This window comes from Synchiropus splendidus, chromosome 5 (genome assembly GCF_027744825.2).
Source record: "Synchiropus splendidus isolate RoL2022-P1 chromosome 5, RoL_Sspl_1.0, whole genome shotgun sequence".
In the NCBI taxonomy this organism is placed as follows: Eukaryota; Metazoa; Chordata; class Actinopteri; order Syngnathiformes; family Callionymidae; genus Synchiropus; species Synchiropus splendidus.
Window position 1 is genome coordinate 7,136,500 of NC_071338.1, and position 72,089 is coordinate 7,208,588.

The window sequence follows — 72,089 nt, forward strand, 5'->3', positions numbered from 1 at the left end:
CTGAGTCACAAGACGAAGCTCTCGATTTACCGATCGATCTACGTTCCCACCTGCTTCCCTGCTCCGAATGCTGCCTCCGCGACCTGACCCCGGATAAGCGGCAGAAGAAGGTGAAGGTGAAGGTGAAGGTGAGGTTTCAGTCATTGAATGGCACATTTCTGCTGTGACGAGCTGAAGCTGTTTGTTTTGGTTTTCATAGCTTGTTCGGGATAGGAACATTTGGGGATCAGTGGATGCGTGTGAATCTTCTGTGTGTTACTAGTGACCCCGCTTTGCCACTTGCTTATTAATGGCAGCCACTTCACAGAGATATAGTGCTAGTTAGATGGATCAACTTTATTTGTTGCCATGTAATCCCAGCAACTTTTCAGTCCCTCCCTTCCATATAAACCCCACAAACCTCCCATCCATATATACACTTACTCCAACCTCATTGATTTGAAAATAAATAAATAAATAAATAATCAGATCAAGACTTATTCTGATAGCCTTTGTTAATAAACATAATTCACCTGAACCCGCCAAAGACTTTGTTGCTATCAAAGTGCAACATGATGCATTCTATCAACAATGTTTCATTGACACGTCACCGTAGGATGATTCTTAATTCATCTCCTGTAGAGTCAGCAAGATCTCGGACCTATGTATTCATAGCGTTTATTACCTGAGATAAAATGTGTATAAAGTAGAAGTTAAATGGTTAAACGTCTGGATAACAATGATACCGTTTCTCACTGGATGTATGTTGTACAGGTAAAATAAACTGCTGCAGACATCATGATGCTGGCCACAGGGGTTCGTCCAGTCAGCGTCCGGCTCTGCCACTACTGCCCCTCACATTACCTTATAGGCATGAAGGCCTATAGAGTGGCGACTGTCACATAGATATGGTAATGAAATCCCATTTATGAATGGTACATGGCCCTATCTTAAACTGTACTCTCTCTGCTTATCAAACGTCTGAAGCACAATACACGAAGACTCATTCACGCACCTGTGCAAAACTTTAGCGGTGCTTAAACCACCAGCATTTGCACTCTGACAGCAAGCTATCAAACTGAAGTGTTCTCAGAGGGCGTACTTTCCACCTCCAGCTACTGAGGGCAGTAGTCCAGTTTTATTCATTTTATATTTTTCATTTTAAACATTTATATCTTATGCCATGAATTTCACTTGAAAAAAGAGAGAGAACAATCTTTTTTTTTTCTTTTTTTGTGTAAAACAGCGAGCCTGTGCGAATACTCGGGTTGCAGATGCTTTGATGCACGGTTACACGCTTGCATGTTGACATCACTGACAGCCTCACTCCCTCCTCGAGCCAAACATCATCCTCTATGGTTGCAAGCATTCAGAAGATTATTCTTGCCAGGCTCTGTTATATTGTTTTGTGTGTAATAAACATATGTTTACATGAGGCAAGTATCCACTCATGGATAATAGTATACATCCTGAATTGTATCAGTGGGGGCCACTAAGTTGGTTGGGCACTCACAGTGCATTTGGCGTAGAAGCCCACTGTTTTTGACTGGAGCCGAAGCAGTCTGCTTCTGTAATACAGCTCAGAAGTCGTCAGTTCAACTGCAGGGTGTGAGTCTCTGATTACTTTTTAGTACCTAATTTGAAGATATTTGCAATATCATTTCAAAATCCTTGAATACTGATTTGAAATGACATTGAGTTTAAGTTCAATAAGGTAAATTTTGATTTATTTATTTTCTTGAAAAAAAAAGTCATTTGGCAATGAATACTGTATGCTGTTGATGTTTCGGACAAATGTTCAGTCACAAGCATATGAACAAACACAAAACATGTACTTCACCTAGTTAGATTTTTTTTTTCTATTCAAATTACATCAAATTGTTTGTCTGTGGTCTTACAGGACTTTCACACAGCAGACTTTGGCCCGGCCTGATTTTCCCAGTGATGTGCAGCCTTGCACCTCTGCACTTCAAGCTATTCTTTTTTTCTACTTGGATGGGACACTATGTGCAGAATGTCTGGTTTGTGATCCCTGAAGAAGTGCATCACAAGGGAGTCGCCAGACGACACGGCAGCCTCCAGCTCGGACACATTTATCAGCCGAACATCAGCTTGATGGCATAATTCCTCTGTCACTTCCAAACACAAGGAGATATCATCAGCCTCTGAATGTGAAAAGCGTATTTCCTATTATGATCTAAAGACCATCAGTTTATTGTGAGACGTGTGGTGTAAGTCAGCCACGTGCTCAGTCACTTAGGACAAAACTCTCACTGCCCGCTGAGTGTATGGAGCTGAAGTGCAGTTCTCCAGAAAGTCAGACTTTTGAGCCAAATGGACCTCGTCTCAAGACAGAATCCATGGTGTGAAAGGCCCCTTAGCATCACTGAGGACAAGTTGGCTGAACATGCATTGTTACTGCCATGACCTTTGGTGTTTCCAGTGAATGCAAGGATGCACTAACCCCTTAGCTCAGCATCCCAATTCATCAATTTATTTCCTTTACAGGGTTCTCGCCAACACTATAGCGGCATGGGAGCCCCCTAAACTGGGATATTGACTACTTATGTTGAGAGTTCTGGGGCCACACGGTGGCCTAGTTGTTAGCACCCTCGAATTGCAGCAAGAAGGTTGTGGCTTTGATCCTGTTGGAAATATACACCTCCTGCGTACCTCCGCGCATTCGTTTACTCGTGAGAATGACTACCAAAAACCCAACAAGTTATATCCAAGATTTGCTCCCTGACTGAGGAGTCTAATACAAAAGCAGAATTCTGGGTCAGCAACTACGCCTGACTTAGCCTTAGCAGTAGTCCGGTAGAGCGACAAAAATCTGTCTGAGGTCTTGACCCTTTATACACAAAAGTTTCTCTGCGTGGGCTCTGCCCTTATCCGATTGGTCCTCAGCTGTTGACGCCAGTCCTCATCGCTGGCTCTCTCGTAACCATGGCAACGACCACAAGGCATGCGCCCCAGGTGGCTCTTATCAGGACCAGCTCCTTCCAGCTCTGGAGAAGATGGTACTTCTCAGCCTCCTCCGTCTGACCTTGGACCCTTTAATGAGTTACAATGTTTGTTCCTCCAGTGTGGTTCACACCCGTCTTTGAACTCCACCTGAAAATTCACACACACACTCAGCCACACTCCCTCATTCAGCATTCCTGCATCTTTAAATAACTTATTTATTAGTAGCACAAACAATGAATAATATTAATACGGTAGAATAAATGCACACAACAAAAAACAGCCATGTAGGACTTTGCAACTATTTTTGTCAACATGCAGTTTAGAACGACTCACTGTATCAGTCCAGCTGGAGTCTGTGATGTACAGTGCACACTGTATTTCCAGACAGGACTGGAATCATGTTCCCCAGAAGTTAGTAAAAGTTAAGTTAAAGTTAGTGAAAGTTGGGCAACAATCGAAAGCTTAACAGCTAACACATTGCGGGGGGATGAGGGGCAAGTATTTTGTGTTTTTGAGTCGATGTCAGTTAAGTATTTTGAGTCGATGTCATCAATCTGCAAAACTTTGGTCATTTGGGAAAATCTGAAGTACTCAGTGTTGCAGTCACAATCAATATCTGTACACCAAACATGCTGCTATTAAAATGCAATTGATTTTGTTTTATTTTCGCAGGTTCAACAATTTACAGATGCCACTAGGTGCTCCTGGTTTAGAAATGATGTGAGGTTTCATCATAAGTTGTTCAAGTAGAGCAGACAATGCCATCTGGTGGCATCAGAAAATCAGGACAGTGTTTCATAAAACCTCACCAATCCTTCAGTACTGTGTCATAAAAACTCATCTACCCATCAATAATCGAGGTCTGTGGCACCTGAGCCAAGGTGGTATTGGCGTCTGGCCCCGAGGTTCTTTTCCAGCTTAACCAGTGCTCCCAAATGCTCACACTTCAGCATTGTTGTTGATGATCTGATGGTCTGTTGTGGCTTTGATCACCCACACTCTCTTTTAGGGTTCATCAGAGAACGTGCAGCAACTTATTGACGAATATAACCTGGCTGACACAATGAACAAACTCAAGAAAGCAGATTGAATTTGCAAGAAAAACAAATTAAAGTTCAGTCATTTGTCTGTGGATGTTCGTTTTTCTCAATGCTTTTTCTCAAGTCCAGCCCCACAGCCTTTGTGCATATGTTTACGAGGAAGGATTGTGCCGAAACACCGGAAAATGTCATCACAGGTGGTGATCTACACCATGCAGTCAACCATATACTTTCAGGGGGAATTCTAGTCATGTTTTTCTGTTATTCACCAATCGAGCTCTGTCATTTCAACCAACAAGGAAAGTGAGAGTGAGAGGCTGAAGACCGAGTGACCCAGGTCACAAGGTCAGTCTGTCTTCATCCTTTGACTTTGAAATGTGTGAAATGTGAAGATCACCTGCTCCTCAGCTGGACAAAGAACAGAGACATTCCATGTTTCGAGTTGAAATGGCCAATTTTTGTTTGTCATAATTCTTTCAACTTACTTATTGTGATCACTCATCATCATCATCTCGATTATTCCCAAAAGGGCTATTGGTATGACCCATACCAGCACATCGTACTGGGACACCAATGACCCCTCTCCATCCTCTGCTGGACAGAAGCAGACTAAACTCTTTAAAAAGGGACGAGTTCTGATCACTCAGTATTATCCTAGCCATTTATATTTTATGAAGGGGGAACATTTATTGCGTTACTTTTCGATTACTACTGATCATCATGCCGAAACATTGAACATTTTGTCCCGAACATCTTAAGATAATATTAGAAACTGTCTGAGCATGAAAGCAAAAACATATATTTTGTTTCCGTACACATCTATATCCAGACATGAAGGGATTGAGGGACCATGAACCCTCTTGCCCAGGTGATCTGTGCATTATTGCATCATGTTGATCGGCCAAGAAGATAATTCCAAGGATATTGTGAAGTGCCTTCTTGAAGGGGGTTGAAAACTCCATTTAGAGAGGAACTTGATTCCACTCAAAAGACCAGACAGTGTCATCTTACATTCATTTATTTATTATGGTCAGGGAGCAGGTAAGAAATAGCCATTGATATGAATGGCAGCAAACCTTCCCCTCTCTTCCTATCTCTTCAATTTACGGCATCTTACCAGCTTCTTCCCTGCTTGCTCATTGACTTCCTTTTCTCCTGAACAGACTCGCCTCAGGCTGGTTGTGGTTCAGGAGAACTTTGTTCACTTCCTAACTGGTTGGCTTTCCAATTGTTGCGGAGCGCTGCTGCCTATCCGGTTCAGTGCAACATATGCGCTTGTTCTGTCCCTTCGGTTATGCAGCAACACCAACAACAGGTGGAGCCACGGGTGTTTAATATTCTGATCTCCTCTTCTTACTTTTATTTTCTTTTTTGGGTGGCTGGACTTCAATATTATACTTGTTAAAATGAATTGCCATGAGACAATGTGAACCTTTCTTGAGTTCAGGATTAGCGTCATCTGAAAGAGAACAACTTCCAAGGCACTGTGCAGTGATACGGCTGTGATGATGTCATATAAAAGAAGCCCATCAAAGCAGTGTTGTCCTCTGTCCTCTCTAAATACTTTGATTTTCAGGATGATGCTGTCACAAACACGTTATCCAATATATAAATATGGTCTCCCTCGTCTGTGCTCAGAAAAAACAATGAGAGTCACTGCTCTGTTTTTAAAGACCGGTTCTTCATGTCCAAAGAGAAGATTTCTTTATTCACCACTTCATGTGACGGTGACAAAAGTAACGACAAGGGAGAATTGTGTGTGTTTTACAAATGTGAAAAGGACAGCCTAGTCAAGGAAGTCCTGGGCAAGAGACCTGGATGGACCGAGGTCAGCAATGATTATGAATGGGACTTTCATTGGTGCAATGTCACGTGGCTCAGAAAGAAATTTGTCCATTCACAGATGAAGAAAAACGCAAGGATAAATCACTTTCCGAACAACTACGAACTCACTATGAAAAACCTCATGGCAAGAAACCTTAGAAAATACCAGAAAATGTCTTCCAAGGATTCATCGTGCCTCGGCGTGTATGACTTCTTCCCTGAAACTTTTCAGATGCCAATAGACTACCATCTCTTTGTGGAGCATTTTAAGCGATACCCAGGCAGCATCTGGATTATGAAGCCCGCTGCAAGCTCCCAAGGAAAAGGCATCTTTTTATTCAAAGACCTTAAGGACATCATGAATTGGAAAAAGACCCGGGTAACTCCAAAGGAGGGAAAAGAGGAACTTAAGCCACCAGTCTATGTGGCCCAGCGCTATATTGAGGACCCATATCTTATCAACGGGAGGAAGTTCGACCTCAGGATTTATGTGCTGGTCACATCATTTACTCCTTTGAAAGCGTGGCTCTATCGAGATGGCTTTGCCCGCCTATCTGGCCCCCGTTTCTTCCTGAACAGTATCCACGATAAATTTGTCCACCTCACAAATGTTGCCATACAAAAGAAAGCACCAGGCTATGATGGCGACAAGTTCGGGAAGTGGAACTTGCAGCAGCTTCGAAGATACTTGACTGCAAAGCACCATCGCGCAGACGTAGAAATGCTGTTTAAAATGATCGATAACATAATCATCAGCAGCCTGTTGAGTGTGCAAAACATCATCATAAATGACAAACATTGCTTTGAGCTGTACGGGTACGACATTTTACTGGATCAGTATCTCAAACCATGGCTGATCGAGGTCAATGCATCTCCGTCAATGACACCCAGCAGTCAAGACGATCACTTATTGAAGTACAGGCTTCTGGAAGACACTTTGAACATCATAGATATGGAGGGAAGGCTCTCGGGCTCAGAGAAGAGAGTGGGTGGATTTGATCTAATATGGGACGATGGGCTCGTGTTTCGAGAGGATGTTGACATGGACAGGTTGGGGATGTCAACAATCATCGCCAATTCTCACTTGGGTTGTGTGAATGACAGAGAAAACCATATATATCAGCTTTGGAAACCATTTTCTTATCTTTAAAGAGTAAGATGAAACAGCACTGATGTACGTCTATCATGGTTGGAGTGTGTTCAGACGACTGAAGGAGCGAGTGTAATATCTTAAACTTGACCCACATTGGTGAAAGTAGCTGGGGGTCTCTCATTCAGCGGGAATTCTGTGTGTTGTGTGTCTTTGTTGAAACTTAGCTGGTGCTCCATCTTCACAGCTCCTCTGTTCTCCACCTCATTGTAATCTCTAATATAGCCCACAGCAGAGAACATGAGAAGCCGATGGTATCCAGGCTTCAGCCTGAAGTCCACACCGAGTGGACAGTGAATAGCTATCACGTCCAGTTGCTGCGCCCGCAGAAGGGGACACACATTGTACAGGCAGTGGAAGGTTATTTATTTTCATCCTGAAACTGAGGATTGAACTGCAGACGGAATATGTACATGTTACGCATGTAAATATTTGTTTAATATCAAGTTGTATTAAGAAAAATGTAACTGGCCACACAAGTATTGTGTTTAAATGTCGCCATTTATTGTATTCAACTTTGAGAGAGAAGTTTTTTCAGACTCACGACTGGTCTCGGGTGAGCTGACTAGATTTAGTCCTTGTGCATTTCTGCATTTAACGCTGTTAATGATGTTGCAGTTTCTCACCAGACTCCAATAATTGTCTGATCTTGTTCCTTGATCATTAAGAGAGTGAACAAATCCTCATTGTGAATATGAAAAATGTAAAGCTGAAATAATAAAAGTATGTTGTGTTCATTGCTCTGTGCTGTATGCTGGTTACTGTGTAAAAATACTTTAGAAATACTCTGACAACTGGGTCAACCTCCCGACACTCATGGGTGGGTGAATGAAAAGTAACTTCAGTGACATATTTTGATGTGAATTGTATAAAGATGCTTGGTGTAAAAGTGCGATAATAACTCCTAAAATACTGAATAACAAAATCCAATTCACACATTTTTGAAAACCAGTCCACAGCATGATGATGACAACACTGCAGGAAATCCATGGCGTTGTGGGAGAGCAATTACATTTTAAGAGGCAGTGACCCAGTTTCACTTCTGTGATTAAAAAAAAATATGACTTGGATGACACATTTTTTTTAACCCACTGAGATGTTGACTTGTTTTATTTTGCATTTATTATAATTTTTTCTTACATTTTCATTACTGTGATGTCTTTAACCACATTACAAAACAGCACATATCCATGTTCACACTGCTCAGCCTTGGAACATAGGCCCACTGGAACAGTACTCAGACTGGAAGGAACTATTGAGCAATCATTTACATTGCATTTGTTCTGAGCTTTCCCAGCTACCGTAGATACTCATTGGATACCGCAATTTCCAGACTAACCTCTATTTGTTTTCTCGCTCTCTGATCCCTGTGGCTCAAGCATATATGTCATATACAGCAGTCTGTTTTGTAGATACAGCAGTTGAGGCGATGGAATGCCCAGCAGTGTTCTCCAGCCGTGGTGTCATGAATGTCGTGAATAAAGATCTTGTATTGAAATACATTGCACCCTGCTGAACTAACTTGTATTCAAGATATGACAAACTTGAATAAATGACTTTTTGCAGAGAACTTTTTCCAGTGCATGTTATTCGATGTCATAACCAAACGTCCATAAATCAGATGGTGCTGATGGACTCAAGTTTGAACTTCAAAGAACTTCAGGATATAAGCGTAACACCTGTCCTGTGCTCTATAACAGTTCGGTCATCACTGAAGCACCGCCGCCCTTCATCGCCCGTGTATTACAGTGTAATTCATTAAGGAATTAAAACCGCAAATTTATTTCTTTTTCTTTTTTTTTTCAACCGAATGCCATCCCTAAAAAGACAGGTTTAGACTACTACTCTATTTACTCATCACTAATTGAAGAAGCGTAGAGGTTTTTTTTCTGCAGACTGGTGAACGTGCAGCGGTGAACCTTTATGATAAAGTCACTGCTCATTTGGTGCTGTTGCAAGGGCTGTGCCATTCCCCCTGCCGGAGATGATGTCTATGTTAAAGGGCAGGTTTCATTAAAATTGGAACGAAGTCATTGCTGGCATAGATTAAAACCCAAGGAATGATAAATAAAGCTTTGTTGAATAATGCAACAAATGAATTATTCAAGTGAGCTACGTGAAACGGGAAGCTGTCTAATGCAGAAATGATCATTGTCTTTACAATATTGTCTGCTTGTTCCGCCACCAGAACCTCCCTCTCCACTTCTGGTTTCTGTGTGTTATCTGGGACAAATCCAGGGAGAACTGACAGCAAGAGCTTATGTTTCAGATGCAAAATCTGCAACTTGAACCTCATCAGGGGTATACATTCATTTGGGTAAAGCTGTTATAATAATAGCAATAAAAACAATAATGCAGGAAAACCTCAGCTAGCAGTTACCCTGGCATGACCCCACTACACTGCAGGTTTTGCACCAAACCACTTACGAGCTTTTCCAACAAGCCCTGGATCTGAATGTTCATGTCCTTCACAATATGGGATGATATCCGGCTCTGAAGCTGAAATCACTGAAGTGAATCAGGTGATTTTGGCTCCAATAAACACGTTTCAGAATCAATTAACTCTGAGCTATACAATCTCGACAACAAGTGGTGAAGGGAGTGTGGCGTCTCACTGACAAATTTGCTCTCTTGCGCTCCGTTTTACTCCTATAACCTCGTCACCTCGTATGTGGAGCTGCTATCAAACTGTATGCCAAACGTTTGAATGGAAATACACCCACAAATGTGGCATGTAAATGTGGCACGAGAGCGGAAAGGTCATAGTTGCCGCAGATCCTTTGGCAGGTACTTAGCATCCATGGAAAAGATGTGTTTGATAAGTCATGCAACTGGTATTAAATGAATTTCATGAATTAAAGCAGCAGCAAGTCAACAAGGCATGAAATCATGAGCTGTTGAACATTTTTTTTGCTTATCCAGTCACAAGACAAGTGAGACAAGTGAGGAATTTAAGAACAAGCAACGTTTGTTTGTTATATTATTAATGGCCGCACGTGAACATTCGCGCACATTAGACCATACACAGCTGAATTAATGATGAAGAAAATAAACCTCTGTGGTGATCTTGTACTCCAGTTAAGTGTAGTTTTTAACGTTAACATTTTTGCGATTCATTCATGTTTCAAATGTCCTACTCTCTGTCATGGCTGTACTAAGAGTCAGACCCAGTTGCTGAATTGATGTTAGCAACCATCTGGTGACGCGATCTGGCATCAAGGTGTGGATAACCAGTGTCAGAGTGTCTCGATTTGAAGATCGCTGCCAGCTGCATCGCTCTGGAAACTGGAGGGAAAACAGGAAAAGAAAAGAAAACATAAGAAAACCGGAAGTACGAAAATAAAAGCACGAGGAACAAATGAACATAACACTCTCCATGTTGCAGTAAGTACTTCACGATGATGATGCTCCAAATTGAAGTCATTGTCTGATAGATTATTGATGAATGAGAGGTTGGAAGCGGCAAGTGAAATGTCACGTCACTCTGCCAACAGTGCTGCATTGGATCAGAGCAGCGAGCGACACATGATTTAAGTTACTGTAATTTCTGGACTACAGAGCGTTGCGGAATATTAGCCGCACCCACTAAATTTAAGATCAGTAGAAAGAACAGTGGCGCATGCATGAGGATCACTTCTAAACTAATATTGAAAACGGGGTTCAGGATTGAGACCAACTCATGTAACAACTTTATAACGTTCTGAAATTGAATCATGAACTTGTCAAATCTTTTATTTAGAGAGTCATTAAATTAAACTCCCTTCCACAACATCACCTTGGGGGGAGAGTTGGTTGTTTAACATTGAAGGCTCCTCCCTGACTCTCATTCTACATGTGAAATTGAAGATTGATAGAATTTGTGTGGTGTCATATGTCGATCATACACTTGCCGTTATCCCACACAATCTTTTACTTTGTGCAAGCCTACTATTGGTACTGATGTTGTTTGAAGGCATGGCGAAGTAACACCATACATTTATTTCATATTTTTTTTGTTCCCTTTGTATTTTGTCAATCCATATGGGGGGATCCATATTCTTGAAAGAATTTGTCTTTTTCACCCCTGTCAGGAACATCTTGGACAGTGCTGTACATAGATACATGCATATGTAATCCCTGAACCTGAAACAATCCCACATTCAAAGGAATATGTTGGAGGAGTAGCAGCGGGATCCTGTTTTGAGTCCTTGAGGCCACCAGTTTGTAACACACGATGTCCCCTCCCAAGCTCTCCTGTGTGAATATTCTTCCTAAATGGTCAGTCAGTCACAGGTCATATGCACTCTTATTCGGGTGGCCAAATATGTGATGAATATATAAATATATATATATTTTTTGTATTTTATTTCTGCTTTTGTGTTTCCTATCTGCAACAGAAATATATATTTTTAGTCTGCCGTATGGAGGTCTAGAAGTCTGAAGCCTCCTTCTGTTACAAGTAAACGTTGTTAGCCTGTTTTTCCTCCTCTCAATCCAAGAACAGCATTTTGGAGAACTCCCCTCTACTCTATTACAATTGGGCGGGGTCTGCATTAGCATGTGATAAGTCCTCCCCATAAACAACACATGTACAGAAGTGTACATTTTAATTCCTTCCTTGATAAAGAGAATCTGTCACATGGCTCATCAAATAAAAGCTTCATCATGAACTTTTGGGAATTTTATTGCGCATTAAGATTCAAAAACACATTCTCGGTGCTCTGAGGCTTTCAGAAACACACATACGCGCATGCAGAAGGCTGCAGTGGTCAACCCCTCACAGCCAGCATCAAAGTGTGAGCCTCCAGCCCTCTCCAAGCACGCCTGGGGCTATGTTGCTTCTCAAATCCCCCTTTTTTGCCCCGCAGGCTCTATTGGGAATGAAAGACTGGACCTGAACTGCTCTTGACAAAAACTCTTTAATGAACTTCTCATCAAACCACTTCTGCTAAACATTACATGGTTTTGGCCAAGACTGCTGGATAACTGTTTGAAAATGTAATGTACTTCAACTACTTAGACATTTTAATGACAAGCCTTATTTTACAAAAAAATAGAAAATGATGGTCAACACAGGAGTGGAAAAAAGTTTTTGACAAAAAAAAAAAAAAAACAATGTTAAAAAAACAAAGCACTACTCAACAGGTGAGGAACAATAAATGGGGCCCCAAAACAAAGACTCTGCACTGTGGCAGATGGGCGAAAAAGAGATAAAAGGACAAATATTAAAAATGGAAGTCCATGAGGAGTGGAAGCATTCGCTGATCCATAATAAACTAAGAAAGCAGACCGATCACTAAATGGTACTAAAGTGAGACTACAGATCAGATGCAGTGACACAAATGCTCATTTCATCCGACACCGTCACTGTGGGAGAAGAGAGACAACAACCACCATGGGAACAGCAGGACAAAATAAAAGCCTGTGCCACATAACTTATCCCATGGGCTTCTCCCATGTAGAGCTACCAAAGTCTCCACAGACAGTGAAAGTGTTCTAAATAAAAGGGCCATGTTGGAATTCCATCTAACATATTTCTATCACACATGAGTACCATGGTTTCATTCATGAAGCTCACGCTGCCATCATTCAGTAATTGGTCCATTCCCTCCAACAGAAAAATAAGATATATACACTGTAACCGTGTGGCGAAGAGTCACTCCCAACTTCGTAGAGTGCTGCGCCAGGGAGGCCTTGACTCATGTCATTTGAATGGTGTTGCAGCAAGATACAGTGGTGCAATGAAATACAAAACTAGCCTCAACAGAACAAAGAATTATATTGATCATTTCAAAAATACACTTAGAAGAGCTGTGTGTATATATATATATATAAATCGCTCTGATATAAATTCACGAGGGCCAATCAACTAAAAGTGCTACGTGGAGGAGATGACTCAAACTCACACGAAGGGAAAAATCTACACAATCGATAAATGAAAAGTGAGTTTAAGAACACGAAGCAAACCTCAGGAAGCGGCTGAGGAGAAATTCAAGCGTGCGCAGGAGTCTAGAAAACTCAGAAGAACAACAAGGAATATAAGTCTTGGGAGATTTACCGAATGACACAAAGTGACCATTTAGCAACCTGCAGTCTGGAACCCACGAGAAGATATCCACAGTGGACTGATGAGTGAATGAGTTCCAGCTGTGCTGCCATTAAGCTGGAAAAGACAAAGGAAAAGGAAACTACAGGGGATGACAAAATAAAAGCACGCGGAACAGACAAAGAACAATGAGAGCGCACAGAGTGCGGAACTTGACAAGTACAAAAAACAAGCTGTGATGGGAACAATAGTGTTCCCCAATCTTTGGTGCCAGCTCTGCGCCCCGACACCTCTTACCTGTCATCTTTGGAGAAAAAAAGACTTCTCAGCATTTGTCCTCACAGCACACTGACAGCTGAGCATGTGTGTCCATGATGACTGTCGCTCCAGCTCGCAGTGCTCTTCTCTGATGTGTGGGAGATATTTGCTCCACTGGTACAAACTTGTATATGGAAAAAAAAAAAAAAGATTGAATGACTGAGTGACTTTCAAAAAAAATTCCACTTGTGCCAAAAGAACTTGCCTGACATCATTAGCATCTTCATATGTCTTTCTGAGGCCTTCCCCCTCTGTAGTTGCTCCAGAGACTCCTCTCTGTTCTTCAAATATTAGCCCTAGAACACTGTTGCTCCTCTCATTATGCGTGAGCTGTGCTTACGAGATAAATCAATATTTGATCATCAAGATTTTCTATGGGAAGATTTCATCCATCAAGAGACTGAGACTTGCAAATACATTTTTGCAAGTTTCTCGAACTCACCGTGTGGATATCAACTCATGAACCACATAGTGTAGTGCATGTTGGGTTTATAGCTTCGGGCACACCTGAGTTTCCATACGTCTTCAGGCTGAGACGTGGGACTGCAAGATAAGGATTTTGTTAAGAGCCCTGTGGAAAATGCATTTTGTTTTGGTCTTGGAGCCATAAATGTGGTCAACATAACAATCTGTCAAGTGGTCAGTCAGAGCTTTACTGTTTGAATTGCAGCATATCAACCACATCCATCTTGAAAGAAAAAAAAAAAATCTGACAGCAGGATGTTCTCTCTACAACTTCATATCCACTCAGCGTTGTCAGAGTAACAGACCTCAAACTCAAATCTCATCTATATGTTGATTTTATCAATAATTATACGAGCAAAAAAATGAGTAGTTTGACACGCTTTAGTCATGGTAGGACGGTTACATGCAATGTATCACTTGTCCAGCAATTCTTCCAGTGAGAGCAGTGAGAGGTACTGTACCCCTGACACAACAGTGAATTATCCCTTAATGATGGAGCAACGTTATCTGAAAATACCGGTTCAGAAATTATGTTAAATATAATAAATGTTTTGATATAATTATATAGCTTTATAAGTAGAGCTAGACAACTTGTTGGGAACCAACAGAAGATGGGGAACACAGATAAGAAGTGAGTGGTAGGCATCTGGCGCCACAACAGATTTCTGTTGTTAGGAATGTAGCATCACAGAAATCTTTGATGTACTCATAAATAATCAAACATGACAGAAGGAGCCGTCTTTCTATCCTCACCAGAAAAAAAACAACAACAAAGGAAGTGTTCCTTGATATGTCATGTCTCAATCTAGTTTGATTTCATCTCAGATGTGTTCGTAGATGCTACCTCTAAAAAGCTTGTTTGATTTTTGAATTGTTGTGTATAATAGATTACACTCTCAAAGAAGACGGTGCACCTGATAGTGTACAGGCAGATAACTGCTGCAAAAGGATAACTGGGCTCCTGCTATAATGCACTATTTCAGCGAAAATAGACTCAAACCTTTAGCCTAAGGTTACTGCTAACCAAGCGGTCGATTTTTCTGGCTCTTTTAAGAGCTGTAAATTCTGTCTTGGCCAAAGAAAAACAAAATGTCTTTCCTTAGGCTGAGCAAAAGCGTATTATTGTGTTACTAGCATCTTCAAGACCAATTGTGCCGCTCCATCATCCAGCAATAAATGAACTGCATGACTCAGGCGGCAGAATGGCCTGCATGGAAGGAGCTGCATTGTTCTTTGCTTTAAATGACACGATGGAAAAGTGGAACCTGTTCACTCTCATGAAACAGGCTTCCTGATCTTTTCGATGGCGATGAAGAGGATGAAGGGGACATTGGTTGGCTCCATGACACTAAAGAAGGTTCAGCAGTAAAAATACTGTATATACTGTCATGTGTGGGTAAACAAAGAGGCTTGCTCTTTTGCTTGCAAGTTTTGTGTTTTTGGTCTGCGGCTTTGATGATTGGTTCCTGCTTGTTTGTTTTTGGATATTGCGGTCAATTTCAGAAGTCATTTGGGGCGAACTTTTGGGTTCAAAGGTTTGGTCAAAGTTCCAAAATGATCGCTGCAGAGAACCAATGATTGGTCATGGTTGTCGCTTTTCCCTCGTTCTTTGTTGCTTCACTCGTTGCTTATGTCGCTCTACATCTTGAGGAACAGGCTTACATGCTCGCTCCTCTGACCCGGAAGCCAAAGAGCCTGTTCTCTTGGACCTAGCAGATGTGTCGACAACTCTTGTGATGTCACCTGGGAAACTTTCTGATTCTTACTTAGTGCTTGTTTTGCACTTATTTTGCATTCTAATCCCAAAGAACCAACTTTGTGGACGACAAAAGATCATTTCATTCTGTCAGTTTATGCTTAATTCCAGAGTCTTGTCGGTGAGACTTTAAAGTGTTATTGACACATTGGGCACCATGTTTGACCAGACATGCGAAGACCCCTTTGCGTTTCTTATCATTTTCAATTCCTTTTGTGATAAAGTACAGCCGCAGTGCACAGACATTTTTAGTCAAAGATAAACCATCTGCTTAGAGTGTCCTTCCGCTGGCACAAACAGCATAACAGCCTGTCTTGTTATCGTGCATCAGACGGCAACAGTGTCTTCAGAGGCTGCGTTATCACAGAAAAAAACATTTCAGATGACCACATTGTGGCCTCTATGCCTCCTATGTGGCCCAGGGCTGGTAACGCCATGTGACATTCATTTAAATTGACAAAGTGATGATCCTGAGCATTGGTCTCATTCAGAAAAACCAAGCCTGTCTCTATGATCCCTCCTAAAACGTTCAAATGACATTAGCAGAAAGAAGACATGTTGACAGATTATGATTAAATAGCTTCAGGTGTTTGTTCTGCTGATATTCCTGGGTAGACTTAACTGTCATTCAAAATTATTATCTGGAACATTCGCAACTGCACTGCGTGTAGGTTTGTGTCCCCAATTATTTCAATTCAGCCAGTCTGCACAGAGCAATGAACAATAAGCTCTTCAGCTGCTGGTTGAGTGTTTTTGTGCGGTTTAATTTCCACTGACGTGAGGCGGCTGTGGTCAATAAAATTGTGCTCTATTATCACAAGATTTCTCTGAGGCACTTTCAACAACCGGATGAAATTGTCCAGCCTTCAATTAGGGGAAAAAAATGTAAATGATGTGCATCTTCAGTCACTTCTTTTCTGCCACCAAACTTTGTTTTGGCTAATTGAGCTTTCTCACTAACTTTTTCCAAATGACAATGTGTAGCATCCACATTGGCCAACACAGATAAAAGTGCTGAACACACACTCAGTCGTTTTTCTGCCAGTAGTCACCAAAGAAATAGAAGTGATACAAACACCCTGGCTTTCTGCCTGTATGTTCCAGTCACAGCTTACGTTCATTCAATCGGGCTAAGTCTTGGTCTCGTGCTCCTTGCTTTTGCTTTGCTTTGCTTTTTTAGTTGCTACACATGTTCAAGGCATTAAGTAATTCACTGACTGGTGAGCTCGACTGAGACATGTGCCGACAATACATCAAATAAATAGATAAATAAATAAAGACATAATTCTCTCTAATTTGTCATTGGTGAAAGTTTTGTCTTTGTCTATGTTCATAAGAAAATATATGAGGGCTGTCAATAAATGAACAATATGTAATTGTGATTAATGACACTATTACCACAGTTGACTCACAAATGAATCATACTTTCCGCTTCTGTTGTAAAAGTAGCTTGATGGAAGATTCTCCAATATTTTACCAACATGAGAGTAGCCAGTAATGCAAGTGGAATATTCTTCAGAAAGGCAGGCTGAGCATTCCAACTGCAGGCCCCAGACAACAGCATGTGAAACAACACTTGCTGGACGGCCAGCGATTTTAACCTGCTTGTGTGTAATTACAGTGCAGCCACAGACTAGCTCCTGCTCCTGTCTTTCACATCTATCCAACGCTGTGCTATAGATTCCAAATCAAACAGGATGTAAACAAACTCTTAGATGAATCACGGTCTAATGACGTCTAATGTTGCGATTGTTAGTTCTCACAAGAAGACGTGGTGTTTGTTGGTCGGAGGAGATGGCATTGCCTCCATGTTAGTGACAATACTGCTTCCATTCCTGGCTCAAGGAGAACACAGTCTTCAGAATATTTAATTTCAGAAAAATTGCTGGTTTAATCCAGAGATCTGCCGATGGAAGTTTCAGTACGTTCGCTGTCTATAATAGTGTGTAACGACTCCTTGCTACCTGTCAGCTTTCATTGCTCTTCCTCTACGGTCATAGGAGAGAGAACATGACGCAGTCTGACTCAGCGGTTTAATATTGTCTCAATACGCTACGCTTGACATGTAACCGCAGTCACAGACTTCAGTGTATTATCAGATGCAGTGTTTGTTTACATAGCGACATGCTGCCCATAAATGAAACTTTTAAAAATGGGAACCAGCGTGGGAACTTAAACTGACTATTTTGGTTTTGTCTGTGTGATCACTATTTGCAACAGGACAGTCACAGAAATGGGCTGATCACAATCAAAAATGTAGGACGAAGGGTGAAAACAAACACAGGAAATGAAGGTAAACAGGGCTGCACCGTGCGCTCAAGTTCAAAGCCAACGAGGATACATTCTCAAACTGAAGGAGTCAGAGAAGAAACAAAGGGAGGAAAGTGCCGAAATAAAGGAGGAAATTGAAAAAGGTAGTTTGAACATAAAAGTATAAGAGTTCTTATACAGTATATGCATATAAAGTAAATCAATGTAAAATGTTGCTGTATTTGATCAGCAGAATGACATGAATTTGCTCTATAATAAATAAATATGTTCATATTAAAAGTGTAAATGGCAAGCTCCAAACAGCAGCTACAGTGTCCTGTCCTGTTCTGCCATTGTGTTAGCGGTTAGAACTGGTTAGAGTGGCAAGTTCTGATCCCTTAAAAATGTTAGCACTTGATCCCGATACCGGGTCGGATCGAGCCCATCTTCAGTTGTACCTATGCATTTGACTGACTTCGGTGTCCACATTGGATGCCATAGTCCACTTGTCGCTATTTCATGCCTTGAGAGTGACATGCTTGGTTTTAACAGCGAATATGTCAACAAAAAATAGAGGAACTGGCATGTGTTGGTGAGAGAGGATTTGGAGTGATGAGTTGGACCTCGGTTTTATTGCCCTTAAGCTTAAGGAGTTTCCTGTTCTTAGCAGTTTTGACGGAGCTGTGTGAAGTTGGCAGTAGTGGATTTGGAAGTGTGGCTCAGTGTGTCATTGGCATTGCAGGGGAAGTAAATGCACTCAGTGCCTAAGGCAAGGAGGTAAAAAAGGAAAGGATGCAAATAAAACTGACACCTGGAGGTCACCCAGTAACCCAGATTAGGATGGTGCTGGTTAAGATTGACAAGTCATGGTGCAGACAAAGTGATCAATATCCATTAAACGTATGGAGCCACAGAATTATTAAAATGCCTTCCTTCTTGTAAAGTTCACATAAAAAACTAGTCCTCTGTCACAACTTGTCACCACCTGAATGTACTGTACAAGCACATGAAGCAATGGTGTGTTCCTCACGTACATGAAGATACCTCTCTTAACATGTGTTCAAATAAGAGCATGTATTAGGGACTGTGGCTCTGACACAATGATGATGACAGGGTGTGTTTCAAATACAGACGTGCACTCTGGTTAACTCTGGTCCTTAATAAGGTGTTCCAGGTTTGTCGCTGGTGAAATGCATCTTGGTCAAGATCTTGGTCAAGCAGGTGAGGCAAAACAGTAGTGATGGGTCCCGCAACACCGACGCGTACCGCTTTAAGACAATCACGTGGCTGTGGCAACTCGTCAAAAACGCGCCGAACTGTGTTTATAAGGAAGCACATCTGTCAACAGGATGCAACTGCTGAAACAATCTAACATCACGGTTCCTTGTGAATGTCTTTGTGGATCTAGGGAGCAGCTCCAAGGGAAACGCAAGTTGTCTGCCGTGTGGAACCATTTGGATCTCCTGTTGGAGAATAATGTATTTATTTCAACCTGTACCCAGTTTGTCTCAGATTGTCGACTTGTCTTGTTGCATTCTAATTCAAATTCATTTCAAGGTATAATTTAATTTCAAAAATGTAAAAACATTGGATTTTTTTTTTTAATAGGAAAAACGTTTTTCACATTCTGATACATGTTCACATTATTTAAAGATATGGAATAATAATGAATGCAAAGACTTAAATGATTATTATTATAAATTATTATAAACAACAGGTCATCAAGTCACTGTCAATTCAGTCTGTCAAGTCGGTTGCCTGCAGGGGTTTTTAATGTCCAGCAGGTGTCAGTATTCAGTGACACAGTATCAACACAGTATCAGCACAGAAACGCTTTATGATGCCTCATTTACCTATCACTAAAAAATAGTATTTCCCCAATAAACCTTGGAAGTGCTTTGCCACTTTGAACAACCATTTCAATGAAACCTCACATCATTTTGAAACCAACAGTGACATCTCGTGGGCTCTGAAAATGACGACACTATTTCATGAAGCCTCATCAGCTCATCACTACACAGCAGCCCGAACACGCCATGACCACACTTTAACCCGTCTGTTTTTATCTGTTGTATTTCTTCCGCGTCCCTTCCTTGTGCTTTTATTTTGTGATTCTCTGTCGTTTCCGTAGCTGGCGCTCATCTACTAATCTTCCTTCCATGGATATATTCCTCCTGACGCCAGCTACGTGTGCCAGATGGTAGCGTTTAGTCTCCACTCAGGTAACTCTCCCAAGACTTCCGTGATCTTGTTCTTATCCCTGACCATTTCTAAATTCTTTGCGCGCTTGAATTCCTATTCAGCCTTAACGTTACTTCCTCGCTCTACTTTCGCTTCTCTCCAGTTGATTCAGTCCGTGTGTGAGCAGTTTTTCTAGTCTCACTTTTTTGTTATATCGTTCCGTGTGTGTAGTCACCACCACCGAGCGCTTTCAGTTGATCACCACCGCGTCGAGCTTAACTCTGTTTTCTGTTCTCCCCATTTTAGTAGGTCGTTGATTCTAATCCGCCTCTCTTGTTTTCCACATTCCCCACGTTCCCTGTGTGTTGATCCCGGTTTGGTTCCCGGCGCCCTTAGTTTACTAGTTATTTGTCTGTCTGTATAATTTGTACCATCTTCGATTAAATTGTAGAATTTTATCACATCTCCCGTGTCTTCTGTCGCCCAACACTGACTGCACTTGGGTCCATTTTCCGGCCACCATGACAGAACAATTGGTTTGAAAATATTCATTCTGCAAATGTTAATAAAGAGCGTTGCCATTAAATACCACAGTAATTTAAATATTTCAGTCATTTGAAGTGAACCAGAAGGAGTTTCCCACTAAATGTCCCAGAAAGGTCGGTGCAGAGAAGCAGAATTATTGAGTGGTTGAAAGAAGACAGCCACTCATGTTCGATTGCCGGATTACTGAGCCACTGATTGGTCCCTCAGAGAGTTTCCAGCACCACGGACGGCACACAGAAACTTGCAGATTTCTCCCAATCAGCTCTGTAATATTCTTGTGGGATTAAGACATGGCCCTTGGCAGAGTGTGCACAATTAGAGCAGGCTATTGTGGTTGTGTTTTGAATTCATGCAAAATGATATACACTCAGAACCAATCGAAAGCCTTGGCAGCAAACAGTTTTCCAACCCACGTTTTTGGAACCGTACACCGGAATCATTCTTTGTTGCAAGCAATAATATTTCACATCAGATTCAATTAGTAAGAGTAAAGGGGTCGCAAACAGGTGTTTATTTGCTGGGTCTTTTTAAATGATTCGACAATTTTTAAATGCTATATAAATATTTGATTTCCCTTTCTTTAAATTATTAATATTTAAAGAGCAGGACTCCAGAATCCAGACTGAAATGTTTTGAATGCCATAACATTTCACACAATCATTAAAAAGGGTGTTGTATTTTACCCACCATCTGATAATAAAGATTGAACCAAGATACCAAATACCATTCCTTGGGACACTGTGAAAAGTGTAAGAAAACAATGTGAATATATCTACTTTTTTTTCAATCATGCAACAAAATCTTTTGGATGGTGCCGAATAACTAATAATAATAAATGGATTCCAGGTAATTGGTCCCTGAGTTTGAAGTGATTTTGATGTTGGATTTGGATTGAATCATCATGTGATTTTGTGAGATATATTGGCATATTTTCTTAACAATCACATTTGCAAACAACCAAGTTTTGGAAAATAGGTTCTTACTCATGACAACCTTAACTTTTTGTGCGTCTTTTTGCATGCTTCAATGAAAAAAAATGAATCATGATGGAACTTATTTTGTTTCCGCTGTTTTCAGGAGTCATTTATGAAGTAATAAAAATGAAATATAGACATCAGAAGAAGCTCTTCCATAGTGCTTAAGTTTTTATAGTATAATCATAGTATTCATTCTGGCGGACTAAAATGTCTCACAAGTGCAGCAAATTACCACGGTGTCGTACTAAACCAAACTCATCCTAAATAAATGTCGAGGCCCAATAAAGGTGAAACTAATTTCCCAGCAGGAAGTGGCTCACCAACTATTGCTATCAACTATGACTATATGTCTTTTGCAGTGTTATATAAGCAAGGCTAATGTGTGTTGCTTATCTACCATTGGCTTACTCAACCTTGATGGATAACTTTCTCTTGGAGTCTGAGTAATGGGGACGGGAGGCTTTCCCTTTGATATGATTAAATGTGGTGCCGAACGTAACCTCCCTGCTTCCTCATCTTGAATGTCTTCATTGAGCCTGCATGATGAATTTGCAGATGCCGTTCGACTCCAGCACTGAGGGTCATCATTCATCTGATGCCATGTAAAGTAGCACTGAGCGGCCGCAATCTCTCAGTCGAGGCCTTATACTGATCTTTCATCAAATTATGTGCCATCAAGAGCGAGTAGTGTGCAGCATTAACATATGAGCGGAAGTACCCACCTTACAGAAAAGTCACATGGTGAATGAGCCTCATAAACCTTTTAATCAAACACAAGTTATGCTTGTATTTTTCAGCGCAGGAATTTTATGAAAACATCAATAAGCCATCTTCCTGTAAAGAGGAGATTTGTGTTCCTCTGCAGGGTGTTTCACAGTTCAAAATGCCGGATCAAGACAGCAGAATATGTTCATTCACCGCATTTTCTGATGAGTACTAATGGTTTTTGTTGAACATATACGTGACATTTTTCAAATTTTTTTTACCCAGGTTGGACTACACGCCAGGCCAATACAAAAAGCCAGGACATGAATCTCTTGGTTAATATAATTACATCACTGTCGATCCACAATTCCATCCCTGTAATGCTTCTAAAATATAGCCCATTCCTAGTTCCAAAGTATATTATTGGAGTACATCATCAGTAGCAACATGTCACAGTTAGATAGAGCTCGAGCTAATTATTAGAGCTGGCTCATTTTTCTCTGTACAGTACTGTTTGCTCCCAGAGTCCAAAGACAAAACATGTACTCTGAACCAGGAAACTGCATCCTACCATGGGTGTGGCCCCAGCAGGGCTATACCTCTTGATATGGTCAGCTTGACTGCATTTCAATGATAAACATCTGGCGCAGAAGTTTGAAGTTGGGTGGGAAGACTCATGGTTTCAGTATTACTTGTTCAAAACCATCATTAACCAAGACTTTCAGCCGGTTCAACTATGTGCAGGTCCTACTTAGAAAGCAAAAGATTTCATTCATGCAGAAACCTCAGAATCCCGCTAATGTCATCAAAGCACTGGAACTTTTATTAAATATAATTTTTACATTTACATTTATATGGGGTGCGGGACCCTCTGCTAGGGGCTGTCCGCTCCCTGGATGACCGGAGCAGGAGCATGGTCCGCATTGCCAGCAGTAAATCAGACCTGTTCCCGGTACATGTTGGCCTCCGCCAGGGCTGCCCTTTGTCACCGGTTCTGTTCATTACGTTTATGGACAGAATTTCTCGGCGCAGCCAGGAGTCGGAGGGGATCCGGTTCGGGAACCACAGAATTTCATCTCTGCTCTTTGCGGACGATGTTGTTCTGCTGGCCTCATCGGACCGGGACCTTCAGCATGCGCTGGGTCGGTTTGCAGCCGAGTGTGAAGCGGCCGGGATGAGGATCAGCACCTCCAAGTCTGAGGCCATGGTTCTCGACCGGAATAAGGTGGTTTGCCCTCTCCGGGTCGGTGGAGAGTTCTTGCCCCAAGTGGTGGAGTTCAAGTATCTCGGCGTCTTGTTCTCGAGTGAGGGAAAATAGGAGCGTGAGATTGATAGACGGGTTGCTGCAGCGGCAGCAGCGATGCGGTCGCTATATCGGAGCGTCGTGGTGAAGAGGGAGCTGAGTCACAAGACGAAGCTCTCGATTTACCGATCGATCTACGTTCCCACCCTCACCTATGGTCACGAGCTTTGGGTGATGACCGAAAGGATGAGATCGCGGATACAAGCGGCTGAGATGAGTTTCCTCCGCAGGGTGGCTGGGTGCACCCTTAGAGATAGGGTGAGGAGTTCGGTCATCCGGGAGGAGCTCGGGGTGGAGACGCTGCTCCTCCACATCGAGAGGAGCCAGCTGAGGTGGCTCGGGCATCTGATCCGGATGCCCCCTGGACGCCTCCCTGGGGAGGTGTTCCGGGCATGTCCTACTGGGAGGAGACTCCGGGGAAGACCCAGGACTTGCTGGAGAGATTATGTCTCTGGTCTGGGCTGGGAACGCCTCGGGATCCCCCGGGAGGAGCTGGAGGAGGTTTGTGCGGACCGGGAAGTTTGGGCTTCCCTGCTCCGAATGCTGCCTCCGCGACCCGACCCCGGATAAGCGGCCGAAGAAGGTGAAGGTGAAGGTAATTTTTACAATATAATCCTATGACATCGATGCATACAAAGAAGAAAAAGTGGAGGGCAGCGGCCTCCCTGCCCTGCAGTGCATGCTGGTACGCCCTTAGGCAAGAACATTGACCTGCTCTGTATTCAAGTGCGAGTGGCACCATGAGTGTGATGACTTTTCTTGAGTTTGAAGCCAAGTTTGTGTCTCACATCTGGTGCTAGTGGTCATTCTTAAATGAGCTTTTGTTATTGTCTTCAGCAATCCAGCAAACTGGATTTAAAAACTACTACATTTATAATGCAAGTATCTTCCCATTAATGATCTAAATTGCTCTGTTACCGGCTAAAGATGAACAAAATGATTTGTACAAAAACCTGTCACTCTCCCTGGTCTGTGGTCCGGCCTCACTAAGACTTGTGACCACCCGGTCAACTGAGTTTGATGCTCTAAGATGGTTCACAGGAATGTGAGTAATGTTTGTCTTTCTGCCTTTGTCCTTTGAATGACAACCTTTTCAGCATGTCTTCTTTGTAGTTGAATACATGAACAAAATAATGAAATTATTGTGACAGGCTTCAGACATTCCAGAGATTGTGTCTGATATCTGTTTTTGAGATTATTATTAACCAATATTTTATCTGTAATCTACAATCATGTCTAACCACATGCTTCATGACTCCTTTCTTCCCATCGGTTCCAGTTTTGATGAACAACCAGATCAATAACGTCAAGAATCAAACATTGTGTACACAAAAATCAGCAGCAGTGCCAGAGTGTTTAAAATGTCAAATTCCAACTATGAGCGATTTCGATTTCTCTCCTTCACTCCCTTTCGAAGTCAGTTATCTCTGGCTGTGTTGTGAGGAGGTCAGTAACAGTGCGGAATCACAAACCATCCATCTCCCGCTCGGTGAAATGTCAGAGGTCAAGCTGAAAGTAATGGATTGGACTCGAAGAGCATAGGGGGCGCGTACTCGCGATTCATTCCAATTCAATTGAGCCTTCTCTGATTTTTATACTGACACAGCTGTACGTAGCGCCGCGGCTCTGGGAAGAGAACCCCAACATAATAGATGTCAGGAAAACAGGAGACCTAAATGAGAAAATATTCAACACAGAAGAGGTTAGCTAGAAGGCAAGTTTTTCAATGGTCCTGATACATTTTCATTCCAACTTTCACCTGTGTAGTGGCGTTATTGAAGAATATTGTTTGTATGACATAGCTGATTTCTGCAACTCTTGAACGTGTTGCTCGGTTTATTCAGTAAGTATCTATATATTGAAAATTAAAACAAATAAAATGATATAAAACAAATAAAGCATTGAATAACAAACATACAGTAGAGGGCTAAAGTATGTTGATGACATTACAAAATGAATAAATAAATATGTTTAAAAATGAAAATAATAATCTGAACAATGTGTACTGTTAGAGGAGCAAAATAAATATTATATAGATAAGATGTTCCACACTTCAATGTGTCATATCTGTGTCATATTGCTGCCTCAGGGTACATAAATCTTCACAGTTGAATCGTGTCAAAGCTACGCATATGCAATAGCTACTTCTTAATTTTAATAAACAGAATGTGAAACTCGCTCAACCCCCTCTTATTTGTCACCACGGCTCCTTTCACAAACTCGTACCGTCAATGAAAATTGTCACTGATAACTTGATGAGAGGTAGTAGATAGGACTTTTTTTTTTAATTGATGACTTCCACAATTATTGATTTTACTATATTATATATATTTTTTTTTTTAATGCATGGATGACACATTCGAGTCAATTACCTTTGGAGTTAACTTTGCGTCCAAGCTGAAGACGCTCATGTTTTCATTGCAAGTGAGTAGGAAGGACAAAATTAAAGCCAGTATGTCAGAGGGACAGCACATGTAGAAAAGTTTGGAGACAAAATTTGGGAGGGCACATGGTCACATACAGAGGAGTGCATCAAAAGGACAAGTGTGGCTATAAAAAAAAATGTCAGATACGTTGATTCAGAGGAGGCTGAATTGCAGTGGAAATACAAAAAAGAAGCCACACATATACATATTGACACACTGTCGTCTGTCAAAAACATTCAGAGGAGGCAAGTTAATGAACACACAATGCATAATTTGGGACAAAAATGGGATTCCAAAATATTTAGCAGACCGTATTCAACGTCTTGCCACAAAAACAAAAAACAAAAAAACAAAAAAAACAGCTGCATGCTGTCTTTGTGTCGTCATGATCACTGTCACACATGGCACATGAGTTTATTCCAGCACTCTGTGGAGACAGTTCTCACATAGCCATGTTTCAAAATAGAGAGATAAGGACCCTTGCCTGAATGATGCATCTACTTGAGCGACTGTCATGCCCTCGTCTCCTCCCTCTCTTTTGTTACAATATTTCTTTGGTAAATACACACCGTTCTACCCTTTCAAAGTTCTCAGAAGAACTACTCAATAGCTGTGAAGGTCAGGAACTGAGCTTTATAATAACCAGGTGGTTTTAAGGGACTTATTTATTTATTTGTTTTATCATCGTGCAGCAACAAGATCTGTGCTGACAGGAGAAGATTCCTGAGGAAAGCACACACATTTATAATCATGAGCAACTCACTCCGCTCCGAAAAATCCGCTCTACTGATGAAGACAAAAATTTCAGGCAAGAGATATATACCTTACAGGTATATAAAGATTCTCAACCCAAAACATCCCCTACTGTGAAGAGACTATGAATAGTATTAAGAAGCCGCCGCCTCTCTGTTTAGCACCGATAGGTTGATGAAGCTTCATGAAGCAGTGCCCAGTGGATGTCAATCCCTGCTCTTTAATCTTTGCGTCATATTTCAGAGCCTAGTAGAACATTTGGTGTCACGTAGACCACAAAATCGTGTCAGTGATATAACAGCTGACATACGTGAGCACTCCTCTCTCACCTCCTTGTAAATAATGCTCCCCTCACATCAGCTTGTCTTCGACCACCTACTGCGTCCTGGACCGAGTGCACTTGCAGCCTTTTCTCTCAGCAATGTTGGTATCTTATAACTCACATAACAGGAAGCAGTAGGTGGAGGTGAGAGCCTGACCAAACTTGGTGAATTTCAGGTGTAGGAAGTGGATGGTGTGGGAGTTCTTTTGCCCTTGAGACAATGAAATGAGACTACTTATATAACTTCAAGCCATTCTCCAGCTATCAAGAAAACTTCAAGATATCAGTAAGGAACAATGTAAAAATGATCTTATCACTGGTTCCTGAGGAGAGGAACGCTTGGGTGATGGGTGGGGTCAGGGTGGAGTCATCGTCTTTGGACGTCACAATTCAATGTTATTTTCAGGTAGGTGTGGTGTTACTCTCAGTAAAAGCAAAGTAGCAACGTGTGTCATAACTATGTCTATAAATATTGTGTCTGTTGTCCAAGACGTTGGTCATTACCCTCTCCTTGCCGTTAGAATTTGTATTCGATAAGATGTCATTTATCTCTCCCAAAGTGGGGAAATGAATCAAAATTATAATAAACTGAGAAAGTTTTGAGACTGCTCAGGCTGCATACTGTACTGCTGCTACATACTGTACTGCCGCTAGGACTCTGATCTAGCTGGCTTTCTCACTGCTGCACCACTCTACAAACAGAGCACAACAAGGTTTTCACTTGTCACTTACCTCTTTAGCCGATGAGGTAATACTCTGATGCCAAGCAGAAGGAGTGTGTCAGCGTTTAAAACCTTGTAAGAGCATCAATATAAGTCCAACTTTTTCACCCACTTTATACATGAACGGAGTCGTAGAATCGTTCCGACCAATAAACATCCACTAATGTGTAGTCACTAGCAACTACAATACGTTTAAACAACAGTTATGGCACACACAGGTTCGATAGTTGGCGTGAATGCGTGAAGTTCTGCCTCAAACTTAAACAACCTAAATGTTTTTTCACAAATCTACTTGATAGGCTGCCCCTGCTGTCACTCCATCTGCTTGCAAAAGCTACCGGGCAGAAGGCAGTGTGTGTATCTGCAACCTGAAAGTGTCAGTTGGGAGGTGTAAGTAAATGTAGCTCTCTGTTCTATTTACATTTGTAGTGTGTGTGTTTACATGTGTCTGTGTGTAGGTGCTTGGTAATGACTGGAAGACAGGCAGATAGGTGTCATGAAAGCTGAGGGTACAGTATTATCACAGACGCCTGAATCTGGTGCCGTGCCTAGAAAATCAGGTCACCACCTCTCTTAAACAAAGGAAATGATCAAAATGTTTAGATTCATAATTACAGTGAATTACCATATTTTTTTATTTTATTCTCTCGGTCTGACTCTGACTCTTTGTCATGTTAAGTTTGCATCCTGCAGCACATGCAGGTTAAAAGGCGTCAATGACATAAATGAAACAAGATATTTTAAATACCAGCACTTGACGGAGCAGAGAGTTTTCCGTGTACATGAAGGTGAAACTGCAGGAACCAGCGGTCACTTGCAGACACTTGCCAGTCTGAGCATGACATTTGGAATGCAAAGCATATTGCCCAAGAAATTATCGTCAATTTCACCGAGCTCGATGGCAAGCCTTTGTCAGGTGTCGTTTTAAGACGGAATCGATCGAATCCACTGCTGTTTTGTGTGTGTCAGATGCAGCGCTCGCGGTCGACCACCTGAATCTGAAACTTTTGCAAATGTCCAGAGTGGGAACTTTCATGAGAGAGGTTGAAGACAGCTGCTTCAGCTGAGTGCTCTCCCTGTCTCTCGGAGCATCCCTAGTTTTTACAGTCTCAAGAGTGTCATGCTGGCAAAAATATTGAGCCTCGTCACAAAAAACCGATGACATCACGGGAATTTTATTTACCTTTAAAGCGCTCAAATTGCGCTGTTTTCGCCCGCGTGTCCGCAGCTCTGCTCACAGAGACGATCTACTGGAGGGTGAAAACAGCGCTTTCTGAACACTTGTGAATGTAAATAAGATGTGAGGAGTTCATGACTGGAGTTCAGAACATTGGCAACATTGTTTCATGAGTCAGTCTCGATGCTGAACCCCATTTTCAACACTAGAACTAGAGGATCACTACAAGTGATCCTTTTGCATTTTCTGCGGCACAGGCAGCAACAGTGCACCCACGGCTCATGGACCGGTGTGGCTTATGTATATGTTAAATTTATTATTATTGGCAAATGTATTGATTTGTCAAAGAAAAGCAAAGAATGCCAGAGACAGAAAAAGAATGTGTATCGATATAAAATGCAAATAACCCCATCAATCACATCAAGAAATGACCTTAAGACTGGGACAAGTGAAATCACTCGGTGCCCAAGTTCTTTCGCTCATCTGTGCTAATATCAGGTCAAGATACACCCCTTGCATCAATCTGTGATATAAGTAACATGAATAATGCTATCTGGCTATGAGAGAGGAGAGGAAGGAAGTTAGAGGAGGGGCTCAGCCCTGTTGGTTCTGCAGGCACAATGAGGCCATGACGTGGAGCAGTGTGGACCCAGAACTCTGTTGTCCATCAGAGGTGACGAAGATCCTGGTGATGAGATCTGGTCCAACGTCACACTAAGCTATATCCCTCACACACTGGCTATGGGAAACAAATCAACAAATGGTCAGGGTGTGTGCACTGGTATGACAACCTGAAAGTCAGTCTGGTGGATCCAGATGGTTGTGTTGTGGGAAGCAGAGGAAAAAGGTTTGATTTGAGCCAACTAGCGTTACAGCTCCACTCTCGCATCACGCTGACCATGTAGCATGCATTCTCCCCTCTCAACGGACCGCAGAAGGGCACTTGCGCCTCTGTGTTTCAACCGAGGAGCATACTGGGATTTCACACCTGCATTCTGATTGATGATTGGTCACTGAAACCCCACTCCTTAGCTCCTTATTTTTGGAAACCGTTGCATCCGTCTCTCTTCCCTCTCTTTCTCCAGTGCTTCCTGAAATCTGCATTGCAAAGTATTTCACTGATCCAATTCATATTTCACTTCTAAAACATGATCTGAGGTTCATAAATGGTAATTATCGACATAAGCTTCTTCCATAGTCCCCATCCTGTTTGGTGTTTCTTCTTATTTTCATCCCTCAAGTGGATCCAAGATGTATGTTCAAAAAGCACATGTTTGAACAGTTTTGAATTTCCTTCTCAGTGAGAATTATGGACAAAGAGGTCTTGTGTAAACAAGGAAGTTGTCCTTGAGCATATCCACATCCGGATTTGGGGTCATGTGGAGTGTGAAGGTTGTAAAACCAGTCAGCCTTACTTTGATATTAATCGTCAACCAGATATCCTTAGGTATGTGTCATATGGGCATGCAGGAATGAAGTTGTCTCTTTCTGTGGACAGAATCAAGAATTCAGACCAGGAGGAAGGTCACTACACTGGGCATGAGACACTGTGAGTGCAAGTCACTTCAAGGGTATGTAACTGTATTGTCTCAACAATACAGTTAAAGAAAATGTTTAATGCCAAAGAGATACAGTTGTTTAAGTTATTTTTTCCTAATAATGTGCATGTATTCACGTGAAGAGACTAACTTTTAAAAACAAACAAAAATTGTGGGGCGGAATTCGGACAGATCAAACGCCACGAAAATTGCATCCCAAAACTGTTGGTATGTGCTGGCATTAACACAATATTGTCAGGCCATGGACAAAGTTGTGTCCCCATCATGTTCAAACGTAGCCCCTTGTCTATTATCACTTCAATACACATTGTGGAATCCAATTAGTGAGGCCACTTGCATTTTCTCACAGTGTGGAGTGAAGACATTTAGGAATTTACAGGTGTAATGAATAAATAAATATCGTGAATATAATAAATACATCAAGATCAAGAGTTGAGGTATTTAATCACACATCGTGTGCAGACACAAGAGCATGTCAGCATTGGTGTGGCTTGGGCTATCGAATAACTTGCAGTGTTTTCGAAGGAAAAAAGCCCAGAATACAAGGCCCAAGTTTGGCGTAGCTCAAACGAAATTCAAATTGTATCCTTCAGGTGAGTGTTACGGTATTCAAGAGGATCCTTGGGGTGAATTACAATGTCTTAACCCTCAATCTCGAAAATGTGCACTTTTGCATAATAGTCCAAGTGCAAGTGAAAAGTTAAGTTTGAGAACTGAATAATCCTCAAGACAGAGATTATCCGACACCACACTGGGGAATAACCATGAATGCATAGTTTTTTCAGCAAATAAACATGGCTGATAAAGGTATAAGGTGACCGAGCTAATATCATCTCCTAGCTGTGGCTCTAACTATCTAATATAACTATATATCTATATATCTATAGTTATAGCTGATGTTTACCTTTCAATAAGATGTGATGGGCAGTGACACAATATGTCTGCAGTTGTCTTACTTGTTTCATAACTTGTTTGATCACCAAAGAAATAACTGACAGATTTCAAAAACTTGTACCTGATGGACCCATCAATGTTAGTTGCATTTGTGGATAATGATGAAAGGTTCAGGGTTATCAGTGCAAATATGTAGGAAAAAAAGTCTAAATAAATAAATTAAATAGTGTTGTGTTTCATTTCGGGAACTACAAAGAAAGGGTGGGCCCCTGATTCATTTCAGGGGCCACAGGGCCTACGATTTTTAAAGTGCAAGCCGGTGCAACAACTGTTGTTATCTACAGTAAGTGGCATCCTTTTTGAATATGAACTGTTAATTTTCAGTTTGACCGTTACCAGGTAGCAACGCATGATCTACACATCTTTTTTGCTGATCTGTCATAGCCATAGCCTGCTGTTATTACACAGGAAATTTATCCAAGAAGCTCACCTGGTGGGCAAGGTTGAGCCCCACGGTCTGAAGGCGCATCTCCATTTAAGGGGTGTCCATTTCTAAAACAGCCCTGGGATTTTGAGGGCAACTGACATCGAGGGTCCTGTCCTTTACTCTGTCTCGGGTTCAATGGCTGTATGCTACCTACTCTGCCTCTAATAGCAGTTCTTACTGTCATTTTTAAACACTGACGCGAGGAAGTGAAATAACAAAACAAGATAGCTCCCTTTGAAAATACAATTTTATTTGGTCACGACAGTGTGGCACATGGTGCTGGGCCTCTTCACATGCAGCGTTTCTGGATTGTCGATTTGTGATGCCGAACAAATGGACGGCTCAGTTGTGTTTACTGCTGCAATTGCCAAAACACACCTGACACAAGCCCAGCGGGTGCCTGGTCATGCAGGGCTAATGCAGTCCTGCAGGAAGTTGTAATCACCGCTGGGGTTGTGGAGCGTGTCCAAACACAGAGGAGTTAAACCTTAATCACAGGATGGATTCTGGCAAGAAATTCAACTTCACCAAAAAAAAAAAAAAAAAACCACGAAATAATTACAAAACTGCTGGAGCGGTGGTCAGCTGTGACGGCAACCAACCTTTCACTGCACTCCTGGGATGTGGCAGCAGCAGCAAGTTGAGCAAAAAAAGGTCATCGAAAAAAAAAACAGAGGGATGATAAAAGCTCAGAGCGATTGAATAACAATCATTTTTGTTCTTTACCGCGGCTGTCCATGCTCCAGCGGCTGGGTCAATACCAGCGCTTAGTATCAGTGACCTGAGTCCATTAACCCACTTGAACTACAAAAAATGCAGCACAGAGATGTAAACCATCAGTGACTTCTTGAGTTTCACCACACACTCTTGTGGGCAGCAGACAGCAGCCTCCAGTGAATCAACCTGCTGCCCATGAGCTGCACACTTTTGACCTTTAGTGCTGTAAATTGTCTCAGACTCGGCATTCTAGAATAATTATTCTGGCGTCTCCTACAAATTCAGCGCTTGACATTTGCAAAAGAGAATATCCTGCTTTGGACAGTTAGTGACTGTCAGATGTAGCCTGTTGAGGGAAAAAAAAAAACCGAAATGATGAAAATGATTGACATGTAATGTAATGTTGGGTCACATTTTTTACTGCTGTTTCAACATTAATTTTAACATAACAATAAGTTCCATGTAATTTGAATCCAAAGTTCGATGGCAACAGAATTGTCAGGAATTGTGTCAGTTCATGGCGCTAATTCAGCCAGGTGTCTAACCCAGGATACTCAGCACTAGTCGACCGGTCATATTAAGTGACCCTCACTCCCAAAGGCTTCTGACATCAAGTGACATCCTACAGTATATTGACGCTAAAGTTAAAGTGTAAAAATACTGTATAAATGGAACTTTTTCATGTAATATGCCATCTGGGGGTTTGTGCATGGGAAACTCTTTGCTTCAGGACTATAGATGTCACTTGATATACCATGCACCTTATATGGCTCTCTCCCTCACTGAAGGTGCTGTATCAGTTACTGAGACAGAAATGCACAGTTGTTTAAAGCTGCTTTACCAAGTGACGCATCGTAGCATACAGAGTGAGAGGAGCACCATCCCATGACTAACCCTAACCCCAACCTCTGTCTTCCTTTTACCCAACGCAATACCCACGGTGTGAGGTTTTGCTGTGGAAGAAGCAACATGCTGCAGCGCTGCAACACTATTGCAATCTTATCTGGCAACCCTACTCCAGGCATTATTTGAAATGTTCCTCTTTTGTGTTAGTCCTGGGAAAGAAGAGGGCAACAGAAGATAGAAACGAGTGATTCGAACCTTCTTCAATGCAGATGGCTTGAACCAAATTCCATTTTTTCAATTACTGTATGTTGCTTACGCACCATATCATGGATGAGGAAATGATTAAGAGTTATTTTCATTACTGTAATATTTTTTTTTTTTTTTTTACTGTGCCAGTATTCAAATGTTTATCACAGCCATTTGGTTCAATGGACTTGGGCTTCAACAATTATTATTATTTATTATTATTTTTTATGTTACTCTTAAACAAAGTGCTGCACCTGTGAAAGCCTGCGTTGTTGTTGCATTTTCTATCTGGCAGTTGTGTTTTTGTGTTTAAAAAAGGCACCATATTGCGAGGGGTTAGTTTGGGATCAGCACCTTGCCATTAGAGCCTCAGCAACACGGTGCACTCTGAGCCTCAGGCCCTGCAGCTGTAACCGTCTCGCTCTTCTGACCTCAGGCACTGAGACCAGGCCTACCATCACTTGTACGCTGCCATCACAGTATGCAGTTTAGTCTGTCAATAAGCTTAACTTGCCGTAACTGTCTAAAGAGTTTGAATGGCTCAACCCGATCAGAAGCCCAATCATTTCGAACCTTGCCATATTGCAGCACATGAAACATGCAAACTCATTTTGCACCTGTTTACTTCACCCACGCAGTCACCCTTAAAACTCTAGATACAATCTGCTCCTCAGACCTTTTGGTGACTCACGGTATTTGAAGTGATTCACAGTGTCTACGAATGTGGTTAATGAGGGTTGTTAATAAATTAAAGTGCAGGATTGGCGGTTGTGGTTCCAAGAGAGGAGAATGATCTGAGCGAAGCCCACTAGCGCAGCGTGAACTGCGAGTCTGAGTCTAAGTGTTGTGGGGGGTGGGAGGCTGGTACTGTTAATTCAAAAAGAGTTGGGAGCGAGAGTCAGTTGTTTCTGAGGAGGTGGTTCATGATGTGCAGCGACTGAGCGCCAGTGCTGAGGTTAATTACTTTTTCACAATTGTCACTGAGATGTGAGCACACAGTGTCACAAGTTCCAGTGGAACCATATTATTGCTCGAGTCTTGACATGACTCTCGACTAATTGGCTTTGGATGACACTATTGATGACGGCCTACACCATATTGAGCAGATGCCACCCTCAGGTGGGTGAAAAAGATACAGGAAATTCATACGTTTAAAATGGGCTCATTCTTGCTGATTTAAAAATATTTGTAATAATAATAATGTGTGTGAGTTGGAACACCACATACATTGTTTTTTGATGTTCTGTATTACACAAGTGTTCTAACATGCACATTATCTTCGGTTCTATTTTGCATTGTGTTTGTTTTCTTGTTCCCTTGTTCTCCAGTGAGTGATGACTGCCGTGTGTTTGCTCGTTTGTTTCTAGCATGTTCCGGTTTGTTACTCTTTTCGGATTCTGTCCCTTGTGTTCTACTCACAGGTTCTGCGACACACTTGTTCTCCTGTTTTGTCTGTGTATTTGTAATCATTAAACTCATTCAGTTTTAATTTGATGTCCAAGTCTTACTGTGCTCCATGTGACCACATACTCATGGATGCTGTGTCATGTGGTTGCTCTCAAAATAAGGTATTGGTTTATTTTGCCACTCAGATTTCAGTGGCTGGACTTGAATCTAGCAGCCTTCATGGTAATGTAGGCAGCATGTGAAGCCGTGGTTTTACACCTCTACTTCATGACAGTCCATTAGGCGATAATTTTGGACTTTTTCTCTTTTCACTTTGCACTTTTTTGATCACCTCATGTATAACTGGGCATTTTCGCTTTCAAGGTGAAATCCTGTGACCCGCTTGCTTCAAATATCACCAGCAAAACAATTCAAAGACTCAAATCGATAATTTGGTGACCGATATTTTTCATTGCCTCACACTGTGTTTTCTCTCTCAACTAAGAGCAGCCTGAAGGACAAAGCCATGCTCCTGAAAAGTATGTTGTTGCTTACCTTTTCTCTCAATGCCCTCTGACATGTGATAATCCCACCAGGGATGAGAAAAACCATTTCCCACATTGTCGCCTCCTTTCATATCAGACACACTGCGTATAAATAGCATGATGAGCAATGAAAGAGCAACGCATCCTCAACATTAGCGCATTGTATCACAGTGTGTCAGCTCATCCTCTGGGACTGCTGTCTCACTTAAGCGACTCTTGCTGGGAAAATGGTGGCATATATGGTAAATGGAATGTGGGCCCGGGTCAATTTTCTTTGTGTATGGACCTTGAAAAAATGAAAAAAAAAAAACATCCAATCAATGCATGTATGCAGAGTGTAATGGCGATGCTCGGATGTTGAGTCTGGAGGAGGAGAGTGAGACACCAGTGTCTCACAAATATCAATATTTTCTGGAAGGACTTCAGACAAAATGTGTACGGAATATGTTAGCATGTGCTTACTACATGAAAGATCAACCACTGAGTCTCACAATGAAATATTACATTGAAGATGATTTTTTTTAAATTAAAATAGGCTCAAAGGGACAGCAGAAGGCAGTCATGCTCTGGAGGGAGTTATCACAACCCAGTAGAAACAAAGCAAGAAAGTCAAGTGACTTCTTATACAATGAAGCATTTTGTTATTATTTATTAATATATTTATTTATCTTTATTTATATTTATATTTAATTGCTTTTTGGGCTTTTTGTGTATTTACACAACGAGGAGTAGGGCTACAAATAAAGTTTAAAACAATTTGCGTTATTTTCATCAACAAAAAAGATGGCACACTAGCATATTTATATAATCCAGTAATGAGTTGTGTGTTACGCTCATTCTAACAAAACAGCATTAAAATGTGAGACTACTGTTGTCCGGGCACTGTTGGGAATTTCTCTTCGAAGATCAATAAAGTATCTATCTATCTATCTATCTATCAGCGGGTTCCATTGATCTCAGGGGGTAGAGCAGGAAGAGCCCCGCATGAATCACAGAGGTCGTGGGATGCAGACTTAGTTTATTCCAGATCAGCCTCAGCATCTACAGTCGTTGTCAATGGTCAGCATCAAAGAAGTCAAAGTACAGACACATTAAATAGAGACTGGAACAAGGGCATTGCACCATCCAATGCACAATATCACACATGAACACATCACCATATTATAATGTCCGATCACTTGAAGTGTGTTATGATTTCCCAGAATCCAGAACGCTTAGCTGGGCCATCATGACCTGACTTTACAAATGATAGATGCCCCTGTTTTCTTCCTAAGGAGACCAGCTCTGCCGTACTTGGAAACTTGGCTGAACATTCTGTTTGCGCAAAAGTAACTATTGTTGTTAAACTGACTGAGTCCAGCATGGGTGGACCACAGTTCAACATTCCATTTGGGTGAAGATATAGATCTTACTTTAACTTAACTGTTGCACTGTTGTTTCTAATGAGATGTATTAAGTTATTCTCCAACACTACATTCTGTGAAAATTCTGCACACACTCACACACGAAAAACAAGGGTGACCTAAAGGAAACCACCATGGTCGCCACAAATAGCTGAGGAGATGAACCTGCGCTGACAATGAGACGCTCCTCCCCGCAAAAAGATGGTGATACCGTGTGAAGAAACGTTGATTTTTCGACAATGCTCCAAATTGATGTCAGGGTATATTCATCAGCTGTCAAGCCCTCTGATGCGCCCCTTTGACTTGTTGGGGTTGGAGTGAGGGGAGGCCAATCGAGGGTGGAGAACTGACAGATGAATGGGAACAGATGCTGCTGCTCACACCAATTTATATAGGAAAATGGAAAGACAAGTTTGCTTGTCCAAATGTTCTCTACCCTGGACACATCGCCTGATTTATTTAGGGTTGTCAGTACTTACAAAAATAGCATCAATTATAAATGAATATCCTAAAGCATGTGAGGGCAGGCACAGGTAGGGAACTCCAACTTTCTCATTGTCAATTTGACTGAATTATTCCCTGAGAATCATCAAGTAACTCACCACATGTACCGACTTTAGATGAATAATGATTCCAACATATCAACACACAATATAGAATGAATCACAACACATAATGTTTACAATAGTCATACAAATCTATGCAATCACTTATATGTTGCCTCATATCCTCAGGTGAAATTTCTTGCCAAAGTTAGTGTACTGTTATGAGATGGTTCACATCCACAGTTTATATTTTTTATATCTTGTTTTCTCTGCTTTCAGTGTTCTATTTTGGGGTTGCAATGATCAGTGATGGGCTGATGGAGCTTCATGAAGAAGTGTCGTCATTTTCAACGCTCACTGGAAGGCACTTTCTGCTTGTAATCTTTATACACTCAAAACTTGACACTGTTTTTAAACTGATATTGTCTCCTGCTCAGCTCTCTAAATGAGAACAGTGCTTCATGTTGATTCATCAACCCATCTCATGTGATATGAGACACAGATTGAAGTGGCATACCCGACAGCAAAATAAGAGTCTCTATCTGATCGACTTTAATCGCAAAAGGCAAACAATTGTTCCAAATGGGAAAATTGGTCCAAGGAAACTACGGCAAACTCGAAGCAAGTTCAAATAGACTAAACCTGTAAACAGAGGGAGGTGCAGGCTGGAGGCACAGGCAAAGATTGAACAGAAACAAGGAGAGATGGACCAGAAATGTTAATTCAGAGCGGAAAACCAGTCCAAACACACTTTACTAAAAACGCTCAATTTACAATTCAACAGATCGTAGTGTGGACGACTGTAGCAAACGGGTACCTGGAATGGACACATGACCCTTCAAATGACCCCTTCAAACTCTGTCCAAACGTAGAAAGCAACAAGGGCAGGAAGCAGGGAACAATAACAAAATAAAACAGGTTCGGGAGAATTATGACATCAGGGGTTTTCTACTTTGAGTGTTGTGTTGTGTACTCTTGTGTTTCCTGCTTTGGGCATGTTGTTTCTTTTTTGTGTCCACTGAAACATTCTCAGTACTAAGATGTAACATATTGACATTGAGGACATCGAAGGGTAACACAGAAGTGCTTTGAAAGTTGACATGTTAGTTTTTCAGTTGAACCATGTTGCTTCTCCTGTGAAAGGGATTCACTGGCAGCGCATCACATGACTGAAATTTTTGCTCATGTGGTACATGCAGTTTTGTGTAATAGCATAGGCAATTGAGGTACTATATATCAAGTCATCGAAGTCTCGTAAGAACAGCTTACGATTGTCACCCCTGTTCAATTGGGCCTGACTTCTGCGTCAAAAGGTGATATTTGACGTCACATTGTGTGCATGTAGTGCTTTTTTTCATTCTTTCTTGTTTTTGTTCATCTATTTACCTTTTGTTATTAATTTATTTGTCACACTCACAAATCGGTTTGTCTTCCTGCATATGTGTGTATGTGTCACTGTGTAGCTGAACATATATACACGCTAGACACACTAGCTTTGACAAGGTTGGACAAGCTGTTCCACCGAATCGTTGGGTACATGCAAACGTTTTATTTATCTCTTAGTATAATCCATAGTCACTGTACAGAAAGTCGATACCCTCACTCTTTCGGGCAGAGGCTTAATCAAAACAGCTCTCAGCAGTGCAGTCTGGCAGATCTGCAGGTGTGCCCACTCAAACATCAGACAAAATAAAGAGGAAAAAGGCAGAAGCATGATCCAGCCACAGACGCCACGCTGTGTGGTCAAACACAAATAAAGCAAGACAGATTTTCTGCACAAGCCGTTTGACAGTGGATTATCTTCAGCACACAAACAAGCACTCAGCCGTTCTCCAAGTAGCGAATGACATGATTCGCTGGTCATTTTTGTGTTTATCGTTCAAGGTCATAATGATACAACCCAGGTGTGCTGCCCGTGGCTGGTCTGCAAGCTACTTTTAAAAGAATCATAATACACACGAGGGATGCTCTGATTAATCGGTCGCCGATTATGATCGGTGCATGCCTGTCACTACCTGTGATTGCCGATCACGTGTGACAGCCGCCGCTCTGATGAAGCCCTGCTGGTTGGGTTGCATCCGCTCCTCCCTACTCGCTGCTCACTCGACAACAGCATTTCTGCTGTGGAGCTTCTTTCAATCTGTCATGTTAAGTTTGCATTCTGCAGCTCATGCACAGGAAAATTCTGTGCAGGGAAACGGGTTTAAATGAGGCCATTTAAAGCGCCAGCACTTGACGGAGCATGGAGAGTTTTCTGGGCTCATGAAAGTAAAACAGCAGCAGGCTGTTAGCACAGCTGACGCTTAGAAACACCCGCCGGTCTGAGCGTGACATTCCGAACGCTAAGAAATAACCATTAATTTCACAGATGACCAGCCAGTTTCTGCAAGGTTTTTTTTTCTATTTTTTGCCCACTTAGGTGTATTAAAGTGTGTCTCAATTGAAATTATTTAATGGTTCATGTTTTCACATCATGTACACAAAAGGTCTCATCATTTTGATTACAAATTGATTGTCAATCCATGTGATCAGTATCGGTGATCGGTGGTGGTCGACACTCTGGCTGATCGGTATCGGTGATCTGTTGTGTAACCGGTCTCGTGTTGTGTTCAGTAAGGAGTCAAATCCAACTTATTGGATCTGACTCCTTAGTGACTCAGTGAACCATGTGATCTGACAAAAGGGTTAATATAACAATTGGTCTAACAACATTGGCTACTTTGGCTAAACTTACTTACAACATAATAAGATCAAGCTACAGAAACCGCCTTAAGGACTGTCTCAGTTTGGCGATCCCCAACTATCAACCAGATTTCAAAATACTCACAGATAATGTGCAGTCACATCCGTCTCATTAACTCCATCAAGGAGATGTCTTTGACAGTGTTGGATTATCTGTGTGTCTTGTTTCAGAAGATTACTTGAAAAAAACTACTTTCACTGATTTAGATGGCATTTTCAGGAAATATGTAAAATGGGAAAGCGGACAAATTGTTCAATTTTCGGAGTGATCCGATCACCATCTGGATCCAAGAATTTTCACTTGATAAACTGTATGTGACACTGAGTACATGTACTTGACTCCTTGGCAATGCCAGCCAGCGTGTGCCAAAATAGCTCATTTGGGAGCGCATTAGACTGAATGAAGGAATGTGCGGCTTCTTTTGAAACGCGTGGTCTGGTTCTCACTCACAGCACTGCTGCAGTAACATATGTGAGTAGACAGGACACCATAGCAAGCCATGGTGTGGACCTGGGCAGACCAGCACCTGCGGCCTCCCTATATCTGCACAGGTTGGACCTGGACCAGAACACTAGCAGAATCATCCTTTCCCATCTGGGGTTATACATCTTTTGAAGCACCATCCTTGTGTCATCGTGTTCATGCACACGTGACCTTTCTGTGAAAGCCAGCCCTTGTCCTGGTTCAGTCTGACAGATGATAACCCACTGCTCCGTCCGTGGACAGTCACATTGTCAGTGTTTTCTCTCTTCATTCACAGCAGAGCCGGGCACCAGGGGGTTAGAATTGTTCTTTTCTAGACAGCTGTCTGAAGGCCAACTTTACGTACGGATTCAAATAATGATGTAGCCTTCTGTCCGTGCTCTGTGTTCATTTCGTACATCTTTCTGCACATTTTGACAAAGAATGCAGATACGGACCAAACGGATCAGTACCACTGGAAACCATGGTGGAATAGTTGGCGCTACTACCCAATATACGAGTATAGCACTTGTGAGATACAGAGAAAACAACAATAGTGGAAATTCTCCTTCCTCCAGTTGCGATTTATTCAATGGCCTCAGCGACCACTGCCTACAACGCTGCCCCCTACATTACCAAAACTTCTTCCTCAGTCCCTATGTTGGATTTTAAGAGTGTAATTTCTCATAAAGTTTTGACTATGGGCTGCTGCCCCAGTTGGATATACTGGTGCATTGGAGAGCAACACCAACGTAAAGAAAGTGTGGAAGAATGTGATCATTTGAAATGGATAGGTACAATTTTGTACGTAGAGGGGACACACACATACACTCATAACGGTGTAGATGCTACAAGTGATTTGTCTCCTAAAACGTCACAAACATTAAGCTGGTTTTGAATTTCAAGCCCCAGCATCTTTGCACAATGGCAAACCTGTTTTAAATCTATAATAAAGTTTCTTTTAAGTATGTCTACGTTTCGACGTAGATATTTCCCATGACTAACACAAAATCACGCCCACATCGTTCCAGTCTATCACCACCGCCACATCTTAGTGTGTAACTAACTTGTGACGGGGAAAGTATTAAGTGTCTGCTCGATACATCTTGGTTTATGTCGAGATCAGATGAATCATGCAATGAGTTTGTGATTGCCAATGTGCCTTGATGCTCCAGATACACGCTGTTATGTCTCACATTGCTAACTAGGTCAGCCAGCTGCAGGTACACACTTCTCCAACCTCTCATTTATTCCCATGTCTTTTGGCAGCTGTGCAAAAAGGATTCCTGTCTTCTTCTTAATAGCTTCTCTGAGATAGGAGATGTGGTGGGTAGAAAGCTCCCATTTTACCTGTTTGTTGAATGTTTGCCCCACATTTTCTATAAGGGAGCAGGAATCTAGAAACATCCATAGTTATTTTTTTTCAGCTATGACTGGAGCCAGGGTTGCACTGAGCAGTGTCAGGGGATTCAATAAATGAGTGATTGATATCCAAATTTGTCCAGCATGCTCAGCAGATGAAGTTCCTCACCCATTTGCAATGTGCCGTTTGCTCCCAGTCCCGACCTGACGGTGTAACCTTGCTTATCTTTGCTACATGTTTCGACCTGTTTGACTGAGGATCTAACCCTACCACAAACCATGTCATTTGCCATGTGCTTCATTTTAGAACTCTAAACATGATGTACACTTTTTTAGGAATGATCACATTTGATAGACAATAAATTTTGCTCCTGACGTGTCTCAGTGTGGTCATCTCTGACCTAGTTCAGTCTCACCCCTTTCTGTGACATTGTGTTAATTCGGGACACATTTCATTCCAATGGCACAGCTGCTGTGAAGCCAGCAATTAGTGTGAGAAGCTGAGGCAGCGTGGGACAGCCATGTGTCACATGTCTTTTGGGTGAATAGGTTTGAGATGTGACCCCTTACTGTTCTGTCTTTGTGCTTAATTCTTCCTGTCAACCCCTCCTAAGCTGTGACTGCAACACTTTTCATTTCACTTTTGTTAGGATGTGAATCTCTGATTCAAGACTGGATTGATTACCTCTTCCCAGGAGATTGTTTGTGTCTCTGTATCGGTCTGTCAGTCAAAAAAAACACATGATATGGGTGGACAAATCTCAATGAAATGTTCAGCACATGATGATAATGGTGGAGTGGTGTGGATCACCATCTGGATCCTTCAATATTGAGCTAATTCAAGTTCAGCTTAATCTGAAATTCCAAAAAATGTTCACTATTCCGTAGCGCAGGGGTGTCAAATTTTTCCACTAAAGCCTGACACCCACCTTGGCCCTTTGAGAACCGTGTGTTTGAAGTCCTGGCACTTGACTTGGGTCAGCAACAATATATAAAAGCAAGTAAGTCAGGTGGTGCTCCTTGGCAGTTACATTTGCTTCAAAACTGTTTTATTGTCAGGGCAGATTTTAATGTTAATGAAACAGATGTTATACTTTTTGGAACACCTCCCTGTATTCATTTCAGCTGGGTGTAAGGACATACAATGGGAAACCAGCTGACATTGCTACTGAACTTATATCTTTAGGTGAAAGACCTAAGATGGTGCTTGTGCTTTAAATTGAGTTAACATCCAGCCATGGAGTCTGTCACCTCAGTGGTCCTGCTGCATTTTTGAGTATCACGAGTATCATTTTTGAGAGCACTAAAACAACACCATCCGAGATCTGGATCAAGTAAATATTGTTTTTAAATATTTCATTCTTTACATTGTGGAATGTGCTCACAATGAAATCACACACAAATTTTCAATGAAACTCTGGATCTGGAGTCACACACAAAAGTAGAAAACACACCATTGTCTGATACAACTTTGGTGTAACATGCCTGTATGATCAACAACGCTTTGGCACACTCCTGATGAGGCAGCGGACGGTGTCCTGAAGGATCTGCTCCCAGTTCTAAAGGTCTACGGGGAATGAAGACGCAGCATTTCTTCTTTCTAATAATGTACTGGATGACATGGTTGGCATTGGGGCCACACAATGGTTAGTACTCTCACCTTGCAGCAAGAAGGTCGCAGGCTTTCTATGTGGAGTTTGCATGTTCTCCCCATGTGCTTGTGGGTTTTCTCCTGGTAGTCCCAGTTTCTTCCCACAGCCCAAAGACATGCGAACTCGGTTCACTGGACTCTCTAAAATAATGAGGGTCGCGATTTGAATGTGAATGATTCAATGTCAGATCTAAACAAACATAGCTGACCACGTGCCATCTCTCTCGACACTCTTTCTGACACACTAAATCCCGACGGTGTGGAGTATATCACCAGTTACTGTTTTAATTTGCTTTATTAATGAGCCGCTAAACAACTCCTGTCACACTCAAACATTCCTCACATTTATCACTCACGCTGACGCCACTCATACAGACATCCCTCAGTCTCAACCCTTCTGAGGAGCATCGTAACAAAATGAGGCTGTGCGCTGTCACCACGGGAACTACATCATAACATAGTACATCATATTTTATCATGATTTTTTATTTGGCATGTACATTTATTCGGGCCACTCGGCGGTCTAGTGGTTAGCACTCTTGCCTCACAGCAAGAAGGTTGTGGGTTCTATGCCCGGGCCGGGCATGGAGTTAGCATGTGGTCCCCATGTGCATGTGGGTTTTCGATGGGTTCTCTGGTTTCCGCCCAAAGACATGCTTTCAAGGTTCATTGCACAAAATTGCTCCTAGGTGTGTGTGTGTGCCCTGCGATGGACTGGTGACCTGTCCAGGGTGTATTCCCGCCTCTCTCCCATTGACTGCTGGGATAGACTCCAGCACTCCCCGCAACCCTGGACAGGGCGAAGCGCTGGTTAATTGATGATGTATTTATTCATTTGTGTGTGTTTTTCGCTGTCAAAATACAAATAAAATTGTAAAAATCATTGGAGCCTTAAAACTGACACTATATACTGCAACAACCAATAAACAGGCAGCGAAGTCCTGGGGGGATAGATTATTATTGCTTAGTCAGAATATGCAATGTGTTGCAATGCATATTTAAGTGAGGTTTTCAGGTCACCTCAATTTATTTTGTCAATACCAAGACCTGTGACTGTCTACAATTTTTGACATTGATTCAACACCACTGTATCTGTGACAACCCTCTTCCCCACAGCTTTGCGCATGCAAAAATCAACTTCTACTTGGTTTAACAAGCATCACATCATCAACTGATGATTCTATTACGAGCGAGGGATGCACTCAAAACTTTCACCTTGTCACCACGGTCTGGACAGTGACAAGCGTCCATTCATTGTTATGGGTAGCAATATGGGAGTGGAACAAACATGCTCTCTGAGCCTCCACGTTTGATCTTATGTGTCGCAGTTTTTCGTTCCACCAACCTACTTATTAGCTGTTCGGATTGACAGACCTCCGACTGGCAGCCTTTTAAGCTGCACTCATTAAGAGTCAAATCTTCCTGTCTAAACTGCCAACTTTAAGACTAAATCAGGTTGAAAACATCACATGTTCAGTGCATTTATATTTCACAATTTCATCATGCCAATAAAACTCTGGGAAAAGGTGAGGGGGGGGTCACATATTAAAAAAAATGGAATCAACATAAGTAGCAGTGAAGCCGGAGGTGGGAAAATTAATTTATCTCATGGTCGACATTGTTTCACATTGTATGACCTCTCCTCCGGCACCCATGCTGCCGACACCATCAGCGCCATGCCAGACAGTTTGAAATTAATGTAGAAACTCATTTGCAGTTTGGAAAAGAGCAGAAAGTACCAAGGAAACGTCTTATATGATGTGTCCTAGATTGATGATGACTGATCATTTTTCAAATTGTTCACTTTTGCACAGTTAGTAAAACTCGTTTTCTCAGTATTTCTCTGACACACCCAAATTATATATATATATATATATATATATATATATATATATATATATATATATATATATATATATATATATATATATAAAGAGAGCGAGAGATATTGGATTTTGCCGAAAAGCCAAAAAGAACGTTGACAATCCTCAGTCCTTCTGGGAGAATGTGTTGTGGAGAGATGTAACAACACTAGAGCTTTTTGGTAATTCTCACAAGCAGTATATTTACAGGCGTTGCAATGAAGCATTCAAGGAAAAGAACACCGTACCAACAGCTAAGCACGGTGGAGGAGCCATAATGTTGTGGGACTGCTTTATCAGCAGATTTTACAACAAAATGTCCTGCCCAGTGTCAGGAAGCTCGGTTTGAGGTGAAGATCTTGGGTACTCCAGCAAGACTGAGACCCCAAATACACATCCAAAAACACACAGAAATGGTTCGATCAAAAAAAAAAAAGAAAAGACTGTTTTAAAGTGGCCAGCAATGAGTCATGAGGGCTCAGGAGCGGTGTCAATATTGCTGCATGTGCTGTTTTTTTCTGTCTATTTATCATTTATTTATTTTTTCATTTATTTATTTCTGTCTATTTATTTATTTATTTATTTTAATTACAGTGCCTGTTTTGGGGGAAAACAACTTTTCATTTACTTTGGACCAGCAATTAAAAAGATCTTGATGATGTAAAGATCCATTTATTTTTGGAGATATTAGGAAGGTTGTGAATAAAATGACGGGGTGCCAATACTGCTGGGTACGACTGTAACAATGTCAGCTAAAGTTTGTTTTAGTAAGTTTAGTACCTTCAGCATCTGTCCCTGCGCTGGTTTCTCCTGAGACATCGTACATGTTTGATTTGTAGTCCAAATAAAATGTGTTTTCACTAGCAAATAAATGATAAATTACACATAGTAGAAACTCACATCAATATGTATCATTTCAATTGAGGTACAGTATATGTGTGATCCAGGTGAAGTCACAACATGACTAAGCAGTCAAGTTCTTCTTGACTGTTCAGAGCACTGCGCTCATACACAGTGCTCCAGTCCAGTCAGACTGAGTCATGGTTTGTATCAACTTGACAAAATGTGAAGATTCAGGGAGCAGGATTTATAACGTTGAATACAATGCTTCGCTGCATGACTGACCTCTTACACTCAGTTACCTTCATGATGTTCTAATTTGCAAAGTGAGTTGGAGAGCATGTGGCCAGTGATGGGGCCTGCTTCATGAAACAACGTCCTCATTTTCAGATCCCACTAGACGGCACTCTCTGCTCTAAAATCCTTGGATTTGAACAGCCATTTCAATGAAAGCTTGTTTTTCTATCTATATTATTTCAGGACTAACTGACTCAATATGTCTAACAGAATCTGAGATCTGTCACATTGTCGATACTTTCCTGTCGCTGAAAGCGCAGATATCAAAAAGTGAACTTTAAACTCCTCCAAGCAAACAGCCTCAACCTTTACTTCAGTGCTCAGGGATGTTTGAGAAAGTGCAAGGGTCTTGTTTTAAAAATGAGTTTCTCTCATACTACATTAAAGTAAGATTCAGAATCGCTGTACCAGGTTAAGGTTGGACTTTTTTCTTTTTCCTTCATTGAAGCGATCACACTGTAGAAGCGAAAAAAAAATACAGGACGGGCTTATTTCCCTTTGAATGTGTTACTGGATGGAACAAAGCCTACCATAAATCCTTCAAAATTCCAGAGTCTGTTTCATCGAGAAGAGGAGAGCTGCCTGCGGGTTCAATCAATTTTTATATTGTGGAGAATTTTTAAGACAGCAGGCTGGTTTTTAGATGGTGACTGTTATCACTCTTGTTATCAACACGCTGCATGGGAACCCAAACTCTTTACTGAATGCATACACTCCAGTCACACTTCTTTATCAGTCACTGATGAACTAAAATACAACCTGCATAGAAGTATGCAGCGTGGGTTTCTTGGAAAGGTGAGTAACACATATAAATGAGACCAGGAGATAATTTTAGTTTAACATCTACGGATGCAACGAAATGAAAATTCTTGGCTGAAACAGGAAAACAAAAAAGATCTGGTGCTATGATGTCAGTGATAAATACCATTGCATTTATGTCTATGAGTGAGTCATATCATTTTTTTCTGAACAAACTCGGTTCTAGGTCTTAGCCCACGTTGATAGAATTTAAGTTACATTCGGGTAACCTTCATTATAACGTAAAGTACAGTCATGATCAAGTCTGCATGGTCTGGTCTCAGTGAAATGTGTGCTGACAATCTCTGTGTACTTCTCATTGTTTTTGCTCCATGGTCCGACTCAACCTCTTGGCTAACAAGACGATTAAGTGCGGCATTTAAAGGAGCTAAGTCTGCTACAGATGTGTCAGAAGAGCCGGTCACTTTAGTCAGCTGCACTAGGAGGAAAGAAGGACGGCAATGTTTACTAGCGTATCCTACTGTTTTTACGTGACTGGCACTGAAAGAAGCAAAGACTCGGTTTTGCGTTAAGGATGTCTAGCATCTAATACGCACGATGTGTTCCCTATAGTCGCAATTCGCCGTTCTTTCTCTGATGTATTGAAATGGCTAAACAGCCGTATTCATAACGGTGCAAAAATAGTCCCTCAGCAGAAAGCTAGAAATGCACACATATGTAAGATGAATGGTGATGGTTCCTACTGAGTCAAAATTGTTAGTTAGGGTTTTCACTAACTCTTTGTTGTGACTGTGATGGGTGAGTGGGTGTGTATGTCATCTTCTACCAAAAATTGAGACGTACAGTGTACATCTACAGAACCCCAAACCAGAGTGTCAGGTCCACGTTCTTCATGCTTTTATTTTTGTGATTCCCGGTTGTGTCTCGTATCCGTTTCCTTGTTTTTCCCCAGCTTTCTGAGTGACACTGCTGCTTTCATCTGCTAATCAAATCTTCATGGATATCAACACCTCGGTGCCGGCTCATGTCACTACTTCTCAGGACTCCACACTCTAGTTTTGCCTCTCTGAATTTTCTAAATTCTGTGCGTACTTGATTCCCTTTCCAGTCGTTTCAGTCATTCTCATTCTACTTGCTTTGTTTCCGTTTACACAATTATTTCTCCAGTCCGTGTGTGAGTGTTTTGTAAATCTCACCTTTTGTTTTCTGTGTGTGTTTTCCACCACCAAGCGTTTTGTGTTGTGTGGGCCTCGCGAGTTTTTCCGAGTGCGTTTGTGTTCTCCCCGTTATTCAGGCTTGATTATAATTCGCCTCTCTTCTGTTCCAACCCTTGTGTGTATTTGCCGGTCCATGTTCTGGTTCCGGCACCCTTGATTCATCGTATATGTTCGTCTGGGTTTAACTTCGTCGTTGTTTATTAAATCTTTAAGTTAACCTCGTCTCCGAGCCTCCTGTCAGCCAGCACTCATTGCGCCTGGCTCTGATCGCGTAGACAGCCACAACGCAGACATGGCAAAATTGTGACCACAAAATAAGAAAAAACATGCACACAAAATACTAATTCAAGGGAACAAAGTACTAATTTGTGGGCATGATGTGCTAATTCGTGGGCACAAAATCGAAATATTAATTGATCTAAAGGACACAGGACTCAACTCAAACAGGTCTGCCACAGTGGCTATTGCTGGCACTCAGTGGTTAATGTAGGCACGAAAGAAGGTGCACCCGATTTGCGCCTACTTCATGTATTTTGTTCCCGCGAATTAGTAGTTTGTTCGCTGGAATTAGTACTTTGCTCATTCAAATTAGTATTTTGCGCCATTGAATTTGTACTTTGTTCCTTCGAATCAGAATTTCGTTGCTCGAGTTAGTATTTCGTGAACATGTTATACGTATTTCATTTTTTTCATTTCATTTCGTTTTATTTTTCATTGATTATTTATTTTAACCATATCAGGTCTGGGGCTCAGGATACTTCTGCCTATTGCTTCAGATTACTATGAAAGCACTGTTGTCAATAGAACTGCTTTTATGTGGGCCCAACATTCATGGGCAAACAATAATGGTTATTTAGTTATTATTCACAGTTCACAAGCAGAGTGCTGCCTCTGACCAACAAAGGAGACAAGGTCAGCGTGTGGAGGAGGCCAAGCACACTGAGGTGCTCAGAGAAAAGATTCATTCTTACTGCACGTCATTGAAGATTCATGGAGTATTTATTCAAGTAGACTAGTGCTCCACTGGGATCTGATTCCTTCAATTTCCCTGAAAGCAGCATAATTTAATAGTAATCCGTTTGATTGCGCTGTGGATTTGTATTTCTACTTGCATGTATCAAACCCTGTCTGTAATAATTTCACGTTTCCTTTCATGCAGCCGGAAAACAGGCCCTAAACTACAGCTATTGTCTCTGCTCTTCAGGCCAAGCAACAACTCTGACCATAATAGAGGAAAAAACATATAACACGGCGTTAAAAGTGCCTCAGATCACCGCTCTTTAAGTGTTATAACTCTTCGCGAGAACGAAAGGTTCTGCAAGACAGACAAAGTGGCACAAACTGCTGCACTTAGAGGAAGCATTTCAGGGACTGTTGGGATTATCATGGGAGACTGATGTTGTGTCTGAAGCGAAAGATTTCATTTTAACCTTCTTTTGTGTTCTTGGCGATGATCATAAAAGTACTGCAAACAACACCCACAATGAGCAGATTCATGGAAACTCATTCATTATATTCAACAGACTAAATGTCTCGTGAAAAACGATGACATGCCAACATTTATTGTGTTTCCATCACAAAGATTTCTAATTTTGATTAAAGATGGTTTAGACAAGCGTACAAAGATAGTCGCACAAAATACAGTATGCTTCTGTTCATGAATTGATCCCCTTTAAAAAGCTCATAAAGACATTTTACTGTGTGTGATTATACATTTTGCTGATGGGGCTGACATTCATGTTTAGCAATTGAAAACACAAACAACACTGTGGTTTATTGTTCGCAGCCTCCAGTGACAAATCGGGGGGACAACTGAAATGATAAACTATTGGCAAATGTGTGGCTCAGCCCCCTGGCTCAGCTCCTTATTACCCAAAGAAAACACATCGACCTCCATCGTGTTTGCTGCTGAGAGCCCCGGTCTTATCTTAGAAGTTCGCTCCAGTTAAAATAAAAAAAAAATGTTTTTTTTTTGTTTTTCTTCAACAAACGGAAATCCGCCATGAGCAGTTTAGGAAACAGCCAGCAGCCGAACAGCTTCGATTATTGCTAATGAGCCGGCTTCCTCCAGGAGCGCCGCACCACGCCATGGAGCGTCCCATGGAGCAGCAGCAACAGTCGGTACAGTCAGTGTCTCCCTGCACATTCCTGCACCTCCATGTGAGGTGTGACGGGCGACCCACACACGCGCCATCTATGTGGAAGTAAAACATGTTTTCTCTTATCTCCACCAGTGTATGATGCGCCCGCACACGATGATCCATGCTCCTTGCCACACAATGTGTGATTGACACCATGCCACCTGGAACACTATGGAAGGAAACCATTCTTTCAGTCCATTGAAGCATCTATTTGTAACATTTTACACTGAACACTGCCTTTTTCGTCAATATAGGATGAAAGCCCACTTACCCAACGTCATTATATGACGCCATGGCAGTGAGGACGAGTTGGTGAATCCACCTCCTTTGTATCTTCCTACTACTATCGGGATTCAACAAACTGTTTCCATTCAGTCTTCAACAGACTGTGGTGTGGTGACGGGGAGATTGTGACACAGTGAACTGGTGCTGTGGAGGACTGTCATGGTTACAGACACGTGCAATCCCATGCAGACCCCTGCATACATACAAGCAAAATGCACAGGATATTCAATAATAAATGGATTATTCATCATGCAAAGGAGGTTTACTGTCCCCTTCACGCCAAGAATCAAGACTCATGCAATGTTGTCAGCGCCCAGTGTCAGCTGCCTTGTGTGGTGCTATGTGTCATGGTGCTTCTGCTGTTATTTTCTGCCTCTACGATGAGAGCATGTATAGCCCTTGTACATCTCTAAGCATGAACATGATGTTCAACATGTAGAGGAGGGTATGCATGTCTGTCAAAGGCCATCTTTTTTTTTGTTCATTTTTATAAATCCCTGAGCAATTACTATGGATATCTTGTTGACATTTTGGCATGCTGCATGTCAACAAATATGAATATGTTTTATTACCCAGTGAATCTGCCATGACCTTTAAAATTCCTTTGTGAATAGCAATTGGCAGGGGAAAAAAAACACACCTTCAAATATGGCATCATCGTATTCATGAAAGGACTTACAAGTATATTTGAAAATGTCTTTGAAAGGCAGGTCATTTTTGGCCTGAAGCCGTTGAGCTTGACATGTGTAATTTCAACTTGTCATTCAAACCAGTTGTCAAGATTTAGATAAGCTGTGAACATATCGGGTCAAGGTGACTTGTCACAGACGCACGATGCCGAGGAATATTAATGATGTGACAAATAAATCGCGGAATACATGATTTTGAGCTTTTTTGCTGCAGAGTTTAAACGGCTTTTGGGTATGGTATGGTTTGGATTGAACATTTGTTTCTTTGGGAGCTTGCCCAGAGTGTTGTTGGTCTCCCTTTGGTTCCTGATGGTCATGCAGATGGTGATAAAAAGTGTCCAGTGCTCTTCAGAGTCTGTTGGATTCGTGTCAGGCAAGGGGAATGCTCAGGGCTCCTCCAGTGCCGAGTTGACCATCGTCAATGTGGCCCACTCTGCGCACTGAGCGTGATCCGAGTTCGCTGCACACCCTCCAGACAGCTCTGCTCTGAGCATGTTTTCACATGCAGATGATGGGAGTTGGTCCTGGCTCATGTCCTGTCTATGCTGTGCTGTCTCATGACCAACCCTGGTTGTAATTGTTTTGGTGCAGAGGAGTTCCATGAGATTCTTTGGGCAAATCTGCCAGTCCTTCACAAGGTGATACCTCTCCTGCAGGACTAGGGGTTTCACCTTAAGGATGTTCTTTCCTCTGCCTCGTCCATCATCCTTGTATTAAACAGACAACCATGGTTTGATTTTCGCGGGCCTCACCTGAGCCAGAGTTCCTTGACTGCTCCTGGGAGTCAAATGATCCTGCCATGGTCTTTGCCTCCGGTGTAAACCATGAAGTGCTGCCCTTGTTAGATGGGGGAGCCTGCTTAACCAGAAAACCAGGGGAACTTGTGTCTCCTCGAGGATACATGCAGCACCCTCTAACTGCAGTGCACCATGGCTGAGCTCAATTGGCACATCCATGCCCTTCCCTTTAATAGAGATGGAGTGGTTCACTGCCCCCTACTGGGTGGCCAGTGCCTTGATCTTTCTCAGAAGCGAAGCCCTTGCTAGACTAGAAGCGAGGTAACACTAGTAACCCCAAGTGTTTGAGTTCACCCTGGGTAAGTGTGATCTTCCTCTCATGGTGCTTGGTTTAATTTTCATCCTGTCGACTTGCTGACTGTCATATGGTTCTATGGTCCCGTCACAAACAGCCTCTCATGCCACTGTAGTACGGCGTCCCGGATGTTCCTGCTGTCAACTGGGTCAAGTCTTGCTCCCAGGTCCATCGATCCCCAAATTCTAAAATAAGATTCTCAGCCCCAACCTTCTTCCTCTTCATGGACCCAAGGCTCAACAATGCATCCGAGGGTATAATGCATCACATTTCACAAAAAAATCTGACTTTTTGATGAAGCCATTCTGATTATTCCCACTTCCCCGTTATCATTTCATCTTTAATCAGTTCACCCTTATCACTGCAGTGTATCTTGCTCATCTAAGTTCAGTTACATTTCAGCTCAAAGTGGGTCACTTTAACAGAGCACAGTGCCTGTCGCCATGGCTACCACAGTCACACATGACCTGACTTGCTGACTGTCAGATGGTTAAGTTCAAACAAGATGTGGTTAGATCTGGTTTATTCGCTTTTCATATTAAATAATGAGGCCATGTCGTGTTTAAATGGACTTCAAAAACTTATATATCACAACTGGGTTGTGTATTTAAGCCACTTCAAATGCACGGGTGGCTGCATCGCTGATTTATGTAATCTCATTAAACATTGATAGGTTGCATCCATTTGTAACCATTAACTTTACAAACAAGGAACTGTGTTGCAGCTTTCATGGCCATGGTCACTCACCAAATATGACTGATTATTGCTTTGGTAGTTATCTGATTCTAGAATTATGGTCGATGATATTCAAATATATTTGAATATGTCATGAACAATAGATGTACCAACTTAAATTTCACAACTTTGTGTAAACGCGTACAAGATGGTGGATTTTCCTGCAGGAATGTGTTGCCCTGGGCTTTTTTTTTCTGTGGATTCCTTTCAGGACTCAAATGTCCAGGAGCGCCCTCTGAAACACCTTCATTGCTGCTGATGAAACTAAATTGGTGTCTTGCAAAACACGATTAATGTTTTAAAGCGCTTGGTCTCACTGTCCTCCAAACACACTGGATTGTATCACCATTGTATTTTTACACGTCAGAAAATGCCCTTTGCTTGAACTATTCTCTTGAGAATTAAGGAGTACCAAGCTTTCTTGGACTAAACATATTTGAAGCAAAAATGTCACAAACAAATACATTACATATTCAAATCATATTAAAAGAGAAAACTTCCAAAACTATGCAAAGTCAATGAATTCTCAACAAAGTTCTCTTTAAATTTTTATAGCTGCTTCCTCCATCTAAATGGAAAGTTGCCTTTAACCGATTAGAAACTTTATTTGAATTTGGTCGTGTGAGCACAAAACAGTGGACCAACAAATGGTCAAATTCATTGATGCGTACGAAAAGCGAAGGCTGTACTGCGTATTCTGAGGCTGCAGATGTTGAAATTGTCCAAGCACTGACCGCCATCATGGATAGCGTGAAGCTGCTGCACTGTGGCACTTACGGCATTAAAAAAGGAACTGGTGTACTATGAGCCGGTTGTGAAAATTGATGACACTTTGATCCGAGTCTAAGAACCTTGATGTTTAAGGAGGCCTCCCCAACACACGTTTCTGGAGCGGTGCTGCCCTTTGAACAGTGCCAGATCTCAAGGAGCCATTGCTTTCAAAGAGCTAGAGAGCAGTTTAAAAATCGTGACTCATTCAAGAACATCTCATTCTGGTAATTCCTCAGTGACAGAGTGACAAACACTAGTGCCAAAGCTTTTATTTTTTGGGGGGGCCTGAGCAATATAGCTGTTTTCTTGTTTTGTTTTTGTTTTTTTTTTTCCCTATTTATTTTCAATTCATATGTTCATCTTTATTCTTCCTAATTCTAGAAATAGAAAATACTGATGGGAGGTGATAAGACACAAGACACATAGCAGTGCATACACAAGGACGATGACTGTAGGATCGTGTCTTTCTAGAAATTCAAGTTGTAAATATTTGAAATACTTTTTTTAGTGCCGAGAAAAGTGGTGGTTTCCCTGACAACTAATGAGGGGATAAAATGCACATATCAAATACAGCTAAAAATCAATTAGCTATGGACATTAGACCAGTGGTGATTTTAAAATCATTAATTTGTCAAATTCCTGATGTTAAAATGCTACCACTTGCGTCTTTTGTATAAAAAAACAGCTACCTGATTGACACTTATGTGCCTGTCCAACCTGATTTACGTCACACTCGATGGGAAAAAGCGAGCTCTAGCTGTGAGTGTCATGCCAGCACTAAATGTAACATTACTGCCATTTTAAAAAAAGTTGTGCGGCTGAGGGTTGAACTGTGGCTGGGTCCTCCCTCTCCTCTCTTCCAGTGACTTTAATACGAGGTGGGTGGACACTTCTCATATATATCGTTTGCCACCGTGTGCTAGTATTTTATTTAATTTCACAGTCTAATATCCAGTAGTTCTGTTCTGACGCCGAACACCATTATCATTTTGTTTCAATGTACATGCATTTGTTTGTGGTAGTACTCTAGTAGCAGTAGTAGTAGAACAGAATACACTGTGAGGGTGGTGAATTCCAAAAAGCTAGCTACACTGCCCCACTTCCAACTTGTTCAAAGAGAAAATTTAGAAAATGGACTTTGAATTTCGGTCTAGTCTTACACTGGATGAAGCATGATCAGTTCCAATTTATGCTACAGTGGAGGTGTCAAAGTGAGGAATGTGCCGGCTCTGCGTCCCTGGGGTTATTAAGTGGCCCAGCACTCGGCATCCCACCAGCTCCCTGATGACGGATAGAATAGCAAAAACTCGATCTGATGCCCTTTCTAATAAAGGCCGCCTACTCCTTCACTGTGAATTGAGAATGTGGTTCTGGACAATGACATTAATATTTTAATGCAGCACTGAAACTACAATGACAATTTTTCAGTCAGACTTGATAACAGCTCCAGCCGAGCGTCTGTGGACAGAAAAAGCAGATATACTTTCGCTAATAAATAAGTAAAAGAGGCTGGCCATTTATGATTTTATTCACAATGAATTTACATTCATTTGAAAAAACAAAACAAGCTGTGCACTTTTATGATGATATTATTATTATTTTTATTGTTATTATTGTTGTTGTTGTTGTTGTTGTTTTTGCTGTTAAAATAAGTAAATAAAGATACATTATTATATCACATTACTCACGAACAGACCACTAACAATACATTATTTATGACTCAAAGACTGATTGTTGAGTAAAATGCAATCTTTTTTTTTTTTTTTTTTTAGTAAGTAATGATGAGGCAGAAATGAGACCCTATGTTCAACACATCAATTATCAGTTGACGTAAAGTTAGATTAAAGTTTCAACAAAACATATGACACTGTTTGAGTGACAGCTTCGGTTAACAGCAGCATCGACGACATCGAAGTCATTGTCCCACGTCATTTCCAATACAGTACGGCTATAATAAGAGAATCACTGCAGTGGTCGTCATTTGGGATGCATTTTTACGTTTTGCCGAACGAAAGAGGAGAAAGAAATCATGATATAAAAGCCTCATCGCATATTCATTTCCTCTCCTTTCCACTTTGTGTCACTTAAACGCACAGGAGTCGTCTATCTGAGCTGATCTTCATCTCCCTGCAGAGGGAAGTGTTTCTCTTCCCAGACATGACAGATCACCAGGCCGACCTGAGCGTGTTTGAGTTGGACACACAGTCAGGGAAGTTTACTATGGGGACCAAATGACACACCCGCTCCCCTCCCTGCTTCTATATCGTTCACTAGCAGCTGCTGGTTCTTCCTGCGGGAAACAGAGTACACGCAGCGACAGAGCGGTGATCATGATGTGAGAAAGAGTCCTGACCTTGGCATGATTGGGATCATCGGCACAGGAGTCTCTTGTGGATGCCCTTCACGTGGATCTAATGTTTGCTCTACACACACGTGTGGACAAACATGTTTCAAGAAGATGACACCTCCAGTACACCACCGCTGCCATAATGTGTCAAGATAGTGATGTAACATTTATGGAATATGCAGCGCAAAACTATGACATGATGTTTGGGAAGAAGATGTGTTTTGAAGGCAACACGCTGTGTCGTGTTTGCACTTCTGCATTCAGACTGTGTGGCACGGTCCTAACCCTTTTGCAAAGACAGGTGGAGATACCGCTACATTAAGAAAGATAGCTTGTCACGCTCACGGCTGTGTTCGATGTCATGTTTCATTGAGCAAATTGACATGTCAGATATCATTCAACCATTAGTCAGGGACGCCTTATTGCACCAGCTGAAAGTCTACTTAGTTTAGGGCAGTTTCATGAGTGAGTTCAGACAATAACAAACCGGGAAAAATTGTAGTATATACAGTAGTTTTCTTTTTTTCATCGTTACAAACTAGAAGCTACAGGTTACACAGTTTATGTAAGATAAAAACCAAGCCATAATTTTCAGTTGCATTTTTACAGAGACAAATTACCTTATTAATTTCATAGGAATTGTTTTTTTTCCCCAAACAAAGTAATAATTTATTCAAAATTAGATGAATTACCAGTGATTTAATATACAGAACATTATACGGTGGTTTGTCTCCACACTAGCAAAAAATGATATTTTCTGCACTAATAGTTTAGATTTATGGTTTGAGCTTGTATACAATGAAAGTCCATTTTTCATTGTATACAATGCATGGGGCATGTGGGATTACCATATTTATTACCATCACTTCCCAATTTGTACGGTAAAGCTCTTTTGCTCTAGTACCACACTCTCCCATTCATCCAATTGGCATAAGCGAGCAGACACACCTATGCACACTCATCTGTGGCGGTAGGAGAGACCTACGAAAATGTTTAGTCACTATATACACTAACACACTAATACAGTGAGGACTTTGTTGCTACATTTAGCTCTTTTCCAAACCCTTTTGGCAACTTTAATGTCATGATGCCGGATGAATCTACCCAAGTGCAGTTAGTGTTGGTTGACAGAGGACACAGAACACGTGATTAAATTATAAAATTTAATCGATGGAAAGAACAAATTAATGAAGAGACAAATAACTATTAACTAAAGGCACGAGAAACCAAATGCGGACCACGATCAACACACAGGGACTGGGGAAGAATCTGGAACACAAGACAGGCGGATTAGAATCACAGCCTAAAAACTAGGAGAACGAGGAACGAAAGTTAGGGCTGAATATGAATTTGAGCACGCAAGGAAATTTGGAAAAGGTCTGGGACAGGAGCGAGATCACGGAAGTCTTGGAGGGATTCACCTGATTGGAAGTTGAAGCTACCATCTGGCACACGTAGCTGGCGTCGGGAGGAATATATCCGTGGAACGATGATGAGAAGATGAGCGCCAGCTGCGTAGACAGGAAAACAGGAAACGGAAGCAACAGGGAGTAGCAAAATAAAAGCACGGGAAGGGACGTGGAAGGAATACAACAATAAAAAAGAGAACGAAATAAAGTGCGGATATGACATTTTATTTTGAAAGAGACAAATTTAAAGACTTTTTCTTGGTCCTACTTTGTATTTTAAAAACACCCATTTGGTATTTCATTAGCAATTTCTGGCGACATCTAGGGCACCAATAGCGACTTTCATATTGTCGCAGAATAGTTATGTCACCAGAAAAGCTAAACGCCGTGAACTCAATGTTTTAGTTACATTGTTGTGTATTATTTTATCTAAGACATTAACGGTGAGCAATCAGATGGGTTCTGCCGTTTTTTGCCTGTTTAGCAAAAAGATCAATGTATCAGACGCCATCAGTCATCGGCAGAAATGGCTGGTAGCCTTGCCTCGGCTCCCTGCCCTAGCCGAGAAAATTATTTACTTACACTGGAGGAACCAGACACTGGAAAAGAACTGAAAAAGCAGTAGAAACAGTGAAGTAAAGATAGGAGTTTGACATTGATTGAATTAATGACATTTAAAAAAAACACCAGTTTCTAACAATGACAAGTGAATCACAATCCTTTTGGCAGCCATTGTCACATAGTTTGTCTCTTCATATGTCCGGACGTGATGTTTAGTTCTGCGAGGACATGCTCCTGTCATTGGGTTATAGGGAGCCTAGCTCTCCACCCCAGTGTGGACTGTCATTTCTCCAATGAGAGCTGGAGGTAAGCATCAACTACTAAATGACACCTTCACCCCCTTCCATATCTACTTATGTAGATACAGAGATGTAGATACAGGTTGAGCAAAATGGGCTCACCACACTGCTTCCGTACGACCAGGATTTCAAACCAGTCTGAGTTTCATCAGATTGCTTCCCACGGGGGTTGTGAGTACGTTATTTGCTTCTTGTAACGCAATGTAAATTACTCTATGCGAGACACACAAGCCAGAAGTCCTCCAGATCCCCAAAATATTCACACAAGTCAAAAAAAAATTGTCAAAATGGAGTGTATGCCCCGTTTAAGTCACTCTATCATTTACCTTTCACGGGCAGTAAAGAGTACCGCCATAACCCAAGGTGTTATGACAATCTAATTCAAAATGGCTCTTGGGAAGTGGTTCAGCGGGGCGCGTGACAGGGGAAAGGAAAGAGCAGCAAGGGCTTGAGGAGCACATGAAAGTGTCCAGTCTCAAGACAGGGAACAGGGTGAGGCTGAGTGAGTTTGATCCAAGTTGACCTGCCCTTCTCTGTTCCTAGCCCTGTGTCGGTGACCTCTGCTCTCCTGTACATATTCTGCAGAGTGAACAGTCTCCAGGCACAAGGTCTTCAGTTGAAGTGAACAAGGTGGAGGTGCTGAAGTTCATATGACGAGAGCAGTGTTCTCTCTGGAATATTTCAGTGAAATTGAACAAAATGTAGCATGTCAACTTTTTATGACTATTAAATCAGCTGATTAAATCGAGCCATGGCACCCTTAACCAACATTGATATATTTTAGGGACGAAACAGGCCTCCTTAATAAGCCCACAGAGCTTTTCATTCTGGGTTGAGGCCTATGGAATGTGGAGCCACTGTTGACTCCAGAATTCCCCTCTCTTAACAACTTTTACAAGCACATCTCACTTTGTTCAGCAAATGAATCTTAGACCAATTGATTTCCGCTGCAATATTTTTGGCAGGCAAGAAAAATGAACCCGAAATTTATGAAACACACATTCAATGACTTTGCCCTGAAGGAAATGTGTTCAGAAAGTTAATTCATTATTATTATATCATTTATTTGTTTATATAAAGTAGAATGTATGACTTTTTTTTTCATTTGTCTTATGTATGCATTTTACAATCCATTTTAATATTTAACTGTTAGAATTATTCTGATTCAATGTGGGGTTTTTTGCATGAAAAGTCAAGTCTTCTTCTTACTTGTCAGTGTAAGAAAATGTTTACCTATAGAAATGCCACAGAGTCAGGTCTTGTGTTCTTTTGCAAAAAAAAAAAGTTAAACATTTTGGAAAAGTGTGAAAGAACAGAAAGGGCAGAGTTGGTGGCTTGAGAAAAGTGTTTGAACAAGCTGCGCAGCAAATACGTTTGCTCTCATGAGAACAAATGATTGCAGTGAGGCTGAGGGAGAGCAGAGGAGGGTGGGAAGAGGCTGAGTGGGATATACATATCGCCAGCCAGTCATTTCAATGGGGCAGTATCAAATGAATGGATGGTGTTTTTACTGACATGATTGTACTGCTTTATTTTTATCCTGTGTGTTTAATTATTGGGGAAGAAGGCGGCCATTTTAGTCCCTACTAATAAACAACAACAAACTAATTCAAGTGAGTTGACGGAAAAATAGAGATCAGCAAATCTCGACAGCACTGTTTTCATGCTGTGGAAAATGTCAGGCGGGTCAGAAGATTCTGACCACTCACATTTGTGCTCAGTGAGGCGGCGTGGAGAGAAGTGTGTGTGTGGAACCGCCCAGTGTGAATGAGAACCATCAAAAATCAACTGTTTTTCCTATATTTCATGTGGGGTTGTGAAGAAGAGTTTAAGGAATACAGTAAAAAAAAAAAAATACAAAAAAAGAAAACATCTTCTATCCCACTGTTAGTTACCGGATGAACTTCCTTAAAGTAGTATAATGTTAAAAGTACAAATACTTTAGCAAGAAATCCGTCATCACTAGACATGTCAGAACACCAACGCTGGTGTTGAAAGAAACTCTTCTTCCTCTCTCCAGGTCACTGACCATCGAAAACCGTGTTATTGAATGGAAGAAGTGTGAAGGTCAGAGGGGGTCTGAGAGGACGTGCCTGGGCAGCCCCCTCAGGACCTCCAGGATCACAGGAGCCATTACCCACTCTTGCTATTGATCTGCACACCTCTTCTCCCCCCACATGAGTGTCTACTCTGTCAGCCATCATTACAACCTGCTCCTTCCGATTTACCTGTTTCTGTCCTTCTTGACTTCCGAGAGCAGTCAGTATTGTGTGAATGTATATAGTGTTGGTGATGGACTGAAGCTGCTTGTTGGAGCTTTGTGCTGTCTGACTGGTTTTCCATGTCATTTATACAGGAATACTCCCACAATCTTAAAACAGAGAAACTTCTTCCCACCTGCCCTTCTGGCACTTGTCCTCCACTTCTAAAGCTCCTAATCCTGCATGTTTCCCAGCTGCGCATACACACGCATGCAAAACAGCCTGATACATCGCCACTATCACAGCTCAGCAATGTTGGCCCATTGATATTTATGGGCTATATTTCACTTGGCGTGTGCGTGAGTTGCCGCCGTCCATGGTACCCAAGTCACATTCTCTTCTAGATAGATTTTGAGGGTGTTTGGTTGTAGATACTGCCTGTTGCACAGAACAGTGTTGCTGTTATTGTATTGTTAAGCTCTCTCACTGCATTGTTCTTCTGATTTTCTCGGTGGTGCTGGCTGAGCTAAGGGTCATTTTCCCTCCTGGTACAACAGATTCAGTCAATGCCAGTATTCACCTCTCTTTGATGTTGGTGGTACAAATCCCTCTCTCAATCTCAGAGTCTGAACTAAAAAGTAAAAAGACGTTTGTTGTTGAATGTTTTCTTCCCTCAGTAATTACAAATATAACAGAGAAACAAATAGTAACGGATGTAATGAGCTGAGTGATTTGTATCCATTTGGTAAGGGGGTCTGGTAATGGTAAGGCGTGTGTGAAAACACCCTTGTGGTTTGAACTGCACATTGAATAGTGAATAGGTTTAGAGGAAGATTAGGGCTCAAGTCTCCAGAGTGTTGTAACGCTGATGTGTTCCCATAATGGCGGGCGCAGGCGGATCCTTCCCACTGTTGAACGAGCGCACCTGACGGCACTACATTCATCTCCTCTAATACTTCCCTCTCACATCTCTGGAGAACACTCTTCACCTTCCCTTCCTGATGGTGATCCCGAGCATGCAGAGCCTTGTTCCACAAGGGTGTGCCAGCGATAAGCAGGATTTAGTTTCAATTTCACCTTGGGCTAATGCAAACAAGCTGATGAGATGATGCATATCAGAGCAGCGCAGGTTCATCTCTCCTCAGTCATATTCTGCCATAAAAATTCAATTCTTCATTTTAGGACTCACAACTAACTATATTCTTTTCAAGGCATGTGTTTTTAGATGTTTTGCCATTATTAGGATTATAATGACTTTTGTACTTTTAATGAGTTCGAGCAGAATTACCGAATATAAAACTTAACAATGTAATTAATTCGCTTAGTGCCCAGATGACTACTTGTCATTATCATAATGGTTTGTGCTTGAGTTAAAACTGATCCTTTGAGTCCTGTTTCTCAGACGTTGTACGACAATATTCCAATTAAAAACAAAAAGATATGGGCCTGCACGCATTTGTGATGTTTTTGGAGCGCTAGGTGAGTGTTTCTACCCTTTGCGGGTATAAAAGCAGTCCTCGGGAGTTGTTTCAAAGAGGGCTCAGCAAATAGGGACACTGCTCCATGAAGCATTTTCAGCCAGTCAATACCATTTTCACTGGAATGGTCGGTTGGAGTGCCACAACAATTCAATGGAACCCCCTCAATTAAAATAACAACTAAGACTGCTTCTGTCTGGTATAGTTCAGTGGACCCGGTGGAGTTGGTGTGTCATAGTTTAAAACATGTCATTTCAGCAGTAGACTGACACTCAATTCTCCATCTTTTACTTTGCTCAGGGTCATGATGACAGATCAGAGCAGTTATTTACAAAGAATCCCACTTTCTGAGAGGAAAATATTGTGTTTTGCTCTTTGAAATGCTAAGATAAGTGAAAAAAAAGTTTTTAATCAGCACAGATTATTTTTAAAAGCACTTTGTATACAGTATGACTAGCTCACTTACTCACTCTCTATAATAACTAATGCCTTCCCAAGCACAAAACCTGGAGAGGCTTTTAAAATTGCTATAATGCTAATGCGGGCTGAAATAATTCAGTGTTATGCTCGTTTGTTCCATGTGCTTTTATTTTTGTACTTCCGCTTTTCTGTGTTTGTTTTCTTTTCCTGTTTTTCCTCCAGCTTCCTGAGCAACGCGGCTGGCAGCGATCTTCTAATCAAGACACTACGGTTGTCTACACCATGCCAGCTCGTGTTGCCAGGTGGTTGCTTCGTGTCCCTACGGTAACTCCGTCGAAACTCCTTTCTCTTGTGCTTCCGATTATTCCAATTCAGTGCGTGCTTGACTTACTTTCAGCCGCCTCCTTAGTTTACTCTCCTTACTCTGCTTTCTGTTCATTGCCTCTCGCTATTTTTGCTTGTGTGTGTGTTCTGTTTTACCTATTTAGTGATGGGTAAATGAGGCATCATAAAGCGTTCGGACACAATGGCACACTGTGCTAATACTGTGTTTATACTGTGTCACTGAATACTGACACCTGCTGGACATTAAAAATCCCTGCAGACAACCGACTGGACAGACTGAACTGACACTGATTTGATAACCTACTGCATACAATAATATCATTCAAGTATTTGCATTCATTATTATTCCATATCTTTAAATAATGTGAAAATGTATCATACAAGGCAAGTATAAAATATGAAAGAAACAGGGTAATGATTTAAATACATTATTCTCCAATAGGAGATCAAAATGGTTCCACACGGCAGAAAACTTGTGTTTCCCTTAAGGCTGCCCCCTAGATCCACAAGGACATTCACAAAGAACCGTGAGATCAGATTGTTTCAGCAGTTGCATCCTGTTGACAGATGCGCTTCCTTATAAGCACAGTTCAGCGTGTTTTTGCCAAGTCCTCACAGTCACGTGATTGTTTTAAAGTGGTCACAGAGCAATCCCCGCACGTTCTACCATCGAGCGCTTTCATTTATTTGGGCCTCGTGAGTGACCTCAGAGCGCGTTGTGTTGTCCTCCTTAGCCAGGCATTACCTCGTTCCTGTTCGTGGTCATATTATATTGTAAATAAATTGTATAAAACTGCTGTGAACCAGCATCAATTCAGCTACTGGTTCTGAGTCCTAAGACAGCCATGACATTCAGACCCTGATATTCTTGATCTCGTATGGATCAATGTAGTGAGAAACACAGTTTTAATACAAACCAGACATACAATGGATGAAGGTTCAGAGTGAGGTTAAGCAAGACGGTTGGAATGAGTGAATGCTTTTGAGAAATCTGTATAAATCACATCAGACCAAACATCACTTGGTAATGCATTATTCCCCTCTATTGATTATGTGTAAAGCTGCTTACATGCCTTCTGATGGAGGGTGAGTGCTCCCATGGCCTCTGGATCTTCCAAACACAGGAAGATCAATGAAAGCTGTTACTTCACTGTACATCGGGTTCCTGAGAGTGTGAGACTGGGATCTCCACTCAGAGGCAAAATGTTCTAGTTGCATTTACATATTTGCGGGAAACGCAGGATTCTACACCGGCAGCTGGCATGATTATTAATATCATAGAAGGGACAGGAAATAATGAGATCTCTCCAAAGCCACACTGAAGAAGTTGACTTTCAACGTCTGGCAGTTTCTGCAGCGATTTCCCTCTGTGCTCCATCACGTCCACGGAATGTCAAAGTTCACTCCCAGATAGAAAGACAGGTGCTCCAGGCGCAGAATATCTCTCTTTCTTACGGCCTCACACTCCTCTCTTTCGCTCTTTCTACCAGAAGCTCTACATTTATTATGAGGAGACACTATAGAAGACTGTGATCTCTCACTGTCCTGACCTCAACCACGGGTTCATTTTATTTTACGCGGCAGATACTCGCGGCGCTCTAGGGCCCTGACATAATCTCTTGTGAGGAGAGATATTGGCAATATCGTGCTGGGAAACCTTTTTTTTTTTTTTGAACACATAACAATCCATAAACCAAAAGGCAGCGTTGACAAGTGATGTGAAACCTTGAAGTATAAAATTGATAACCAGAACAACACACCTTGTTGCATGTGGTTTCGATTCAGTGATAACATTAACTATTTATAGTTAATGAGACAATGACACATGCAAGTACTCATGTGCAAGGGATTGGTGATTTGCTCTGAGGCAAACCTGACAGACTGGATGATGGACATGGTAGCATTGCACCAGGAGCTCCTTCTACTTCCTCTGTGGTGGCTGGAAATCCATTCTCAGCTCCGAGTGCTTTGCCACTACGTTGGGGGATGATGAATGGCAGTGTTAAGGGAGCACTTCAGAGGTCCGATTTCATTTCCACCTCTTCGAGCATGTTCAGCTACAGATGGTTCTGTCTGCATCAGACAACCAGCCAGTCCACCTACCAACACTCGGAGTGATCTCGTCCTGGATGGGTCGCGTCAGTCAGGAAGCTGGCGATCCACTGACAGACACGGTGAGCTGGGTCAGCTTGGACTACAGAATCTGTGCTGAAGGTGGAACTCAAGTCCACAAACAGAATCTTGTATAGGACTAGGGGGAGTCAGGATGTTACACATGTTAACTCTATGGGGCTGCAGTCAGTTTAACCCCGTCTGTTTTTGACACCAATGAATGGCTGACAGCTTGTATTTTTCAACATGAAAAAATGATATATGACAACTTTGCCTAAACCAGTATCTTTTCGTGACAGATGTTGCGCTTATTTACACGAAGTGAAGCGGCAGCTTTTGAAGCTTGAGGCCTTGACAGTGGGAAAGTTTGGTGCCTGTGCCAACTATTTACCTGAAACAGTCAGCAATGGATGAAAGTTGTGTGTCTTCTGCCGTAAGTTTGGCTCAACAGTGGTGCTTATTCCGGACCGGCTATTGAGCGTGGCAAAACGTCAGACTGCTTCCATTTGACCACAAATCATGCAAGGCCTGAATTCTGCCGGCCAGAGTTCCACCGTTCAGTAGAAATTTGTTGGAAACAGAGTGGCGTTGCACCTCACTTCAATGCCAGCTCTGAAGTGTTGCACCAGTTAGAAACAACAATTACCTCCCAGAGTGTAATGAGGCTCAGGAGGATGAGTGAGAGAAGAGTTGTCAAAGTGCACTGAATGAAGCATATAACAATGGATAACTGATACGTGTTAAAGATAAAGTTTACTTTTACTTTTATTTTCAGTAGTACTCTCTGCTCTAAAACATTTGGATTTGACAAGCATTTCTATGAAACCTCACACTGTTTTTAAACTAGGAGCACCACATCTAGCCATAGCTAATGATGCTTTGGTGAGGGCACAAGACGACAGTCTCTCTTCTAAAATATCTGTATTTGAGCCTCACATCATTTTTAATGTGAGGCTCATCACCCCAATGCTACCCATCACTACCTTTCATCAGCAACCTGCATTTCTACCAAACACAATACAATCTACAATACAATGTCCTACGATCCCCACCAAAGACGGAATTCAATTTTTAAAAAGTCTGATATATGATATCTTGGAGCTATTCTTCGTTATATTACATATATTCCCATAAATAAAGTCATTGGTGTGTGTATAAGCAGCATGTTAAACTCAAATTCACCATTAATGAATCATTATAAAATACATATTACATACATAAGCCTGACTACATTTTACCCAGGAAAGGTCACCAAACGTTCTTTCTAAACATCATCATAATTATTCATAATTGACCGTATCTAAGCCATTAATTAGTTGATTTATGGTCAATATGTGCTCCCCAATCTAAAGTGAATCCAAATGGAGAACGAGGCTGCACAGAGGAGATGGAATGAATAAAAATCCAAATCTGTTTGAGTGGTTATTTTTATAGAACTTCAAATGCTTCATAAACAAAACTCATGTATCATTCTATATGCATGAATGTCTGTTTTACATGGCTTGATATCTGACAGAGTTATCTACATGGAGATCTAAAAGCACCATTGTAGCACTGTTTAGGGTACAGAAACCATGCTTTAGAACCATCAGCACGGAGTACAAAGCAAAACCAAATCCAGTCCATCATTGTATACTGTCATACTTCATTCATTACCGTATTTTCCAGACCCACCAAATCTAAGAAGGAAAAAAGATCTTTTTCATGCATTAGCCGCACCGGTATATAAGCTGCGGGTGCACTGTTGCTGTCTGTGCCGCAGGATCACATCGAGCGATCCTCTAGTTCTACTTTTGAAAACGGGGTCCAGCGTTGAGACTGACTCATGAAACAATCTTGCCAATGTTCTGAACTCCAGTCATGAACTCCTCACATCTTATTTACACTTAAAGTGTTCAAAAAGCGCTGTTTTCACCCTCCAGTAGATCGTCTCAATTGGAAGAGATGCGGACACGCGGGCGAAAACAACGCAATTTGAGCGCTTTAAGGGTAAATAAAATTCCCGTGACGTCATCGGTTTAATGTGACGAGGCTCAATATTTTTGCCAGCATGACGCTGTTGAGACTGTAAAAACTCGGGATGCTCCGAGAGACAGGGAGAGCACTCAGCTGAAGAAGCTGTCTTCAACCTCTTTCATGAAAGTTCTCACTCTGGACATTTGCAAAAGTTTCAGATTCAGGTGGTGGACCGCGAACGCTGCATCTGACACACACAAGACAGCAGCAGATTCGGCCGCGGTTGATTCGGTCTTGATTCGGACACCTGAGAAAGACTGCTCATCCAGCGCGGTGAAATGAATGATTATTTCTTGGGCAATATGCTTTGCGTTCCAAATGTCATGCTCAGACCGGCGAGTGACCGCTGGTTCCTGCAGTTTAACTTTCATGAGCACCAGAAAACTCTCTGTGCTCCGTTAAGTGCTTGTGTTTTAAATATTTTAAATATCGTATTGAATTCATGGCGTTGACGCCTTTTAACGTGCATGTGATGCAGGATGCAAACTTGACATGACACACTCAAAAAAACTTCCGCATTAGACATGCCGTTGCCAAGCGAGCGGGGAGTCGGCAGGTGCGGACGCATCACAAACCGCGGGCGGTGCCTCATCAGAGCGCCTGCTGTCACATGTGATCACCCGCCAATGACAGGCAGTGGTCGGCATTCACAGATCACAACAAGTTCAGCCTTTCATAGTCAGTGGCCGATCGCTTGGACTATCCCTCGTAAAAATCCATATATTAGCCGCATCGTTTTATATGCTGCAGGGTTCAGACCGCGAGAAAAAAGTTGCGGCTTATAGTCCGGAAAATACGGTACCTTCTGTAAGGAGGTGATCGTCCCTGTTTGTCTTTCAGCATCAACAAACCTCAAACCCAATGTAACAATATTCAGGAACTGGTGATAGCGGAACAAGGGACAGGATTCATTGCTAAAGTGAAAGGCATCTGCTCAGATAATTCTCTATGTTGTTCACTGTTTGTGTTGCAAACAAAAGAATCCCTTTTCAGCATGACAGGGAGTAGGGACATCAGTGCCCATCACAGAGAACATACAGGTTTATGACCACGCTGAGTCACACACTTAAATACACACCTATAGACGCCATTGAGTTGACAATTAACTTCACATTGAGTTGCTCTAAACTTGTCAATGTCCATTAGACTGCCATGAAAGTAGTTGGACATCACTGAAATAATACAGCCCACAAAATATTTCTGTCAGAACCTGTTCCGGCAGGTTGTTATTGCATTGTATATATATAAAGAATGAATAACACTCTTTATAAACACACAAATACAACCACAATCACCACTTCACTTTACGAATGTCTGTGGGAAACATACTTACATCGTCAATTAACCACCGCTTAGTCCTGTTAGTAGTGCTGTAGTGCAGGAGCCTATCCCAGCAGTCATTAGGCGAGGGGCAGGAATACACCCTGGACAGCACACACACACATATATAGTGTCCACTTAACCTACTGGGCATGTCTTTGGGCTGTTGCAGGTATTTCTCGTCACATGTGCAGGTTGAATAACTGTGGCGTGGACAAAAGAGAAAGACAAAAAAGCCAAAATGTTTCAAATTACAGAAGAATTAAGATGTCAGCTTTGTCTCGATGCCCAAGTCAGACAGCAACAAGGTTCTGCGTCATTGCAGACTGGACCAATGCCAAAACTAAATGTTCGATAGCTCCCTCTTAATCCATGAAACAATAATAAATGCATTGACAAATAATAACCACTATCAAATGTGTGTACTTCAAAATGAACTAATTCAAAAAACATTTACCCTAGTGAATCTTAACGTCATCATTCTTGGGGGAATAAATGTGCACACGTTTGTAGGGCTATCTAAATTTGAATGACCCTCCATGCCTCCTATAGTATGGGGCTGAGGTGAGATGAGCGGAAATGAAAGGAGGATGGTCTTTTGAATGGCACATTTACTTTTAAAGTCATGCTGGATGTTATTTGTGCTGATGCTGTACGGTCTAGGCATTTGACGCTCAACTGAGGGGCATTCCATCGTTTCTCTTTCAGTGAAACGGTGTCGGTCCTTACGCCGCCGGCCCTGCAGAGAGCAGGAATGCAACACAGGTACATGAGGATGAATGACTAGGTGACAGGGACAGACCTGCCGGAGCTATGCAAGGCTGTTGTGGCTTTATCACTGCATCCACCATCCAAGTGACCATGCTCCTGCACTGCATTGTCATCGCCATGATCCACAGAGATGAGCTGGGTCGCCAGGGTGGAGGCAACATTAAGGTGTGTGGGGGGATCAGTGACTGTCACAGAACCAGTCTGATTGTCATGCCAGAGTGAGTGCCCTGCATTACCCGGACAATGTTCTTCAAAACAATGCCGTTACCTCCCATGGCCCTCATTGTCAACAGATTTGTGAGCCAATACTTTACCTCGGCTGGGCTACCCATGGCCAACACCTCTCGCATCGCCCACAGTTCAACGCTCTTGGTCAAGTGGATTATACTGCCATATAGACTCTTTCATAACTTGTATTGCTGCTACTGGGGGTCAAAGACACTGTTAGCTATCCATTACACCACATATTTCTTCCATATGTGCTGTAGGTTTTCTTCACCGAACATCAGTCGACATGAGTATGATGTAGCGGTGCGTGACAACAACATATCATATCTCAATTATTTACTTTAATTAGAATATCAGGGTTTGGATTTGATCACGATCTTACATGTATTTTTGAGAGGAATTTGCTCAGTGCAACCAACTGCAGCATGTTTCAGTGTGGTAGATAAACAACGCCTACGTATACTGTACTGGGAGTAGAAGTTTGAAGTGTGACGTCATGTTATCCGGCCCATGGAGATGGTCTTTATATCTTTATATATTTGGACCGACAGTGAGTCTCTGACAGAAAGGATTTCTTAGGAGAAGATTACACTCCTCACAAGATACATTTATTAATCTAGAACAAAAAATGTGCATCAATGAAAGAACTTTTCACCCTTAACGGAATGTGAGTTACTTCCTAGTCTAACAACAACACAGAACATGTCACCCAATAACGATACGTTTGTCGCCAGACAGTGAAGTGGACCAGACACATGCTTGGCAAATGGCGTGCAGATCTGCATCTGCTGCGGACAATGTATAAATTGGGTGGAATTTAATATACAAAAAAAATACAATGAGCTAAAAAGTGATAGAGGAAGTCAATAGACTGCCTCGGAGTTCAGTTCAGTTTGTTAGCAAGGAGCTAATACATTCCATACATGCGTCTATTTAAATAAGCGGCTTGTCGGTTGAAAAGGGACAAGAATACAAGATGTGACAAACAGGAAGGAGAAATAAGCAGAAATTGATTATTCTGCGTTTAAATATCATCCATTCACAATAGATGGTACTTTGAAGAAATCAATGCATGCTGCACGAGTGAATTATTCAAAACTCTGCTTGGAGCCCAGTGTGTGTGTGATCAAGTGAGTGTGCATGCAAATGACTCTGTGTTATTGTTGCTTTGGGAGCTAAGCAACACTTGTGTAAACTGAGGCACAAAAGAGAGGAATCCTTTTGTTCCTGAGTGTTTCCTCCTTTGAGTAAAATGAAACTCATAAGGCTAAATGGACCATTATTTGTCAACATACTTATTCAATGTCTAAAACATGTTTTTTTCACTTCCCATCAGATTATTTTCTTAATATCATCCTACTCTTAAAAACTTGCTGAAATGCCCGACAAATTGTCCGTGACAGTACGGTATACTAAAGCAACAATTTTTGGGAGCCACGGTTGGTTGGTGAGGTGCATATAGTGCATGTGTTTGGATATGTATTACTTTCTCATTGTTTTTCAAGAGGCTTTGGGTTTTCATATAATAAAACACGCAAGAGGAAAGAGGGCATATTGAGAGAGTACGTCGGTTTGTTCCACATTGCTCCAGTTTCCACACTGGTAAATTCATCTTGGGATGAAAAATAATAGGATCTCTATATGGCAGTACAACGAATGAAGTGAATGCAGTTCCATGGCAGGTGATTACGGCCAGAACGCCAAAGCTTAGCCACTCCCTGGCGCTCGCGCACTGATTCCGCAGCTTCATAATGCATGCTGAGGTATTGCTTTAAAGTTGTTGGGCGGGGTCACTGGGAGTCAGGGCATGAGCCAGTGCAGATTGGAGAAATTGCTCGACTCCAGCAGACTGTGAAATGGAATACGATGTGTACAAATGTGTGTCGCTCTTTTTATACCCACACCACTGCGGTTGTTGGATTGGACACTCGCACAATGCTTGATGAGAGACAGACTGGCTGTCTGCACCTGTCACTGAGTCTGTCAGCCACACCGGCAGCCATTTTGTAAAACACTGTTCTGTGACTTCTTCATTTCATTCTGTCCTGCTCACTTAAGCACGGAACCAGTGACGGGTTCAGCTCAGTGGAAGCTGGTGCTTTCATGTTTTGGATGCAGACCCGATACATGTACTTTTTGCCAGCCACAAAAAGTTCTTTGTC

General features: G+C 41.7%; 1 protein-coding gene across 1 annotated transcript; it reads left to right on the forward strand.

Moving 5' to 3' along the window:
- Positions 1–5,643: 5,643 nt before the first annotated feature.
- Positions 5,644–7,531, forward strand: LOC128759211 (probable tubulin polyglutamylase TTLL9). The gene has a single exon (XM_053866001.1). The coding sequence runs from the start codon at positions 5,671–5,673 to the stop codon at positions 6,958–6,960; it is 1,290 nt and encodes a 429-aa protein (XP_053721976.1). The 5' UTR covers positions 5,644–5,670; the 3' UTR covers positions 6,961–7,531.
- The last annotated feature ends 64,558 nt before the right edge of the window (positions 7,532–72,089 follow it).

Bases quoted from the DNA above. Each gene is read 5' to 3' on its own strand.
- LOC128759211 (XM_053866001.1), top strand. From the start codon at position 5,671: ATGTCCAAAGAGAAGATTTCTTTATTCACCACTTCATGTGACGGTGAC.